This window comes from Lithobates pipiens, unplaced genomic scaffold (assembly GCF_037356315.1).
Source record: "Lithobates pipiens isolate NorthernLeopardFrog02 unplaced genomic scaffold, aLitPip1_a1.2 Scaffold_28, whole genome shotgun sequence".
Classification (NCBI taxonomy): domain Eukaryota; kingdom Metazoa; phylum Chordata; class Amphibia; order Anura; family Ranidae; genus Lithobates; species Lithobates pipiens.
Genome location: NW_027507789.1, coordinates 195,143,295 through 195,204,242, shown reverse-complemented (window position 1 = coordinate 195,204,242; position 60,948 = coordinate 195,143,295). Strand labels below are relative to the sequence as shown.

Genomic DNA, 60,948 nt, shown 5'->3' with positions numbered 1-60,948 from the left:
CGTACATCGGCGTGCGCTGGTCAGGAACCGGTTAAAGGGGGGCAATTCTTTTGAGAGAGAGAGAGAGAGAGAGAGAGAGAGAGAGAGAGAGAGAGAGAGAGAGAAAAAAGAGTCGTTGCCCAGAACTAATGTTTTGCTGCAGTTTTTCATAGATGAGCGCACTGGTTACATTGAAAACCTAGAAATAAGCATAGCTTTTGTAAATCTAAAAGGAAAAATTCCAATAACACGCTCTATATATCCTGTATGTAAAACAGTTTTATTGAAAGCAGTAAATGGTGTAGAAAGACATACGGTAGAGGGGCCTTTCACATAGTGGTAATCTAAGGAAGGAGGACGACACTGAACCAGTAGCTGCCTCTCCAATTCCATGTAACTGCCAGCTGTCACATATAGGCCTGAGGCAGAAAAAGTGAGAGGAGGAGAGCTGGTTGGCACAGGCTTCAATTATCAAGTACCGGCAACATGAGGGGGCTTCCATTATGGATGCAGGCAGAAGTTTCAGGCCTGGTCATATCGGACACACATAGCGCCATCAGTGGTCACAGGTAATACTCGACTTACACGAGACGCCTCCTTTTAGTATCCCGTTCAGGGTTTTCTTCTTCTTCTACTGTGTCCTCCCCAAGAGGGGAAACCATGTTGAGTAGAGGGTCTTCTGAGGCACGACCAAACAGGGATAGGAGTAATGCCACCCCAAAACCTGTGGCCCTCTCACCCTGCATGAAAAAGCAAAGAATGGAAACATTGTCACCAGAGTGAATCAAAACAGCCAAAGTAAGGAGTCTGCATAGGTGGGCTTTGCATTCCTATAAAAACCTATGGGAATGTAACTTGAAAGAAGCCAAACCATAGGTTAAGTTGTGAATGATTTTAGAAGCGTCTACAGTGAGGGTCCGTTTCTATGGCTTTGCATTGATGATGGGACATATTACAACAAAGGCTAAATGAAAATACAGTTGTATCGGTTAATGGTCAAACAGCAGATCTGAACAAATCTATGGAGGCATGCGTCCTATTGTGGCCCCCTGACAAAGCACGCTGGGCAGGTCCAATAAGTTACATTATCACACACAGGTGGTCTCTACCAGAAAGTAACAGCAGCCCAATGTCAAAGCCACGAGTGTGATAGACTGCGGATATATGCAGTGTTGGAGCCACTCCTTATACAGACGTGAGCTGTATGGTTTTAAACATTTAGTTTTATAAACACATTATGTATGTGATTGCTCTTTTGCATTATTTTATGATGCGCGCGCCCCCCCCCAACTGCATTTAAACTTTTATAAAAAAGGGGTCCTACGTTTTTGGAGACCTTGATAATTAAAAAGGTGGACACCTTGGATATTCAACTAAGGAGCAATTGTGTGTCGTCATTTCTACAGTTTTATGATACATGCATGTTTGGTGATGAACTATTGTAACAAAGCTGCATTTACACACACACAAAAAATATATATAAAAAAATGATATTATATATATATATATATATATATATATATATATATATATATACACACATACATACATACATACATACATACATACATACATACATACATACACCTCAAAAAAACGTAAGGAACACTTTTAAAACACATCAGATCTCAATGGGGAAAAATATGCTGATATGAACTGGGTAATTATTGGGAATGAAAGGATGCCATAGTTTGATGGAAATTAAATTTCTCATCCGACAGATTCAAAGTGAAAAAATGATGCAGCAGGCTAGTCCATTTTTCTGAAAATTTATTGCAGCAATTCAAAATAACTCAGTAGCTTGTATGGCCCCCCACATGCTTGTATGCATGCCTGACAACCTCGGGGCATGCTCGAATGAGACGATGGATGGTGTCCTGGGGTATTTCCCCCAAGATCTGGACCAGGGATTCACTTAGCTCCAGAACAGACTGAGGTGTGACCTGACAGCATTTGATGGAACGAAACATAATGTTCCAGCAGTGTTCTATTGGATTTGGGTCAGGTGAGCGTATGGCCCATTCAACGGTATCAAATCCTCCAGGAACTGCCTGCATACTCATCACATGAAGCTAGGCATTGCCATGCACCAGGAGAAAACCAAGACCCACTGCACCAGCCTAGGGTTTGACAATGGGTCCAAGGATTTCATCCCAATACCTAATGGCAGTCAGGGTGCCATTGTCTAGCTTGTAGAGGTCTGTGCATCCCTCCATGAATATGCCTCCTCAGACCATCATGGACCCACCACCAAACCAGTTATGCTGATCAATGTTACAGGCAGCATAACATTCTCCTCAGTTTCTCTAGATCCTCTCACGTCTGTCACATGTGCTCAGGGTGAACCTGCTCTCATTTGTGAAAAGCACAGGGCACCAGTGGCCGACCTGCAAATCCTGGTATTCAATGGCAAATGCAAATCGAGCTCTGGGGTGGTGGGCAGCAAGCACTAAAGGATGTCGGGCCCTCAGACCACCCTCATGAAGTCTGTTTTTGATCGTTTGGTCAGAGACATTCACACCAGTGGCCTGCTGGAGGTCATTTTGTAGGGCTCTGGCAGTGCTCATAGTGTTCCTCCTTGCACACAGGAGCAAATACCAGTCCTGCTGATGGGTTAAGGATCTTCTACGGCCCTGTCCAGCACTCCTAGAGTAACTGCCTGTCTCCTGGAATCTCCTCCATGCTCTTGAGACTGTGCTGGGAGACACAGCAAACCTGGCATGACACGTATTGATGTGCCATCCTGGAGAAATTGGCCTGCTTGTGCAACCTCTCTAGTAGGGTCCAGGTATCGCCTCATGCTACCAATAGTGACACCGACCCTAGCCAAATGCAAAACTAGTGAAAAACAGTCAGGAAAGAGTAGGGGAAAAAAAATGTGAGTGGCCTCCACCTGTAAAACCATTCCCGTTTTGGGGGTCGTCTTATTGTTACCCATCTAGTGCACCTGTTAAATTTTATGAACACCAAAAGCAGCTGAAACTGATCAACAACCCCCTCTGCCACTTATCCCAGGAGTTTGAGTTGATGCTATACTCCTGATTTAAAAAAAAATTTTAGCGGGGTTTTGAGAGATAATAAAAAATAAATAAAAAGAAATGTTTTATATATTTATATAATATTATATAACTTTTGGGTATAATTTATGCATGGAACACTTCAACAGAAATAATATGTTGCTTTCAGAATTCATATGAGGTAGTTTTTACACCATTTCTGATTTCTATTTTTCGTTTTTACATAGTCCCATACGACACGACACCTTTAAGAGCAACTTGAAGTTGTAGCAGTACTAACAGGCTTCTCTTTTCTGTCCATCTTTGCGGTTAGGCCCCGTTCACATTATGCAATTTGGAATTCCAAATTGCAGCAAAACACATGAAGAGTTATGCTTAATGGCACCCAAAACGCAATGCAGTTTTGCTGTGATTGTTGCACCACAGAATCGAGCGGCAACACACACTTTTAAAAGATGTGCCAAGCTTGTCACCCAACCGGAGCAGGAGCTTCTCTTGGGTGACAAAGCACATAGTGCAGCCCCTTGAAGGGAATGGCCTTCCCAAAGACAAAACATGCAAATCTGTGTGAAAAAAAATAAAAAAAAATAATCACACCAGAAATCGCAAGCAGTAATATGTGAACTGGCCTTAATGTGATGTATCGGTTACAAACTTTACGGTAAAAAAAACCCAAAAAAACAAACCCCGCTCACACACACCTCATTCTGCATGCTTTTTGATCTGATAGGTGGAAGAAGGGACCGTGAATTTGTGATTTTAGCAGCACACATTTTAAAACAATATCCCACTAGTCTATTACATGCAAGGGGTTTAATTTTGAACATCAGCCTGAATAAACCACAAGATGTCAGTATTATATTCTGCACAGGTCTATAAAGGAGTAGCGGTTTTGGAGGGGGGGGGGGGGATGTAGAAAATGGAAATATAACTGACCGCATGAACAGGAGATGCAATGTCCACGTGAACCCAGACTCCTGGCCAGTCAAAGCCAATATGAGAGGCAATGAAGAGTCCAGCACAAGAACTCTGGGCGTTCTCACGATCCTGAAGTAGACACAAGACAAGACAAGACATTAAAATATGTAAAATGTATATTAAATTAAAAAAAGGGGGGGGCTTTTTGCTATTCCATCACTTACTGCCACAGAGTTCTTCATGTCTGCCACAGCAGAGGAGAATTCGTTAAAGTGCAACTCAGGGCAGTACACCAACGGATGGACCAGGTCTCCACATTTCCTACCCGCCTTCACACAGGCCATCTCCCACTCCTCATTGTTGGTTAGTATAGCAGCATGGTATTTGCCGGTAGCGATTCCCTAGAAGTTGTGAACAGGACAGGAGTGTGGGGAGTTAACAACTGAGCTCAGTCAAGACACCTACAACTACAGGTGACTAAAGGTCAAAGTCAGCTAAACATGGCCAGATGAGCTTCTTGTGTCAAAAAAATAAATAAAAATTCAGGACCTAAATGTGTCATCACCATCTTCAAAACAAGTTTCAAGAACTTCTCCTATGCTGCTCCCTTGCTCTGGAACTCTCTTCCATGTGCCATCAGGCATTCACCAACCCATTAAGTTTTTAAATGTCTATCCCTTAAAACCCATGTTTTCAGAGGTGTATAACCCCAACATATAGTTTACCTAGAATTTACAAAAAGCTATTTGATTACACAACCCATCTACTAGTTATACCTCTCTAGATTGTAAGATCTTTTAGAAAGGGTATGGTTTTTAAAGTTGTGTTTTATCTCCTGTATATCCAAACTTTGTACAGCACTACAGCAGATGTTGATTCATTATAAATGATCAAATAAGCCTGACCCTCCTACAATCCAGCAAGTGGAAGGGGGCTATCAACCGCACCTTACCTTTCAAAAAAAATTATATATTCCAATAGAGGGTGCCCGTTGAAATTCCATAAAATATGGGATAGGTGGCTGGAAAGCACTTACAGCTGCGAGGACTAGGCCTCTGGGATTACTCTACGTGATGAGGCCGCTACCTTTTTACTGGGCATACCTGGGCGATTTATTGTATCTATGTGTGTACTGCTGATAGACATGGTACTGTGTATATTGCACTTTTATTATGATGTGTCAGATATGGAGTGTATCCTTATTTCCTGATGTTTGGTGCCTGTTGCACCGTTCTTGGTTTGAATACTTTTATGTAATTTTTTTATTGCATATGCTCAATAAACCTTATCTTGGTTTAAAAAAAATAAAAATAAAAATCAAATAAACCAGGGAAGGTTTTAGGTACATTTAAAGCTAGAATTAAGCTTTGTGTCCCTCTATGGACTCCAAGAAAAGACGAGTACAGGACGATTCACAAGACCCAGCGCGACTCGCAGTAGGAAGAAACCTGTGAAGCCGCAAGGCTTTACTTTGTTTACCTTACTTGAGATGCTGGCGCTTAAACCCAAAGCCAATTGACTAATCTGCTTGGGTGAGGACATTGTGGGGGCCCTGGACAGGTAAGTGTCCATATATTAAAAGTCAGCAGCTACAGTATTTGTAGCTGCTGAATTCAAATGTTTTCTGAAGGAGCATGGAGCTCCTCTTTAATCTCATCTATGTTGGCTGGGTGCAGTTGTACCTGAGCCCCAGTCAAGGTTGCCATATCCAGGATGATATCTGCGTTCAGATCCTTGCAGGCATAGGAGACCCCATCAGCTAGCACCAATCTTCCCTCAGCATCAGTGTTGTTAATTTCAACTGTTCTGCAGGACAGAGGATACACGATTGTCATGGATGATAAAACATAGAATACTGTTGCAGTACAACATCTCACCATGAACAGAACTTTCAGTTACGTTAAGAGCTTTCCAGTGTGGGTTTTAATCACATGGACCTCAGTTTTATCCCGGCACTGACCTCCTTCATTTGCACAGTAAGCCATCAAACCAGCTGCCGTTGAACTTACTTCCCAGAGTAGAGTAAATGAATGTCATCGGGTCGTGTTGCATTTGGTCCAATGGAGTTTTCTGCCAAGCAAAACAAGGCATGCAGATTGTCTTTAAAGCCCTGTAATAGTAGAGCAGACACAAGATGCAATCATTACAGCTCTTGCACAGAAAGGAAAACCATTCAGATTAGAGGCAGTCACAAGGGCAATTTCATATTGCCCTCACACTGTCAGATATCACAGCATTATCTGTCAGTTTTGCAGAAATACTCAAAATTAAATTTCCAAATGCTCAGACTGAAACCAATAGCAGGGAGAGGAAAGTATACCTGTAGTCCTGGAAATACAATACCCTGTATGCCGACAGCTAGGGGGGGTAGATTTTTATGAACATGTCAAAACGTTCTGCCACTCTGCATGGTAGTGGATAAGTTTGTTGTCTCAGTAGGTTGAGCCAGTCACATCCACCTCTTTCACACTAAACTAAACTGCTAGCAATGTCATGATAAATGGCAAACTGTATGCAGCCACACAGGCTGGGAGGAGGCTATAAACCCGACCACTTCCAAAATACACTAAGGCCCTTTTCATACTTATGCGACTTGGGACTGCAAAGTCAGATGACAAGTCACACCCCATGATTTCCAATGGGTGCTGTTCATATCGGTGTGACTTCAAGTCACAGCGACGTCCCATGGACCTCAAGATTACACAGGCATGGCTTCAAATCATGGCGATAATCACACGATTTTCAGGTCGCACAAGTGTGAAAGGGGCTTAAAACCTTTTTCACTGAGGTGAAACCAACATCTACCATGGTGATGGAGTGACCAATGAGAAGAATACCAGGAGACAGCTGATTAGCTGCCAAGGGTTACAACAGTTGACAGTATTTAATATTGTAACAAGCAATGATAAAAAGCAGTCAAGCGTAGATATAAAAAAATTGTTCAAAAAGAAAACCAGGAGAAAAAAATTGAGCAAATATGATCAGATTTTACACCAGGGCTAAAAACAAAAAGCATTAATTTTATTATTAAATGCCATGACCACTTGGTGCAATGATTCCTGAAAGATACAAGCTTAACTTTGAAACATTTTCTGCATGGGCAGCATAAGGCAGATTTTCTGAACACTCAGGACTATGACTAGCCAAACATGGTAGAAACATCCCCAAGAATACAGGACTTGCCCTCTCACAGATGTAACGGGTGTCAGGATTTGCCACCTTTCCAGATGAGACCATCAGCACAAGTCTGACATAAAATGTTCTCTTTAACCACTTGAGGACCGCCGTATTGCCATTGTACGTCAGCACAATGGCACAGGCAGGCATAATCACGTACATCTACGTGATTGCCTTCCAGCGGGTGGGGGGTCCGATCGGACCCCCTCCCGCTGGTTACGGCAGTCCGATTCGGTCCAGGAGCGCTCCGTGATGAGGGGATGGCCGTTGGTTTTCGGCCACCCCCTCTGGATCGCTCCTGGCCAATGAGAAGCTTCCTCCCCTGTGTATTGTTTACACAGGAAGGAGGAAGTGATGTCATTCTCCTCGGGGCGGTCTTTTTGACCGGACTACGAGGAGAACAGTAAAAGTAAGTGTGCACCAACACTACACTGACATGTAGGTACACACAGGCACACAAACCCCCCCCGATCCCCCCCCCCAGTCACAGTGTCACTGATTGCATTGATCATTTCTTTACTGATCAATGCATTCAGTGTCAGTTGTGACAGTAAAAACTGTCAGGACAGTTAGTGTTAGGTCCAGGGTAGCCCCCTATCACCCCCCAATAAAGATTTAACCCCCTGATTGCCCCTAGAGTTAACCCTTTCACCCCCTTTTGCCAGTGTCACTAAGCGATCATTTTTCTGATCGCTGCATGTGTCGCTAGGTAGCTAGTTATTTTTTTAGGTTCACCGCCAGGTTTTTATAGCGCTAGGTACCCCGATATACTACCCAATAATGTTTTTAACCCCCTGATTGCCGCTAGTTAACCCTTTCACCCCCTTTTGCCAGTGTCACTAAGCGATCGTTTTTCTGATCGCTGCATTAGTGTCGCTACAGTCGCTAGGTAGCTAGTTATTTTTTTAGGTTCACCGCCAGGTTTTTATAGCGCTAGGTACCCCGATATACTACCCAATAATGGTTTTAACCCCCTGATTGCCGCTAGTTAACCCTTTCACCCCCTTTTGCCAGTGTCACTAAGCGATCGTTTTTCTGATCGCTGCATTAGTGTCGCTACAGTCGCTAGGTAGCTAGTTATTTTTTTAGGTTCACCGCCAGGTTTTTATAGCGCTAGGTACCCCGATATACTACCCAATAATGGTTTTAACCCCCTGATTTCCGCTAGTTAACCCTTTCACCCCCGTTTGCCAGTGTCACTAAGCGATAATTTTTCTGAACGCTGCATCAGTGTCGCTAGGTAGCTAGTTATTTTTTTAGGTTCACCGCCAGGTTTTTATAGCGCTAGGTACCCCGATATACTACCCAATAATGGTTTTAACCCCCTGATTGCTGCTAGTTAACCCTTTCACCCCCTTTCACCAGCGATCACAGTATAAGTGTCACTGGTGACGCTGGTTAGCCAGTTAGTTATTTAGGTTCCCCGTCAGGTTTTTATATAGCGCCAGGGACCCCCATATACTACCTAATAAAAATTTGAACCCCCTGATTGCCCCTAGTTAACCCTTTCACCACTGATCACCGTATAAGTGTTACGGGTGACTCTGGTTAGTTTGTTTTTTATAGCATTTTATATTCAAATCCGGAAGGCAGTGCTTGGTTTTCGGGGTGCCGTGCGCGACTAGACTCCCAAAAAGTCCCACACATGTGGTATCCCCGTACTCGGGAGAAGCAGCAGAATGTATTTTGGGGTGTCATTTCATATATGCCCATAGCATGTGTGAGCAATATATCATTTAGTGACAACTTGGTGCAAAAAAAAAAAAAGTTTGTAATATTCCCGCAACTTGTGGCAAAATATAAAATATTCCATGGACTCAACATGCCTCTCAGTAAATAGCTTGGGGTGTCTACTTTCCAAAATGGGGTCATTTTGGGGGGTTTTGTGCTATTTTGGCATTTTATGGCCTTCGAAACTGTGATAGGTAGTGAGGAGTTAAATCAAAAATTTGCACCCTTAGAAATCCTGAAGGTGGTGATTCGGGGGTGCCCTGCGCGACTAGACTCCCAAAAAGTCCCACACACGTGGTATCGCCATACTCGGGAGAAGTAGCGGAATATATTTTGGGGTGCAATTCCACATATAACCATGGCATGTGTGAGCAATATATCATTTAGTGACAACTTTTTGTAAAAAAATTTTTTTTTTTTTTTTTTTTGTCATTATTCAATCCCTTAGGACAAAAAAAATAAATATTCAATGGGCTCAACATACACATCAGCAATTTCCTTGGGGTGTCTACTTTCCAAAATGGGGTCATTTGGGGGGGATTTGTACTGCCCTGCCATTTTAGCACCTCAAGAAATGAGATCGGCAGTCATAAATTAAAAGCTGTGTAAATTCCAGAAAATGTACTCTAGTTTGTAGACGCTATAACTTTTGCGCAAACCAAAAAATATACGCTTATTGACATTTTTTTTACTATAGACATGTGGCTAAATAAATTTTGCCCTCAATGTATGACTAAAATTTAGTTTATTCGATTTTTCTTATAACAAAAAGAAGAAAATATCTTTTTTTTTTCAAAATTTTCGCTCTTTTTCCATTTATATCGCAAAAAAAAAAAAAATCGCAGAGGCAATCAAATACCATCAAAAGAAAGCTCTATTTGTGGGAAGAAAAGGACGCAAATTTCGTTTGGGTGCAATATTGCATGACCGCGCAATTACCAGTTAAAGCAGCGCAGTGCGAAATTGCAAAAAGACCTCTGGTCCTTAAGGTGTTTATTGGTCCGGAGCTGAAGTGGTTAAACCACGCGAGAGAAGAGTTCACCAGTATGCTGGATAATCTAGGAGGTCATTCTAACCTACAATGACTGGAGGTGTCATCATAAGATGCAGCCAGATAACTGCAAGCAATTTTTAAAATCAGAAGCATTGCTACCTTTTATGGAGCCATCTATTGGAAAGTCTACATCAGGAGTGTTTACCTGCTTCACTGCAGCTTTAAATGCCCCCAGGACTGCTGCAGCTCCACCGCAATCTCTCTTCATACCGGGCATTGTGGTCTGTCATATATAAAAAAAAAAAAAAAAAAAAAGGAAAGACATTCACATTACATCTCATTATCACAACAATCTAAATGTATCTAGTACAGGGCCGACAAAAGGACACGTTCACCTTTTAAAAAATATATACATACTGTGGAAATTAAAGATTAATTCCTCAATTAATTTTTTTGATCGATCAAAATTCTTCTGATCGGTACTCACCCCCCCCGTAGGCTTACGGGTCTTCAGGAAGTTCTGTCGGAGATCCGGTGACATCAACGTCACTGGACACCTTCCCCAAGTGCCTCCGTCTGCTAATGAATGGAAGGGGGGGGGAGGAGTCTGGTGATGTCGATGTTCTGACTGAACGTAATGCGTACGGGGGAGGAGCTACGCATGACGTCACCCGCTGCTGCCCTACGGAACTCAATTGTGGGCTTTACATGCTGCGTTTTTATCATCTTTATGCGAGTAGTTTATGTTTGAACACAAAAATGAAATCTTATACTTAATAGGCGAGTACTTAGATCTTTTCTTTCTACCCATGACCTGGTGTCCTTGCTGAGATCTAAGGAGACGTGAGAGAAGTTTATGGTCCGTGTTAACCCTTTTGATACCCGCTCGGGATCAGCATATTTGGGTGCAATGCAGGACTCCTGCAGACTGTGAGTGTTACCTGCCTGCCCGTACATCTTATGACCCGCAATTACGCAATGAAAGGATGAATTAATGAACTACCACAGCGCTCATCAGCTCACGGAGAACTATAAGCCATCAGCCGCAAAGACTGGCAGTATTTGTAGTTCATTCACAGCACTCCCTGCCCCTCATGGCCATGCTCTTTTTAAATAGTGACAGTGGGTGCAGGGAGACATAATTTCCCGCTTGTGTAATTGGCTCACTGATTTTCCCAGAAGTCTGCACTGCGATGCAAATACGATACAAGTCAGATTTTAGGCATGCTCTGCAAGAAAATGTAAGTTTTGGTGAGATGCTCCCAAAAGGTTAACCACTTCTAAAAAGGATGCAGACCGCGTATTTCCCTCATTAGAATCCTGCAAATGCATCACCTGATTATTAATGAAAAAGTCATTCCCATTTGAATTCACTCCGCAGACAAAAATCCGATTTTTCTACAGAGTAGAAACAGGTAGGAATCTGAAACAAAGTTTATTAAAATCCCTGCAATGTACATAGATCACCTAGAGGGGACCCTACTTAGGTTACCAAATTTAGACAACATCATTAGAGTGAGCGATTCTACATATGAAAAGCACTCTTCTGAATCTATGTGTATGTAAAAATGACAAAGTTGCAGAAAACTTTGTCCCTTTAAAATGGTCCTTTCACACTTTGCCAATCTTAAGTGGTGTTATAATGTTAAGTTTGGTTTGGTTGCTAGTGCACCAGAACAGGGTAAGCAGCATTTTTTCAGTGCAGCTCAATACAATGCACAGTACAAAGTTGTGGTACACAGCAATGCATATGTGTGACTGAGCTCCGTTGGGTTGCCATTAAAAGAGTGGAATTGCAAAGCACCAAGGCATGTAGCGCACATCACCACAATGCAGCTCGACAGGTGGGCAGATATTTAGGTTGCGTCATCGGCTTGTGAGGTATGGGCAACTTTCAGCGCAGCCCACGGAATCAAATAAGTATTTGGCGGGGGAAGGGGTACAATTTTCCTTAAAAAAAAAAAAAAAAAAATCTCTACCGACATTATTAGAAGAGGACATTCTTCTATAAAGATTGCCTCTAGGTACATTTGTCACACCTTTCCCTTAATGCTGAGTCCTCCAGTGTCATATACAATGCCTTTCCCAACCCAGGCAATGGTCTGGGTGGCACCTTCTGGTGTATGGCTCAGTATGACCAGAGCAGGCGTGTGTTCAGCAGCTTTACCAACACCGTATATTCCTGAAAGACAAAGCCAGATTGCACAGATTTAATATTCATGCAGGGAGACTGTTGTATGGACAATACACCAGCTGCACAATTTACTTTTAAACCAAACCTCACACACGGACATTGTGAGCAATTTTACAGCCATTCACATCCATATATAATTCTTCAAAATGACAAGTATTTCAGTTCTGAACCTCTTGATCATTAGAGTGGACCTTTATTTAAATATTAACATAAAGCTATGTTAGCAATGTTGCTGGAAATTCTATTAAGGGCTGAAAGAGCTTTCCTAAAGAAAATGCTGCTTGTAGTTCACAAAACCAACACATCCATTTAATAAGGCCCTAGCAGGTGGGATCCTTCCACCTACTATGCAGAAGGCACTGATTATTCTGTTATTGAAACCTCAAAAAGATCCACTTAAATAGGACTCTTACTATCCGATTTCCCTCATCAATGTGGATGTAAAAGGTACTAGCCAATTATCCGATTACAGTAGTTGTGAAACTGGTGCAAAGTGACCAGGGGGGCTTTATACCTGGCTGCTCTACTAGGATGAATATTCATAGGCTGTTTCACAACCTACAATATGCCCATGACTGCACCCCTACTCATGTTATAGTATCTCTAGACATGTGTAAAAGCCTTTGATATTGTTGTGAATGCCCCTACCTATTTCGAGTTTTGCAGCTCTATGAATCTGGCCCTCGTATTGTGGCATGGATACGGCTCGTCTACATTGCCCCAGTGGTCCGTATCAGGGTTAACACCCTGATGTTGCTGATCCCTTTCCAATAAACGGGGGCAACTAGGCAGGGATGTCCTTTGTCACCCCTTCTTTGTGCCTTGGCTTTGGAACCCTTTGCCATACATATCCATACCCCCCTTTTAATTAGAGGTCTCCCTGTTGGTACCATAGGAGGAGCGTATTTCACTCTACACAGATGACACCTTAATTTACCTGGCTGATCCCTGTGTATCCCTAAAAACTCTTGAAATTAAATCAGAAGATCCAATGTTAATAAAATTATATATCTTCCTAAACTGCTCTATGTTATGGCCAACTCCCCTTGCAAGATTCAAATTTTAAAACATATTGATGCTATTTACATAATGTTCTTATGAAATGGCTGCCCCCTAGGACAGCGCTTAAAACCTTGAGATTCACAACCCATATGGCAGGACTGGCGTTCCCCAATTTTTAGCTGTACTATATTAGCATCTCAATTGGTTCATATCCACAATTGGTTACACCCAGTTTCTGTTACTACATGTACCACAACGGAGGCGGCTATCACCTCCTCCTCCGAGACTCTCCACAATATAAATTTATAGGGGTTGTTTTCCGGCTCATCCGGGTACATCAATTTTGCCTACCTCCCTTTTCCTGTTCAAATCCAGTGGCCAATATTTCCACCAACTCGCGTTTGTCATCCTCCAATAACCCTTTGTGGTTTAACCATAACCTTCCAGAACTATGTTCCGAGCCTGATCCACAAAGGTGGTCCACCAAAGGGGTTAAATACCTATTCCATCTCTACACCACACAAAGTTTTAAAATGATTGTAAAGGCTCTGTATACTTGTATCCATTCAGATACAGAGCCCTGCCTCCCCTCTCCCCTGATTGGCTGACTGACAACTGCGGGAGCCAATGTCACCACTGCTCTGTCTCAACCAATCAGGGGGAGCGTCCTGGATGGCTGGGGGGGGGATCGTGGACATCACTGGAGAGAGAAGGGGTAGGTAGGCTCAGGTAGGCAATTGGGGGGGGGGGGGTGCTGCTATACACAGAAGGTTTTTTATCTTAATGTATAGAATGCATCAAGATAAAAACCATTCTGCCTTTACAACTCCTTTAAGTCCTTTTACCAAATGTGCGTGGATTTCAACCTGCCATGTACCTATTTTACTATTAGCAACTCCGCCATGCTGTATGTGTGCAATTTGGCTCTCTAGATAATCCTATTCAGGTACCACCTATGGAGAAATGACTGAGACACCCCCAGACCATACTAAACCTATCTCAGCTGATTACTCTGAACTCATATGTCACAGACAAAGACTGGACTGAGTTAAGTGACACTTATAAAACCCTCTGTTATTTCATCTAAAGACAGTAATACTCAACTCAAGATATCCCATCATTTCCACCTCACCCCCTGCTAGATTACATTACATTAACATCTTCCTTAGCTGAATGTTTTAGAGGTCGTGGCCAGGTTGTTAATGTTCTACATGGCTTCTGGCCCTGCCCAATAGTTCAAGATTTCTGAATGGACATAGGCTCCTTTATTTCCTCCACATTGGGTCTGCTGAATATAGTAAAACCTAAGAACTGTCTATTGGGCAGTTTTGGCGACCTGACTATTCCCTCCCACGCCAAGAGACTGCTTTGCATCCTATGTTTTTAATGTAAAGAAGTCCCTCCTACTGTCCTGGAAGGGATCAATGTCATCTACATGACCCCACTGGTGAAAAATTGGTCAATGACTCCTTACACATGTATAAAATTAACCTCTGAAATTCGTAAGTCAAAACATATCAGAAAATATGGGGCAAGTGGATAGCTAGTCCCTCGACTTTGACCTGCTATATCCCTGTCTACTAAATACCGCACTTTGACAATAGCTACGTTTGCCTAAAATTTACTGGTTTGTGAGAATCTATTATTATGGTTAATCATCACAGGAGACATGCGGAATGGTTGAACAAGGAATGTCCATTGCTTGATCTTGTACACCTTTTTTGTGTACCATGTAAACTTTGAAAGATAGAGAGAGAGAAAATTATATTATTATAATAATAATAATAATAATAAATACACACATGCCTCTATCAAAAAAATCAATAAATATATCCAAAAAAAAAAAAAAAAAAAAAAAAAAAAAAAAAAAAAAAAAAACACACACACCTCAAAAGACATATACTATATAAAGATACCACAACCGCTAGTTTGTAATATACAAGAGTAGAATGCCTTTTTAAATACCCAAAATAATACATTTCACTGCAGGGCTGTGTTTAATATTGATTGGACCCTGGGCAAACATTTTCTTGGGTCCCCCATGAAATTTCACTCTCCACCTGCTCTGAGACACACAATCAATAGAAGCTAGATTCAAAATCAGATCAGGCAGCGATTGGTTGCCAGAGGTTACAGTGTATCATTAATAAAAGGAAAAATTAAAACGCGTTCAGTGTATGTGAATCAATTCAAATAAATGATGATGTGACAGCAACACTCACAACATTGTACACAGCAACATCCAAAGATATATATATAAAAAAAAAAAAAAAAAAAGAAGTGTAGCGCCGTCTAATGCAAAACCTGATATGTACGGTAATCAAATTTATTCACTCTGACACCAGAGTCCATATACTGATATGTGCAAAAGTCCATTAAGTTCAGTGCATCATCCAGTGTATGAATTGGTCAGGCAAAAATATCTTCTTACCAGATGGCATCTGTGAGCTGTGTAACCCCTCACATTAGGTGCAGCAGATCATCCATATTGAACCGCTGTTAAAAAAACGAGCCAATGATAAAACCTTAATTGTGACCACAGAAGCCGATCACAGACATTAGCAATATAATTAGTCCTAATACTCTCATTGGCGTGATGACATCACCGCTATTCCTGCCCTGCCGACATACGTTTCGTCTGAATAGACGTTTTCTGTGAGGCATTAGGCTAATTTTACAAGCAGAAATCTCAGTTTTTTAAATTTGGACACTGCACAATGAATTTTCCTTTTCTTGTATAACCAATGGCTGGCTTATGTGGACACCCTGAGGTTTCATCATTGGCTCGTTTTAACCAGCGGTTCCATATGGATTATCTGCACCTAATGTGAGGGGTAATAAAGCTCACAAATGCGATTATAGACCTAGATAGGTCTTTGGATCTGGTAAGAAGATATTTTCGCCTCATCTATTCATACACTGGGTGATGCATTGAACTTAATGGACTTTTGCTCATATCAATATATGGACTTTGGTGTCAATTTATTGATTTATTCGCTATAATTGATTAAGTCAATTTTTCAATTATACAGCGCAACACTTTTTTTTTTTTTATATATCCAGTGCATCATTACAGCTCACTGACTGGCTGCTAGAGGTTGCAGCACACATTGTTTACCGTTTTGCTAGAGGTTACAGCATATGACTTCTGCTTGTTGATTGGTTGCAAGGAGGTTAGTGCACATCATTACTGCTCACTCATTGATTGCTAAAGGTTACATAATATCATCTCTTCACTGACTGCACACCATGGGCTGGGGAGGTGAGGGAACCCATCAATAGACAGAAAACTCCTAGGGATCCTAGGACTCCTTTGAACAGTGGCAATGCTGGGGGAGGGGGGTGAGATCAGTGGCAATGTTGGGGGGTTGATGGGATTAGTTAGGAGGCAGTACGCTGTGGCAAATTCTGAATCAAGCAGAGCAAACTGGACATTTTTGGTGAGTATATAGTGGGGTATGCTACACTGACCACCAATGTGAGGGGGGATTTTACCCTACCCAACAATATAAAGAGGGATTTTTACACTGACACCAATGCAATAAGAGCAATTACACCAACCACCAGTGTAAGGGGGAATTTACACTGACAACTATTGTCGAGGAGATTTGTACTGACCACCAATGTAAGGTCACACTTCTACACCGACCACCAATGTAAGGGCAATTCTGCACTTACCATCAATGTAAAAGGTAAATTTACACTGATCACCAATGTAATGATGAAATTACACTGACAACAAATGTAATGGGGGGGGGGGGATTATACAACAGGAGGATTTCTACACTGGTCACCAATGTAAGGGGGGGGGGGGGGAAATTAACACTCACTGTCAATTTAAAAGGGGACTTCTACATGGACCACCGATATTAAGGAGGAAACTGACCACAAATGCAAGTTTGGATTTTTCTTTACCGATCACCAATATAAGAGGAGTTTCTACACTGGCCACCAATGTAATAGGAATATTCACAGTAACCACCAATGTAAGGAGAGATTTACACCGACCACCAATGTAAGGGGGACCTTCACACTGTCCACTAGTGTGAATGAAAGGTGATGGTGGATATGACCTCAGGGGGGCATGATATACATATCAATTACATAAAATATTGCCGCCGCTATTTACATATCACTGCACGTTATGTACTTGTAAACACAGGGTTTGCAGGTGAGTCATCTGTACACGGCAATAAAGCAGCATTAGTAACACAACTTCACACTGAGATATCGGGACAAAGCACAGGACTAAAACTTCAAGGGAAAAGGGAATTTAAACTGGAATCGTTGGCAAGTATGAGGCAGCTGCTTTGGCCCCACAACAATGATGGGGCCCAGGGCATCTGCCCCCTTTGCCCTACTTAAAGATGGCCCACTTCACTGTGATTAAAAAGACAATCACTGCAAATTATTGGTTACTGCGCTGAGTTAAAATAGAACCCGTTTTAGACACAGTAGTCCTTTACACAATGAGGCCTGCTGTATGCCAAGGCTCCAAATTTCAGGTCCTGAGCTACTAGCCAGGCCTGAAGAGTTACTCAACACTAGTTGCCCCACCCAACCCCCTGCTGGCGGCTTATTTCCACTTGCCTAATGCGAGCGGATATTTTGAGGGTATATATATATATATATATAAAAATAAATGGAGTGTATATAAGTGGAGCACAGACCGCACAATCACAGATTCTAAGTAGTAAGGACACATGATTGTTATACAGACGAAGGGATCGCGGGTGATGGAATGTAGATATTCAGTGTGCAGACATCGCTTTATCGTCTCCTCCCTACCCCACCATCCGTACACAGGAGACACAGAGCTCACCTCTCCTCTGCCTCCATCCCCGCACACACACATCGGGAAGGAGTCATCACAGGAAAGGTGCCACTAATTAAATGAGTGTGTCGGACTCCTCCCTCCAGAATCAAGTCCTAACATTCTACGGGTCCAGCGATTTGGGGGGGATGTGCTAGCAGGAAAATCGTCTCCCATTCAACCCCGCCTGCTGATGACACCTGTCCACCCCTCAAATAATCTGAGGGCTGCTGCGTGTAATCTGGTAAGATTTTCTACCAAGGGGAGGATGTTATCCAAAAAAGCAGCACAATTGCCATCCCGCTACTCTTCTGCAGTCAGAAAGATCCCATGGTTTCTATTGGTTACAGTAAATTGGTCTTTGCCTTATTTACCCCAACTCTTTGCAATTGAAGGTGAACTTACCACCAAAGCCTTTATCCTTCAGCTCCTCACCACGAATAATCTGTGGTATTATGCCAAGCTGCTTTCCTACAGCTGAGATTTCCTGGAAAAAGGAACAAAAAATAATTTTTCAGTTCAAGTACAGAGACAGAAATGGGAGGAATTTGGATGTACACACAAATCATTTTCTCTAAACGCTGTTAAAACTGAAACTAATAAAAAGAATAGGGGTGGCAAGGTGACACAAGAGGTCACAGATCTAGAATATCTTTTTTTTAGCTTTTCAACCTGTGCCTTTTCCCAAATTTTTGCCAAACAGAACATAAATTATAAAATCACCTGGCAAACAGTATATAGTGTTTGCCAAGTGATTTATACTTTGTGTTTTGTCTTGCTGCTGGCATACTTGATGTAAAAAGTCCTGCTGTTTAGACTGAAGTATATAGTCTGCTGGAGATCAAAGAAATTGAAGCGGAAGTGATCCATAAACCACCAGCACATACACAGGAGCCACTGACAGACATGCACTAACCTCAACAAAGTGGTCAGTATTCATCTCATTACAAGGAGTATCCACAATGCGCGCTGCCAGTCTCACCCCTTCGGTGGCGCTCTCCAGGCACTGGTACAAAAACAGACAGACAGTTAGGCAGGCCTTCCCCATGCATGGCAAGGGCAGACAGTGATTTCATACTACCTTCAGCGTGGTGAACTCCATAGGCCCATTGTTTTGTCCAATCAGCACAAATTCCACAGTAACGCATTTCTTATCTGCACGGCGGGAGGCGCTAGAACGCCTGGTGAATAACGGGAAGGCTCGAGCTATGGCACAGGCGCTGGCAAACACCTCTGAGCGCTCGCACACCATCTAGGATATAGAGGATAGAAGACCTGCATGGTCACTCAACAATACCACATTCTATCAGATTCTCATGGCAACCTGCAAAACTGCTTCTCTTCCGACATTACGGGGTTGATTTACTAAAACTGGAGTGTGCAAAATCTGGCACAGCTGTGCATGGTAGGCCATTAACTTTCATTTTTTTTTTTTTGTCAAAGCCTAATTAAACAAGCTGAAGTTCGAAGCGGATTGACTACCATGCAGAGTTGCACCAGATTTTGCACTCTCCAGTTTTAGTAAATCAACCCCTATGTAACCTGCACTTTGGTAGATTATGCAAGAATGAGAATTAGGCCAGCCACACATGGAGCAAATTTCTCTTTGGTTGCAGGAAAGAAAGTCAATTGATTCCCCCATCACAGTGTTGATGAGGGAATCTCTCCCACCGGCGCAAGAGAACCCAGCAGGCTGGTTGTTCCCAATTTGATCAACTTGGTATAATCAGCCTGCTTATTACCGGCTCACATCTCCAACTGTGTATGGCCAGCCTTACACTTGGGTTAGGGTGACCCCCAGCAGTCAAAGTGTCTATAGATAGGGGAGCTGGGTCTGTAAAGGTCACCCATTGCAGCTAGCTAAATCTGTTATATAAATTGTTGCCATTTATTTTTTAAATCTGAGTTTTAGGTGTATTTTCCCTTCAAATAGCAGTAAAAATTATTCAGGACACCACAATTCCCAGTACAAAGGTTCTAGCAATTAGCAATTTAACTTACGAGGATACATCTGTTTGCTCCAGGCGGGAGGCAGTTACGGATCAGGCGCGTGATGAAGTGAGCTGCGGAAGGGCTGTTGTGTCGGCTGACTCGGGTTGGCAGAGCCGCTAAGGTAGCCAGATTCAGGTAGAGGGGACAGCTGTCTGTGGGGTTGGGGCTTAAAGAACTCAGACCTCCCTTCCATACCTGGAGACAAATAAAAACACAAACATTATACACAGCCAACACATTCCTGCCTTACAAAAATTGTGCCAAGCAGCGTTTGTATCTAAAATGGCAATAATATATATACACGTTTACTGCTGATGTGGTCCCCAGGCTTCTAATGGTTAGGAACATGTGGAAAAATAAGGATCTTTATGTGGCCTCCCCTCCTCCAGTCATGGTGGGTTAGAATTAGGATAGACGCAGGAAACAGAAAGGAATCCTTGATTGAGGCCAGTGTTCTTCGTACTTAGGCTCGGGGCCGGATGTGGGCCTTTTCTTGCTTTTATCAGTAAAGGGCACAGTTCCTCCCAATGACACCAACAATGGGTTTTTTCAAAAGGCACCAATGAAGGGGCACAATTCCTCCCAATGACACCAACAATGGTTCCCAAAGACACCAATGAAGGGGCACAATTCCACCCAATGACTAGGGTTGCCACCTCATCCCTTTAAATATGAACACATATGAATTACAAAGGTTCAAAGATTAACTTAAAGCAGATAAGGTACCAAGTGAGTTTCATTACCACCTTAATCAGATACAGAACCTGTGTAATTAATACGTTTGGTTGAGGGATGAGGTTGCAACCCTACCAATGACACCTGTAGTGGGGGATTGTTTACCCCTACTAAACGCTGTACTCCTGATGGCCACAGTTCGGCCCCCCTAAAGACTGAAGGACAGTAAACTGGACCTTTGTTTAGAAACTTTAGAGACCCCTGATCTAGGCCATGTGTTATGGTGCTCTAGGTAAGCTTTGATGCCAGCATATATTAGTAGAGGGGTGAGCACAGATAGTATATTTACAACCACAAATTGGTTGTATTCTCAGTTCAAGGGAACGGAATAACAATGAGCAATTCCAAGAGAGCACCACATTTTTACACCGACGAGCTGTGATTTCCCTGCACTTTCCTGTGCTTTACCAGAGACTTCTATGTGTGATGCACTTTCTGAAAGTGCATCAAAATGCCTGCATTTAGTCGTTTATAGAAGCATACAATACAAGTCTATAACTCAGTGCAACTAACCCACAGGTGCACTGTGATAAACTTGTGGATAAGTGTGAAAGCAGCTCAAGAACTCTTTTTATGTTTGTTTTATTTTTTAAGTACCAACATGCTTCTTGCAAAAGTGCAGCGTATCTGATGTTTAATATATTGACCTTGTCATCTTCCAGCTTCTGCTGGCATTGCTCTCCAGACTGCTAGAAAGGTCCCAGCTATCACTCGACCTGCGACAGGAGTTGGCGCTACGGAGGACGCATCAGCTTATGCAGCTCCTGCTTCCTCCACTGTACTCTGATGCTCTGGGATGGTGCGTCAGCAACCCATTTATTGCAATCTGGGTTTGCCGACCCACCATCCCAGGGCATGAGGTCGTGGGCCATGGGTTGAGCACCCCTGCCCTAAATGCTGGGACATTCTGATAAGTTTACCTTTTATTTAAGAAATTTTGTTTAAAATTCTATCCATTTATGGCCAGCTTTACACTACCCTCACCCCAGGCCGTTCAAAGGTGTCCGTTTCTCCTCCATCCAAAATGGAAACACCCTAATACCGGGTACACACGGTCAGATATTCAGACGGAAAATGTTCGATGAGAGTTTTGGAGCCGTGTGTAAGCTCCATCGGACATTTTCCATCGGAATTTGCAACACACAAAATTTGAGATCTGGATCTCAAGTTTTCCATTGTCAGAAATCCGTTGTTGGAAATTCTGATCGGGTGTACACAATTCAGACGCACAAAGTTCTACGCATGCTTGGAATCAAGCAGAAGAGACGCACTGGTTATTGAACTTCAATTTTCTTGGCTCGTCGTAAGTCACCGGGTTCTTGACGTTCAGAATTTCTGACAAGATTTGTGTGACCGTGTGTATGCAAGACAAGTTTGAGCCAACATCCGTCAGAAAAAAATCTCATGAATTTTGTTGTCGGAATGTCCGATCGTGTGTACGCAGCATTAGACTGGAAATGTGTTACTGGTTACATCACCAGAGGGAAATAAAAGGGGGGGGGGGGGCTAATAAAATGTAAACTAATGCATTTAAAGATTTAAGGCTGCACTAGACATTGTTTTTGGGTTTAAAATTGCTTTAAAAGCCTAACCCCATGATTAATTAATTTTTGCCAAGCTGGCCCAAACAGACATGATTGCTAGTCACACTGTATAAACAGTATGTAGCCTCAGATACATTCAGTATACAGAGCTGTGCTCCACCAGAAAAAGAAAAAAATAGAGTCAGGCTGAGTGCTTCTCAGCCATTCATGGGAAGCTCTGTGCGAATGAATACAAAGTTTCCTCCGATTGGCTCAGGTAGAGATTGTGACATCATCCACTCCCACCTCTCTGTCTCAGCCATTCAATGGGAGCTGTGTATTCATTCACAGAATACAGCATCGCTCAGCTCAACTCAATCTTGTTCCTGGAGTGGGATGAGAAGTCCCTGTCTCAGTGCTGTATACTGAATGTAGCCGAGGCTCCATACGGTTACTACAGCATGCCTAGCAAAAGTGCACCCGTTATTGTGGGCAACCAGTAAATTTGGGCCAGTTTGGCCCAAACAAACTAACAGGCCATTAAGCATAGAGTTAGGCTTTAAGCTCGATTTCTGCATATCATTTATTCTGGCTAATTCCCAAACTGAAAACAGATGGCAGGTTTTGCAACTTTGAGCTGTACAAAGTCCACAAGATACAAAAGTCCTCTTATAATAATATACTTATAAGATTAGAAAAATCAGACTAAACAGCTCCTTGAAGAATCACCTTTGACTCTGTACAGATTCAGAGCCAGCTGTTATGCAGCCAGAAGACCCAGCATGCCCGTGGTTGGCAAGACAGATGGTAATATATGCACACAGACATTCCTGGAGAAGATATAGGATAACTGGAGCCTCTGCCCGTCTGTACAGTGCTAGATCTCTAGTAGACTGATCAACAATTTCCTTTTTTATCTTCCTTCTCTGGCGCTATGTAGAAAAAGAATCTAAAACATGATACAGCAAGTTCTATTTAAAGCTTCCCTATGACTTTGTACAGGTTTGTCTGAAATATGAATTTCGGGGGTAAATATGACATAGTTACATTGGCCCAGCTTGCCCGATACCCCTGGAGGCTGGAAATCACCGATCACTACTCCACTTGCTCTCAGGTCCCATGGAGAGCAACCAGCCTGATGCAGTGTAAACACAGGAGACAATGCATTGCATGAATACACAAAATGCAAAGCATTCCCTGAATGGCACCCATGCTGAGCAGCTGATCTCCTGTGTTCTAAATGCATCAGGCTGGCCGCTTGGCACACGACCCATAAGCAAGTGGAGATGACAAGTATAGCGGTGTCTACTACAGAGATGTACAGCTTCCAGGGGTATCGACTAGGTAGAGTATATACATAGTTACATTAGTCCAAGCTGGGACAATGCCATTATGATATAAAAAATCCTGGAACTCATCTTTAACCACTTCACCCCTATGGAATTTTTACATTTCTGCTATGGACCGGTTTATTTGGAAATACCTTTGTCATTACTAAAGATAACAAAGTAACGCACACATTGTTTTAAGGAAAAACAAGGCTTTCTTAACACGATATGGTCTTGAAACAATTACCTTTTTACATTCCTTAGGCCCCTTCGAGATGGGCAGAGTCCGCTTTCTCAGTGAGGAATCTGTCTACTCATGCCAGGTCTGTGTCAGCTCCGCTTATGTGGAACAGACACGGCCTGCTCTCCTACATGGGCGGTCAGATGGAAACAAAAAGGCCTGTCCATTTTCATCCGACCGTCATCTGATCCAATCCTCCAGACGGATGGGGAATTTTTTTTTTTACCTGACAGGACTATCAGTTGACATCCACCACTCCATAGAGGGCAATAGGGGGAGGGGGGGGGATGCAGTTGGGGGTGTCAAAAAACTGACAATCAGCCCACCCCCATGTGAAAGGAGCCTTAAGCTGGATAAACACTATACAATGTTCTGTAGATTTTTTCCTTCAGATTTACCAAAACCATATAATATGAGGTCAAACCTTAAAGAGTTTAAAATTTGTAATCAGGCAGGCCCTTGCACTACATGGTTTTAGTAAATCTAAAGGAAATCAGAAAACAAAAAGTTGAATAGTGTTGTATGGGGTCTTAGTAGAAACTAAACAAAATAATGCACTTTTTAACCACTTGAGATCCACGCTATAGTCAATTGACGGCTACATCGCGGATCTCCTTTTCCGGGACTACGTCTATTGACGTCGTCCAGTGTACGAGCGGCCTGCGCGCCCCCTGAGGGGCGCGCGCGCGGCACGCTCTGTGATCGGCGAGTCCATGAGACTCGCCTGATCACCGATCCGTGCAAGGGGTCGATCCCGACCCCTTATCACATGATCAGCTGTCAGCCAATGACAGCTGATCATGTGATATAACGGAGCCGGTAATCGGCTATTATTCCTCCTCGCGCTGACAGCCCACAATCTGCCTCAAAGGTGCCGCCCATCAGTGCCACCTATCAGTGCCACCTATCAGTGCCACCTATCAGTGCCACCTATCAGTGCCCATCTATCAGTGGTACCTATCCGTGCCACCCATCCGTGCAATCTTATCTGTGCCCATCTTTGCCGCCTTATCTGTGCCCATCGGTGCCGCCTTATCTGTGCCTATTAGTGCCGCCTTAACTATGCCTATCAGTGCCCACCAGTGCAGCCCACCAGTGCAGCCCATCAGTGCCCACCAGTGCAGCCTATCAGTGCAGCCTATCAGTGCAGCCTATCAGTGCAGCCTATCAGTGCACTTCAATGAAGGAGAAAAATGACCCGTTTGCAAAATTTTATAACAAACTATTAAAACATGATTTATTTATTAATTTTTTTTGCATCTTTTTTTGTTTGTTTAGCAAAAAAAAAAACTCCGAGCTGTAACTAAATACCACCAAAAGAAAGCTCTATTTGTGGGAAAAAAATGATAAAAATGTCATTTGGGTACAGTGTTGTATGCCCGCGCAATTGTCATTCAAAGTGCATCAGCGCTGAAAGCTGAAAATTGGTCTGGGACTGAGGGGGGTTTAAGTGCCCAGTAAGCAAGTGGTTAAAAACATTTTTGGGGGGGGAGCAGTGTTAGTTTAAAAACAGTTACTGCACATAAAATGTGTAGAATTTCTCCTGTTTAACCACTTTCAGACCTGACCATTTTGCTGGTCAAAGACCAGACCACTTTTTGCGATTCGGCACTGCGTCGCTTTAACTGACAATTGCGCGGTCGTGCGACGTGGCTCCCAAACAAAATTGACGTCCCTTTTTTCCCACAAATAGAGCTTTCTTTTGGTGGTATTTGATCACCTCTGCGGTTTTTATTTTTTGCGCTATAACCAAAAATAGAGCGACAATTTTGAAAAAAAAAAACGCATTATTTTTTACTTTTTGTTATAATAAATATCCCCCAAAAATATATAAAAAAACATTTTTTTCCCTCAGTTTAGGCCGATACGTATTCTTCTACATATTTTTGGTAAAAAAAAAATAAATAAAAAAAAATAAAAATCGCAATAAGGGATTATTGATTGGTTTGCGCAAAAGTTATAGCGTTTACAAAATAGGGATAGTTTTATAGCATTTTTATTAATAATTTTTTATTATTTTTTTTTACTAGTAATGGCGGCGATCAGCGATTTTTTATTGTGACTGCGACATTGTGGGGGACCCATCGGACATTTTTGACACATTTTTGGGACCATTGTCATTTATACAATAATCACTGCTATATAAATGCAGTGATTCCTGTGTAAATGACACTGGCAGTGAAAGGGTTAACCAGTGGGTGGCAGTGTATGGGTTAAGTGTTCCTAGGGGTGTGCTACTAACTGTGGGGGGGGTTGGGCTTTCATTTAGTGAACACTGATCTCTGCTCCAATCACATGGAGCAGAGATCAGCGTCACTAGTTGCTAGGCAGAATGGAGAAATGTTGTTTACACAGCATTTCCTCCATTCGGCCGCTCCGTGAGACGATCGCGGGGATGCCCGCGGCGATCGAGTCCGCGGGTCCTGCGACTGGACTCACGGGGTCCCGACCAGCGCGGAAGCGCGCCGCCGGCGGCACGCTCCCGAAAGCAGGGCGGCATTGAATATTGGACGTACCTGTACGCCAATATGCCTGCCCGTGCCATTCTGTCGACGTACATCGTCGTGCGCTGGTTGGGAAGTGGTTAAAAAAAAAAACACTAAGGCTTCATGCACACGAGACGCAGATGCAAACTCTGCTGGACACGTTTTTAAAAGCTGAAACCGGCGTTTAGAAACGCCCGTTTGGCTGCGATTTTTACCGCGATTTAGCGGCGTTTTACGTTTGCGTCTAGAAGCGTTTAGTTAAGCTAACATCATAGACCCTCCCCAGCTCAAAAAACAGTATTATTAACTATTTCAGCAATTTTGTGAGACCAGAGTGAGTAGCAGCAGCTGTGGGAGCAGCAGTGTACTTGTATTTAGCGTGTCACTTGCCACAAGTTGTGGATTGTCCACTTGCCACGTCACCTGCCACAAGTTGTGGATTGTCCACTTGCCACGTCACCTGCCATGTCACTTGCCACAAGTTGTGGATTGTCCACTTAAAATATTTTTTTTAATGGTTTTTCATCATTTGCAATCATTTTTGCGATTTTTAATGTAAAAAAAAAAAAAAAAAAATAGGTCACCTTTAAAAAGCTTATAAACGAAAACGCGGTAGCGTAGTTTTGCGTCTGAAATGTGGAAACTTTTGCGTCTGAACCCATTTTTTTGCTTCTGTGGAAAAACGAGGGTAAACGCAACTACATAAAAGCGGCAAAAAACGAGACTGTGTACATGGACACGTAGGATAACAAAGTGTCCAACTGCCTCTGAACACGCGTTTAACAGCGTTTCGTGTGCATGAAGCCTAAAGTTAGAATTCTGGTACAAATCGTTACAAAGTTGTCTTTACAAATGAAATAAAGTGTTTTTTTTTTTTATTTCAATTTGGTGATTTTTTTTTTAAAGGATAAGTTCACTTTTTTTTTTAAATAAAGCATTGTGCCAGCAATCAGCAATTTTCCCGCAGATCTGTCAAGCTGTGGTTTGCAGTCCGGGTCCAAAAATGCACAGGACCCTTTTTAAAGCTGCAACGTGGCCGTCCCGGACATGTGTGAACAGTCTCCATTGATAGCTATTGCTTTATTTTTTTTTAAACATTCTGTGACAGCAATAGGAACATGACAGGTAGTCTTTATGGAGAGATCTGGGGGGTCTATAAGATCCCAAATGCCTCCTTTGCCCTTAAAAGCATTCAAAACACCAAGATTGGCGTTTCTGAACACTTTTGAGTTTCAAAAAAAAAAAAAATTGACATCCAGGTAAACCAGAGGTGATGTCATCACTTCTGGGTCACCATAGCGGAGAGCCGATCAAAGCCAATTCCAGCTTTGTATTGGTGTCAGACTAGGTGGCAGACATGCCGGCTGGTAGCTCGGGTCTCCCGTTGAGACAGCAGAGCCCAAAAAAGCCGCGAAAGGTGGAGGGAGGGGGGACAACTTATCCCACTGCTTGTAATAGCAACCGAGCAGCTAGTTACCCGCTCCGATTGTTATTACAAGACAGACAACCGTTGGCTCTAAAAAAAAATGGCACTGGGGTGGTGTCTGCAGCTGCAAGCATCATCCCAGTACAATCACTTCAAGTCAAATGATGCAGCAAGTACGTGATTTGGTGGCAAGTGGTTAATTCATTTTTAATATTCAAAGCAAACATATATATCCAGCCATGTCTCCAGAGAAGTCACTTTAAAAAAAAAAAAAAACACCCCACTATCATTTCTGGCCAGGGCCATCATGAGAAAGGGTAGATGATTCATGTAGCAGTTACTTCCTGCATCCATGCAAAAAAGGCGCGTTTAGCTCAGAAAACCCCTCCTCCTCTCCTGGGATGTATGACATCATTTGCCTAGGCGAGGGAACCAGCAAGTAACAGAAGAAATGTTCAAAAAAATAAAAAATGGAATATATGAAAGATTTTTTTTATAATATATTAGGGGTGCAACGGATCAAAAAACTCACGTATCGGATCTCGGATCAGCAAATAATTGAATTTGCAAAAACCTTTGAAAATGCCACCACCATATAGTCCCCACTGCAATATACATCTCCCCCACTGTAATATCCACGTCATCTCCCCCAATGTAATATTGGCTGAGCATGGATGGGTATGGCTGGGTATTGGCAGGGTATGTATTGCAGAGTATTGGCAGGGTATGCATTGCAGAGTATTGGCAGGGTATTGCTGGAATGGCTGTGGCTGCCATCCGATTTCTCCCCTCCACTGTACAGATCAGTATAGAGAGGGGAGAGAGAAACGGCGTCATCATGACGCCGGTTTGTTTACAGGTGATCACTCCATCACGGAGCAATCACATTGTAAACGCCGATGGGTGTACCAAGATGGCCACCGCTCCGGGAACTGGGCCGAAGCTGCGGCCTTTCCTAAGGCCGAGACCACGCCGATCCGAGTGGGGTGACCCGTTTGGATTGTGCCGATCCGTTGCGCCCCTAATTTTATATCTATCCATATAGACACACACACACACACACACACATTATATATATATATATATATATATATATATATACACACACACACACATATATACATACACTTACATATGATATACTTTCCTATTTACTAATGCTAGCAGCATAAGGATTAAAAATGATCAATGTTGATTGAGAGAGTGATGTTCCACTTTAACCACAGAAAGGACAGAAAGGTGCGAACGTGCCCAGTATTGAAGAGGTTAAATGATCTGCTACTGGTGGTTTGGTGCCAAGCATACCTTCAGAGGTCTAGTGACATCCATACTTTGACGGGTGATCATAACGTTATGGCCAATCGCATGTATATAGACGAATAATTCTTGTTGAACCTCTTCCTGCCTGCGTTATATCCAAAAGACGGCTACAGCGCAGGCTCACATTGCTGCGTGCATCCGCAGGGATCTTTGACTGCCGTGTCTTTAGGACACAGCCGATTACAGATTGGGGTAAAGAGCCAATTACAGCGCCCCTTTACCATATGACCAGCTGTGTCCAATCACAGTGTAAACTGGATTTGCCAGTTATTGGCTATCCTTTCCGAACGTTGACAGTGTGTGAGGTGAGGAGAGCCGATAACCAACAAATCTACTCAGGGGAGATCAGCACCGATCCCAACAGTGCCCACAAACGCTGCCAATCTGTACCCATCAGTGATGCCCATCACCAGCGCACCCTGAAGAAGAAAAATTACTTATTTAGAACATTTAACGGAAACTAAGAAAAAAAAAACCTCTTTCTTCTCCTGCATTTTCTGTCTTTTTTCATTTGTTCTGCTAAAAATAAAAAATAAAATAAAATGAAAACCCCCGGTGGTGATTCAATACCAACAAAAGATAGCTCTGTCTCAAAAAAAATAAAATAATAAAAATGTCATATGGGTAGAGTGCTGCATGACCGCGCAATTGTTGTTCAAATTGTGAGAGTGCTGAAAATTGGCCTGGGCAGGAAGGGGGTGAAGTGCCGGTAGGCACGTGGTTAAGAAAGCACTCCGCCATTGCCAGCATTGAGAGCCTGAGCCTGTGTGGTTGGCAGGGGATGGCTGGATTCCAGTACAGAGGTAAGAGGACGGCACAGGCAGTCGCAGAACACACCAGGCTTCATGTCTGAGCATTCTCCATGCCAGCTGCTCTCCAACCATGTACAGATATCCCCCCCTCCCGCCCCCCATACACGGACAGATCTCCATCAGACATTAAATAACAACTAAACTCTTTTCCCCCCATTCAGGATAGGGGTAAGGGGGAGCTATAACCACCGTTATTTATTATCTGTGTCCCATCTGGGAGATTTCCCTTCACTTCCTGTTCTATAGCCAAACAGGAAGTAAAAGGAGATCCCTCCAAAAAGTGAAGGTGTCACGTCACATTCGGCTACCCATCACATTTTGCTACCCGCTGGAGCGCACATGCGCGACACCACTATATGCGTTCCAACGCGCGGCAGCTCACCACGCTTCGGGCACGGCTTCGCTCAGCATAAACATAATCGAACTCTATGTCCACTTGGATGATGGGGCTTGAACCTGGACTCAGGGGTGGGAGGCATATGGCGGCGGCGCCATTAAAGCGCAGTCCAGCGGGTAGCCAAATGTGATGGGTTACCATATGTGAGGAAACAAAGGAATCCATGGGTGTCCCCACTGGAAGATTTCCCCTCTATTCCTGTTTTGGTGACAACCAAACATTTGGGATTTTCTTTCACTTTCAAGGATATCGGTAAACAGGACAAATGGGGCGAATCTCCACCTGAACCGGACAGAAGTTCTAATCCCTCTCCACTCTGTCCAAAATAAAAAATACCTTCAGTTAGCTGGTCTTGAAAAGCTTCCCAAAAATCTTATACACAGCCATCCAATCAGAGCAGAGAGGGCGTGTCCTGGATGGTTGCCCTAGGTTACTTCTCTAGTAGGTAAGCAACCATGCAGTCAGAGCAGAAAGGGGGCGTGTCCTGGATGGTTGCCCTGGGTTACCTCTCTAGTAGGTAAGCAACCATGCAGAAAGGGGCGTATCCTACCGGTTGCCCCGGGTTACGGCGCTAGTGAGTAAACAGAGGCCTGCAGGAAGCGTGCTCACCTCCTCGGTGACCCGGGGCTGCAGCTTCCCTCTCACTTCGGCCCACGGCAGCCGCTGCAGGTTAGGCAGCTGTCCCAGGATAAGGATGGGCCTAGTCTGGGGGTCTCCATCCCCGGCGCTCGCCTTAAACTCCAGCCGCACATTGGCCATGTCACAGCGGACTGTATCCCCCACCACCGCCGCGCCAAACCTCACTGTCAGCCTCAGCTCCGCCCTCCCGTACAGCGGCCTATTAGGTTCCGGGCACTGTTCAGCATCCCCTCCCACATAAGCGAGAAACCTCTCGTTTCCGCCTTACAAACCCCGCCCTATTCCCCCAACCAATCAGCAAAAGAAGGCAGTATTTGCGTTCCACGTTCAGCCCACAAATGGCTCCGGGCGGAAACATCCCCCCTAACATAAAGTTCCACGTATAGAAGAGGAAGGAGCATGACCTCATTAACATCGGCGGTCATGTATTAAAGAGAACCAGTCATAGCTGGGCATGTGTAAGAATCTAAACTGGGAACCAGTCATGAGAACATGGAAGCTGCAATTTCTGAACAGTCCTGAGAGCACTGACCCCTCTTCTCTTACATCCGATACGGAGATTCCCCGATCCCTCTTCTCTTACATCCGATACAGAGATTCACCGATCCCTCTTCTCTTACATCCGATACAGAGATTCACCGATCCCTCTTCTCTTACATCCGATACAGAGATTCACCGATCCCTCTTCTCTTACATCCGATACAGAGATTCACCGATCCCTCTTCTCTTACATCTGATACAGAGATTCACCGATCCCTCCTCTTACATTCGATACAGAGATTCACTGATCCTCTCTTCTCTTACATACAATACATAAATTCGCCGACCCCTCTTCTCTTACATACGATAGATTCACCGATCCCTCTTCTTTTACATACACTATATACATTCACCGACCAATCTTCTCTTATATACAATACCTAGATTCACCTACCCCTTATTTTTTACATACTGTAGATTCATTGATCCCCTCTTCTCTTACATACGATTCATAGATTCACCGACCCCTCTTCTCTTACATACGATACAGAGATTCACTGACCCCCTCTTCTCTTACATACAATACATAGATTCACCGACCCCTCTTTTCTTACATGCAATACATAGATTCACCGACCCCTCTTCTCTTACATATGATTTATTGATTCACCGACCCCTTATTTCTTACATGCAATACATAGATTCACTGATCCTCTCTTCTCTTACATACAATACATAAATTCGCCGACCCCCTCTTCTCTTACATACCATAGATTCACCAATTCCCTCTTCTCTTACATACGATACATAGATTCACCGATCCCTCTTCTTTTACATACATTATATACAGTCACCGACCAATCTTCTCTTATATACAATACCTAGAATCACCTACCCCTTAATTTTTACATACTGTAGATTCACTGATCCCCTCTTCTCTTACATATGATTCATAGATTCACCGACCCCTCTTCTCTTACATACGATACAGAGATTCACTGATCCCTCTTCTCTTACATCCGATACAGAGATTCACCAATCCCTCTTCTCTTACATCCGATACAGAGATTCACTCATTCCCTCTTCCCTTAATCCGATACAGGGATTCACCGATCCCCTCTTCTCTTACATCCTATACATAGATTCACAATCCCTCTTCTCTTAAATACTATACAGAGATTCACCAATCCCGCTTCTCTTAATCCTATACAGAGATTCACTGATCCCTCTTCTCTTAAATACTATACAGAGATTCACGCATTCCCTCTTCTCTTACATCCGATAGAGATACACTGATCCCCTCTTTTCTTATATCCTATACATAGATTCACCGACCCCTCTTCTCTTACATCCTATACAGAGATTCACCGACCCCCTCTTCTCTTACATCCTATACATAGATTCACCGATCCCTCTTCTCCTACATCCGATACAGAGATTCACCAATCCCTCTTCTCTTACATCCTATACAGAGATTCACGATCCCTCTTCTCTTACATCCTATACAGAGATTCACCGATCCCTCTTCTCTTACATCCGATACAGAGATTCACTCATTCCCTCTTTCCTTAATCCGATACAGGGATTCACCGATCCCCTCTTCTCTTACATCCGATACAGAGATTCACCGATCCCTCTTCTCTTACATCCGATACAGAGATTCACCGATCCCTCTTCTCCTACATCCGATACAGAGATTCACCGATCCCTCCTCTTACATCCGATACAGAGATTCACTGATCCTCTCTTCTCTTACATACAATACATAAATTTGCCGACCCCTCTTCTCTTACATACGATACATAGATTCACCAATTCGCTCTTCTCTTACATACAATACATAGATTCACCGATCCCTCTTCTTTTACATACACTATATACATTCACCACCCAATCTTCTCTTATATACAATACCTAGATTTACCTACCCCTTATTTTTTACATACTGTAGATTCACTGATCCCCTCTTCTCTTACATACGATTCATATATTCACCGATCCCTCTTCTCTTACATCCGATACAGAGATTCACTCATTCCCTCTTCCCTTAATCCGATACAGGGATTCACCGATCCCCTCTTCTCTTACATCCTATACATAGATTCACAATCCCTCTCCTCTTAAATACTATACAGAGATTCATCAATCTCGCTTCTCTTAATCCTATAGAGATTCACTGATCCCTCTTCTCTTAAATACTATACAGAGATTCACTCATTCCCTCTTCTCTTACAATCGATAGAGATTCACCGATCCCTCTTCTCTTACATCCTATACAGAGATTCACCTATCCCTCTTCTCCTACATCCGATACAGAGATTCACCGATCCCTCTTCTCTTACATCCTATACAGAGATTCACGATCCCTCTTCTTACATCCTATACAGAGATTCACCGATCCCTCTTCTCTTACATCCCATAGAGATTCACCGATCCCTCTTCTCTTACACCCGATACAGAGATTCACCGATCCCTCTTCTCTTACATCTGATAGAGATTCACCGACCCCTATTCTCTTATATACGATACCTAGATTCACCTACCACTTATTTCTTACATATAATACATACTGTAGATTCACCGATCCCCTCTTCTCTTACATATGATACATAGATTCACGACCCCTCTTCTCTTATATACGATACATAGATTCACCGATCCCTCTTTTACATATGATGCATAGGTTTACCGACCCTTCTGTTACATGCATTCGCATTCTTTTCGTTACATTAGTTTAGAGGCGGTATGCGTAAATTTAAATAATTTGTAACTTTGGATGCATTCGTATTTTTTCCATTCCATTTGTTTGCTTTGTAGGAATGCCATTCAGCTGCAGCAGTAATATGTTTATTCCGAGAACACAGTGTTTCTTTCAGAATATATACATTAGCACTTGCAGCAGTGTTGGAGAAGATTTCTCATCCGCAGTTAAAAAAAAAAGAAGAATGTATATGCCTAAGCAGGAGGGGCCTGGGGTGGTCAGTGGGTAGACCGCCCCTCTGCTTCGGCAAAAGATGTGAGCAATGAGTCAGAAAGTAAAAGCTGCATAAATTCCAGTATATACAGTTGTGCTCAAATGTTTGCATACCCTTGCTTGAGCAATGCTTCCACCAGTTGTGCTTACATGATTAAAAAGTACTGACTGGCATATTCAAGGCTTTGGATATCTTTTTCTATCCTTTACCATCATTACCTTGTTACACAGGTCTTTTGACTGTTCTTTTCTACCTCCTCTTGGCTCAGTGTCCAGCCTGCTTCGTGCATCCATGTGAGAGCTAACAAACTCATTGACTATTTATACACAGACACGAATTGGGATTTAAAAAGCAACAAACGTGGGAAATTAACCTTTAATTGCCATTTTAACCTGTGTGTGCCACCTTCTGTGTCTGTATCAAGGCCAAACATTCCAGGGTATGTAAACTTTTTATCAGGGCCATTTGAGTGATTTCTGTTATTATGATTTAAAAAAAAAAGGGTTAAAAAAAAAACACTGTGATTTTCATCATGATCAGTTGAATTTTCAACATTAATGCCAAAATTTTTACACTGATTAAAAAATAAAAAATAAAGTGCCACTTTTATTCCTATCACAAGGAATGTAAACATCCCTTGTAATAGAAAAAAAGCATGACAGGACCTCTTAAATATGAGATGTGGGGTCAAAAAGGACCTCAGATCTCATATTTACACTAAAATGCAATAAAAAAAAAAAATTTGTCATTTAAAAAAAAAAAAAAAAATGGTATTTAAGAGCTATGGGCGGAAGTGACATTTTGACGTTGCTTCCACCCTGCAGTGTCATGAAGACGGGTGGGGGCCATCTTCCCCACTCGTCTCCATGTAAGCCCAGTGGACAGACGTGATCGCCTCTACTGACAACTCTGGTAAGCGGCAGAGGGCACCGGATCGCGGCAGAAGGGGGACCTCTCCCGCCACCGATAGAGGTGATCTCATGGCGAATCCGCCACAGAGACGCTTTGATCTTGTACCGGACCGCCAGCCGAACACGGGGATACCGGGGTTATGGCAGCTAGCTTCTGCCATAACAACGATATCCGTCCCCAAAGTAGGGACGTACATCGGCATGCGGCAGTCTGGAAGTGGTTATTTTTACCAAGCAGTCTGTTGTTCAATACAATCTAATTGTTTTTATGATTTAGGCTCAAGGCAGCTTACCTGTGACAGCTGGTAGTGTTCTACGGAGTAAATGTTTATCAGCGATTTCTATGACATACTTGTGATTTAGGCTTAGCGGTCCTTTACATTGACTTTTGCAGCCTCAAGACCAATCTTAGAAACCTAAAACTCAAACAGGAATGATGATCAGACCATTAACAGAATCCCAGTGTGATCAAACACCATATTTAGGCCTTGCTCACGCATCATGGTGAAGAGACATCAGATTTCTGCAAGGGCACAAAAACAAAAAAAAACAATTGTACTCTTTGTGCCCTTTTCACACAACACTGATATCACATTTGGATTTTTTCTGGATGGGGAAAAAAAATGGACATGAAATTAACATTGGTGAGAATAGGGCACATAACTGACACATGAAAACTGATGTTAATTTTCCCATTGGTTTTCATGCACTTATGGTGAGAACAAGCCCTTAAAGTGACCCCGTTTCTAACTCACCAAAATAAAATTAAAGGCACCTTGTTGTAGAATTCCTTTCTTTATCATACATCATGGGACACAGGGTTAGACTAATATTCATTACCTACTGGGTTATACTTCATCTTCAGGTGAATGGGCACTGGTAGACACTACATAGCCCCTCCCGTACAGGAAGTACTTTAGTTTTTTTTTACCAGCGTCTGTAAGGTGGATGTGCAACATTGTTTGAGCTCGCTCGAGCTCCAGGTCTTGAAGTCCCAGCATGGTTCTAAAATTAATCAAGGGACTGACCGATCGGATCCATTTGAAACACGTTCCAAGATAAATGGTACCCGAGCCTCGCAAAGAAGACGCACGGATGCTGCAAGGTTTTGCCTGTAATGCAACCTCCGGACGCTGGACCCTGCAAAGTGGAATCCTGGACACCACAGAGCCAAGGCATTCCTGCAGGGTGCTGTACAGGTCCAAGGGAGTGGACGTAAAAAGGGTGCCCAGTCCTTGAAGTTCCTCAAGTGACAGGAACCCGCCATGATGGCCGAAGATTGGGCTCTTATTCTCCAAGGTTGCCCTCTGCCTGGATGGTAAGTGAAATCCCCTTATTTACTTATTGTGGGGTGCCCTATGTATGCAACAATCTGTCAATATAGCTAAGGCTGGACACCTGTGTAGCGGTGACCCCACGGGGCTGTTGGAAAGAGTAGCTTTTTTGTTGTCTTTTGTGCACAAAATTTTGTGGCGGACATTGGACTGTGACCGCGCACGCAGATTGTCCCGGCCCACAGCCAGCTTATTTAAACTGATAGTGGCTGACATGCGGCGCTTCCAGCCAAAGCTTCCATTGCCAATTGGGTCCACCAGTTGGTAATTTAGGTCCATGGTCTGAAACGTAGGGCTCCTCCCTTTAGGGTGAGAGCTCATTCTACCAGCTATGACTAAGGCTATTGCTGAAACGTGTCAGTTTGTTTTACTATCACTCTGATGTACCAATAAACTACACTTCAAAGATTACAGTGTTGCTGGCTCTTCTTACTACTATCAGATATCTGTGGCTCCGATTTGTAAGGCTGCTATCTGGGCTTCAGTGCATACGTTCACAAAATGTTATCAAGTGGATGTTCGAGCAACCAAGGATTCGGCCGCAGTGTACTGCAGACTGCCGTATAAGTTCTGATGGCTATTGCTGGGCAGGGTGTCTCCCTCCCCTCAAGGCTATTGCTCTGGGACGTCACACTAGGTAAAGAATATCAGCCTAACTCCTGTGATGTATGATAAAGAAAACTGAATTTTTTCGTCATACTTGTAAAATCCTTTTCTTTGAGTACATCATGGGACACAGAGATCCCTCCTCTCTTTTTGAGGATTAAGTGCTTGCTACAAAACTGAAGTACTTCCTGTATGGGAGGGGTCATATAGGGGATCACTTCCTGTCTAAATACCTTTGGTCTACCAGTGTCCATTCACCTGGAGATGAAGTATAACCCAGTAGGTAATGAACATTAGCCCAACTCTGTGTCCCTGTGATGTATTCAAAGAAAAGGATTTTACAGGCAAGTATGACGAAAAAAAATCCTATTTTTCTGGTGGGCAGCAACTCCAATCTTTGCTCCCCTGCCGAGAGGGAACTGCCGCTGGTAACTGGCACGTCTAGGTGTGTTGGATTCCCCAGCACTACTCCGTGGTTCCTCCTATTCACCCCTACCTTACCACAGGACAAAGTAGCGATGTAGTTACATAAATGTCAAATTGTCTCAATGTCTTTTAGGTGGTGGTGTCCTTTGGCCTCCATACATGTCAATATTACTACAAATGGTTTTAAAACAGTCGGGTGTAGAAAATCTGCAGTTTCAGGCACAGAAGACACTCAGTAAATAGACAATCACTCCAACAGTTTAATGACAAAACATGAGTGGAAAGAGAACGATAACAGAGACATGTTCCCAAAAACCAACCAACAAAGTGAATATGAGACATGCTCTCCACAGGGCAATGCAGCGTGGGAAATATTACCCGGCCTGCACTGAGAATTTCCCTATAATGTACATATGTTACAGAAGAGCAACACAGAACACAGGCTTGCAGCTCTTCCTGTTAAAATATTTTTTTTCTCATACTTACAATCTTATAAATTACAAATATACACAAATCTCCTCAACACCTTGGTGAAAGTAACCCATCGCTCTGAAAAATGCCTGATAGTAGGAGTACAGCAGTGATTCAGCTGTAGGGGATAGAGGCTTATCGGAAAGTACTTTCTCTTCCCCTGTACCCATGAAAGGAGTTGCTCACTGATTTACAAACAACAAATCAATAACTTTCATGAGAGAACCCTGATGGCTGTTTGCCGTCTGAGCATAGATCTGAAACCAGCTCTGCTGACATGGAGAGTTCATTCACTTTATTTGCAGTCATAGAGGTTCACCATGTTCTGCGAGCAACTGCTCTAAAAACACATTGTCTCAATCTGATTTCAGATAAGGTGTTAGACCTCATATAGCCCCCTGCTCTCCAATCAAAGTAAGCGAGTTGAAGAATGTAAATAGTAAAATGCCACCTTCATAACGGAAATTGGTTCATTTGTTAATTGCAGAATCTCTAGAAAGATATGACAATTTCTAGCCATTGTTTCCTCGCCTATAAGTCTTCTACAGGAAGTGTCATTTTTGCCACCAATCAGCATCTAAACATCCTTCCAGTACACGTTTTAAAAGGAGGAGGAAGAATCTTACTGGTAGTAAACGGCAATCAGAAAATATTTCCTTCAACAATGTTACATTACATCTATTTAGAGAGTATAAAAATGAAGTAAACCTTTTACACCTGTTACAAGATCAGATTGTTGACACAGCAAACATCTTTGCACAACCTAGCTTCAGGAAAAAAAAAAAATTAGAAATCTTTTAAATTATTATTTACAAAACAAGATTCAGCAGGAATTCATTTTCTTAAAGAATGGCATTTTCTGGCGAAGAAATAAAGGTTGCTGGAAAAATTCAACACGGAAGGGGATTTCACATGGTTAATTTTTTATATTGTGGAGCCCTCACAATAGTTACCCTCTAGTAAAAAAAAAAAAAAAAAAAAAAAAATTGAACAGACTCCTGAATGTACCATTTCCGTCAGCAGACCAAAGCCCATCCTGGTAGGATATCATAGTATTGTTGTCAGTCAGCTGACTAAAGATGCAATACCATTTTTCACCAGTAGGGAAAACCTTGCATCAAAGCCCCAGTCAATATGGCTTGCTGTAAGAATGATTCTCTTTAAAATCAGTTGTATACCCTGGGCAAGCCTATATTAGGTAAAAAGAATATCTCCTAAACGTGCACCGTTTAGGAGATATTCACCCTGCATGCAGCCACTGATGACAGCTGCGCATATGCTCTGAAGGTCCGGCGTATGGTGCCAGAACAGAGTGCTCCCGCGCGTATGTGCAGGACTGACGTCATCAGGGCTCCAGCCACTCACAGCGCAGGAGACCGCGAACCCGGAAGTAATTCCCGGGGGAACATGTCATCCTCCTCAGCAGTGACTGGGCGCCGCTGCGGGGGGCTTCCTTCTAGGGTAAGTATTTCATAATAAGTATAAATATTTCATAAGTATTTCATAACGAGCTAGTATAGCTCATGAGTACTGAGTACTAGCTCATTATACTTGCAGGTTTTTTTTTCCCACAGGGTTTACAACCGCTTTAAAGGCAGAGCCTAACAAAACCGTTATTACTAATTATTAACCCGTTCGTTAGTTAGCTGACCCATTAAAGAGCACCCAACACCTGATTTACTAAAACTGGAACACTCATAATCTGGCGCAGCTTTGCATGGAAGCCAATCTGCTTCTAACCTCAGCTTGTTCAATTAACCTTTGCCAATAAAACCTGGAAGTTGATTGGTTTCTTTGCAGAGGTGCACCAGATTTTGCACCCTCCATTTATTAAATAACCCCCTATGTTACATTGACAGCACCTATTTTAGGAGCCAAACCAGTACTTTATAAAAAGGCAGTGCTTTTCTACATAGCATTTCCAGTTTGACAGCAGAGACAGGACAGCCAGAATGTGGGCTGAGGCAACTAACACTGTCCTATGTATACGATAATCAGGTTTTACCAGCTGGTGGCATTTCACGTGAAATATCCAATTACAGCTCTTGGTCATAAATGGTAATAAAATAGGGGATTTATGGCTTTCTTGGAAATTGCTTTTAGAAGAAATCTAAATGGAGGGCGTGTGACCGCTGCTGAGCGCTCCTTCTGAAAATGCTAGTTGCCCGGCTGTCATGCTGAATCAATGGCTTCAATACTTACCGTGTCACTGACCCTGAAAGTATGCACATCACTAGTGCTGACTTCGTTGGGTGCAGGCTTGTTGCTGGTCAGAGATTTACAAGTCCGGAGGCCAAGAACAGCCAGGCAATTACCACCTTCAGAAGGAGATCAACAAAGGCAACCTTTGTGCTTCTCTCGGAATGGGTTTTGTTTAAACCTGAAAAATCGAAACCCATTGTTCCAAGTGCAAGGAATAGAAAAGATAATTTATAATGAATTTGCAGACAGCCCGAGAAATCATCACTTCAAATGAAATTGAAAGTGTATCTAAACCCAAACTGTAATTCATCTTGCCAATCCTTAGATGTGGTGGCTGCATTAGTTTACTTTTCTAGGCTTCTTTCCCTTTATTTAATTCTGGGGATCCTGCAACACTAAGGCTGCTTTCACACTGGGGCGGTATTCAGGCGTTACAGCGCTAAAAATAGCGCCTGTGTAACGCCTGAAAAAACCGGCCCCTTTAACTCCAGTGTGAAAGCCGGAGGGCTTTCACACTGGAGCGATGCGCTGGCAGGACAGTGAAAAAAGTCCTGCTAGCCGCATCTTTGCAGCGGTGAAGGAGCGGTGTATTCACCGCTCCTACCCATTGAAATCAATGGGACACCGCGGCAATACCGCCGGCAAAGCGCCGCTGCAGCGGCGCTTTGCGGGCGGGTTTAACCCCTTTTCGGCCGCTAGCGGGGGGTTAAAACCACCCCGCTAGCGCCCGCACACCGCCGCTAAAACGAAGGTAAAGCGCCGCTAAAAATAGCGGCGCTTTACCGCCGATGCTGCTCCCGCCCCAGTGTGAAAGCAGCCTTACTGTCCTAGGGTGAAAACATTCAATCCCTGCACTGTCTATGGGGGAGCAGCATTGTCACCCCATGCTCTCCTGGTTTAGACTACAAACAACTGCCCCTATCCATAACAGAAGGGCGTTGATTTGCAATTCCCAGAAAACTGATATAGCATTGTTTGAGTTTTCAGTTCAGTCCACAGGAAGTTACACAAACAGAAGAATTATGTAAGGATCAACAGGTATTTTTCTAATGCTGCATCCAGTGACTAGTAAGCTTCAATATATTACTCTTTTTGTCTAAGACCGGGTTCACATATGAGTGGCTGTGGGTTCACGCCTGGGGTCCTGTGTGAGTCTTCACCGGTTCAGGTCTGGATTTTTGCCTGAATTCGCACCTGAGCTGGACCCAAATATGCACTTGGCCCTTTTGCAATCCGCTCTGTGACCACCCCCGACCTGTGTGATCTGGCTCCATTGAGAACCGGTCACACTTGCATGTCATGCAAAGTGGATGCGGGGAAATCCCACATCCAATTCGCACATATGTGAACACAACTTAAGGATTTAGATACACTTTCGGCAACCTTCTTTCTTCAATCTGTTGTCAAGTGCTAGTGTTCTTTTCAAACAAGTAGTGTAAACTGTTAGGCATTTTTGCTTTGGTCATTTGTAAACACCAGAAAGAATTAGTGAACAGGAAGAATGCCAACATTAACAAATAACCCCAGACTTTGCGTTCACTTCAGGAACCATCAACTGTGCTGTAGTCGTTTTGTAGCTTCCTGGCTGGTCACAAAGTAACTTGAAGTGTTTTCAGAAACATAAGAAAGTCCAACTAATAAAAATAAAATTTAAAATGACCTATTAGGACTTTACACCAATTAGCACGACAATCAAAACAATCACGAGGACAAACAGGATTAAAATGACAAGCATCTTGCGGTTCTTTTTCTGGTACTGCTCGGCCTGAAAAACAGATTGAAAAGAAAAAAATTCACAAAATATGTAAAGTCAGAGTATGTGTACACGCATCATACAAAGGATAAAGAAACCCAAGGTAAAGTGGACCTGTTTCTCAGCCAAGCATTATTCTTCTTTCATTTACTCAGCGAACAATGAATCTGGTTGCTACAAGCAATGGGGTTGATTTACCAAAACTGGAGGTGGCAAAATCTGGTGCAGCTCTTCACAGAAAGCAATCAGCTTCCAGGTTTTTTTTTTGTTGAAGCTTAAAGTGGTAAACTGTTGAAGGTTTTTTTTTTTTTTTTTTTTACACCCCCATTCCTTGACGTGAGCCCCCGCTGATCCAGTGACGTTCACAATTGCCTCAGCTGTATGAGGACTCCCCACTCCTCATTGGCTACTGCTGCTGTCAATCATAGACCCAGGGGCTGAGCCACGGGTCTATTGGTCTTATGGCAGGGTACCCTAAAGGAAGAGGATCGGGGCTGTCCTGTGCTAAACCCCTGCACAGAGCAGGAAAGTATAACATAACATGATTTTTTTTTAAATAACAAACATTAAGCATTAATACCACTTTAATTGAACAAGCTGAAGTTAGAAGCCGATTGGTTACCATATACAGCTGCACCAGATTTTACACTTTCTGGTAGTAAATCAACTTCAACGTCTCCATTCACTCAGTTGTTTATGTTCTGCACATTGCAGGCATACTGACCAGGGGGTTGGTCAATATATTTGCATATCAGCAATATATCAATCATTGGGTAAAAAAAAAAAACATATTGATCAAGGAGTATGAAGCAGAGACAGAAATGGTTCAAAATAAATGTCCACAATACATCCTGTAGCATTTGATTCTCCCACAATTCTAAAAGTACAGCACTTTGAAAATAAGTTGAGTCCTTCATCAGTCCCAGATGTGCCCAACTACTGACCTCAGATGAGCTGGGCACCTCAACTAGGCACAGGCTACACTGCAGTTCTTTATCCTATGCCAGCTGTGTAAGTGCAGCTGGATCTCCACAGTCCCTAATGCAGAAATTTAAAGTCGATTGTTTCTGCATTAGGTCCTATAGAGAGCTGTATATTGTGGGTCACTGGCATAGAAAAGGGGACTGGAGCCACACAAGTCAGCACAGATTTGGAATACTGGAGGTCAGCAACTCACCTGAGATTAGTAGTGGGGCATATCTAAAGGATCGGAAGGGGTACTTGGCCCTAAATAGTTCTGAAACTGAGGAACCATTGCCTTGTAAACAGCTCAAATGGCAATGATGGCTCAGGGGCTGATATCACACTTAATATGCCATTTATTAGCAGGTAACATTGTAGGTAAAAAGGTGAGTGTCATGGTTATGCAGTGATCTTCCTCTGGTTGCTTACCTCCCCTCATGCCTTCTGACTAAGAGGCCAGCCACTTCCACCTGGTGGTATTTATAACCTCTCCTCTAAGCATGGCTCCACCCCAGGCCCTATCAGGGAACCCCATATTAACCTGTGCACTGCAAGCCAACAGGGCTGATCAACCTTTGTGTGTTTAGCTTCCTGTTACCTGCTGTGTGCTCTTCTGTTGTTCCGTTACCGACTTTGGCGTGTCTTTGACTATCCCTGTTTGCCTGTGATCCTGACCTATTGGCGTGTCCCTGACGTTTCCTGTCTGCTTGTGGCCCCCGACCTTGGCTTTGTCCCTCACTATCCCTCTCCTCCTGTTGCCTACTGTGGGTGTGAGCTGGGGGACCCTGGGGGTCGCGACCTGGAGCCAGTTGCAGCCAAGTCCATCCTCACCACTAGAGGCGCTGGTGAACACCTGCTGGCTCTTAGACTCCGCGCCCCAGGGAATCTTACGCTCTAACCCCAGTGGGATCTGTCTCCCGTTAGCTGTAGGGTCCACAACCTTGCGGTGCACTCCTGATCCCTACGGTGTGCATCTGTCACCTCGCCTCAAGAGATTGTGACACATCCAAGGGGGTAGGGAAGTACAGACAGAGGACCACCAGCAACTAGTAAAAAGGTGGCAAGTTTTATTTTTGTGAAAAAACCTTTAAAAAAAAAAAAAAAAGGGTGGTATATCATACATGACTATTTTTTAAAGTCATGCACATCGTCAGATCATCATATTATTACCCCAAGCCCTTGCTGCATATCCACAAAAACAATACGTACCTTTTGCAATTGTTTTAAGCCTTCCTCTGTCTTAACACAAGACTGTTCCACGTTATAGTCTATTCTGTCCAAAACTGTACCCTAGAGAAACACACAGGTGGCCATCTTAGTGGGAGGTCTTCAGCATAACATACAGACAATATAAAAACAGAATTGTTGGACTGTACCTGCTCCACCACCATGGTTGCCAGTTCTCGGAAGATCTCGTTTAGGTCAGAGATGGACTGTACTACCTGACGAATCTCCCTCTCCCGTTCTTCCACCATTAATGTATTCTCCTGGACCAGAACTAGCTGATCATCTGTGAACCCCTGGAGATATAGAAAAGAAAACGTTTCAGAAAGAGCGAATCACGAATCACAGCTAAAAGGAAATCTTCAATGTATTTACTATAACAATATCCAATACAGTGTTCTTGCACTGTTTACATGTAACAATCAGGGTTTTTTGTTTTCCTTTGCTAGAAAATTACTTTGAACCCCCAAACCTTATATATTTTTTTAAAGCAGTGGCCCTAGAAAATAAATTGGTGGTAATGTTTTGCAATGTTTTATGTCACACGATACTTGCACAGCGTTTTTTCAAACGCAACTTTTTGGGAAAAATACACGGATTTTGAATTTCAGTGCATAAAACCACAATACAAAACCGAATTTGTTTGCAAAATATAAAAATGGACGTTACGAGGAAAAATAAAATAAAATACCAAACATGTCACGCTTTAAAATTGCACACACCTGTGCAGCGGCGACAAACAATGTACATTTTACTATCCATAGGCAACGCTTTAAAAGCCTTTGCAGATTACCACTTTAGATTTACAGAGGACTTCTGGCACTAGCATTACTGTCCATGATCTGACATTCGCAGTTATACCTCACATGCATGGGATGATCACTGTTTGTGTGCGGGAATGACACATACGCTCAGCTTTGTGCGCAAGCACCTGGGGGTTGGGGCAATGGGGGCAGAGCACTTTAGATTTATATATTTTTACACAGTTGCTTTATTTTTTTTTATCACTTTTGCATGTAACTAAAAGGTACTCTTTATGGAGAGTTCTGGGATCAATAAGACCCCAAATCCCTCCGCTGCACTTAAAAGCATTCAAAACACAAGATCTGTGCTTTTGATTTTTTGAAAATGGCACTGATGACATCCGAGTAAACCAGAAGTGATATCAGATCATAGCTTCCGGGTTACCATAGTGGAGCCCCGATCAAAGCCAATCCTGGATTTCTTCGGGTATCCAACCAGACGGGACCCGAGAGCCCAAGCAAGCTGCAGAAGGCATGGGGGGGGGGGGGGGCATGACATCCCCTCCCGCTGCTTGTAATAGCAATCGAGTGGCTGGTTAACCACTCCAATTGTTATTACAAGAAAGCCAACCGTCAGGTCTCAAAAAAATAAATAAATACACATCAGAAGCTGCAGGCATCATCTCAGTACAACCACCTGAAGAGCAGGTACACAAGTGATCGGCAAGTGGTTAAATACCACTTGACATCAGAATATGGTCTAACAGACAGCTGATCTGGTCTTACCCGATCATACAGTGTAGTGTCCTCTCCATCATCCATGAGGGGGACAGATGTGTCAAAGAAATGTTTAGATCTTTCCTCTCGATTCTTCATTCCTATAGATGAAACACTTACATAGTTAAGCCATTAATGTACAGAGAGATCACTCACATTACAACCAACTGTTGTCAGGAAGAAATCACAGACAAAAAAACAAACAAACAATCTGTAAAGAGTGTTAATCCAAAACAAACAGTCAGCAAACCATCTTTCCTTCTGGTAAATGCGCGGAAGGAAATAAAATAAAATAAACACACACACACACACACACCACAATTTGGCTATCACCACAGGCTTGGATTTCAAGTTCCCAAAAACAAAGTGTGACAAACTTGCTGACCTGGTGCTCCAACATAGGTAGGTCATATTAGCAGAAATGCCATTAAAGCCCAGCCCATCTCCAACCCCATTTTTTAAAAAGGTCTCTAGAGATACATACCTTAATACCAGGTGATCCGATGATATCACCGGATGTCCTTCATCCACTGGTGACAGTGGCCAGTCTTCAGCGTAGGACAAAACGTCACTCTCCTAATGGCATGGGACCAACGTTTGCGTGCCAACACTGAGCTCAGGCCTACCGTCCTTTTGAGAAGCTTTCCCCTCATTTCTAACCCTTTCCAACTCTATCCAAACTAAAGTCAGCAGCTACAAATACTGCAGCTGCTGACTTTAAATAAATCGGACACTTACCTGTCCCAGGGTCCAGCGATGCTGGGGAATGAAGCCCCCCTCGTTCCCCACTCCGCTAGCGACGCCTGCATTTTTACTGTGGGCACCCCTGGCTTCACAGCCGGACACCCACTGCGCATGCGCAAGTGGCGCCGAGCGCCGTGATAGGCCGCACAGTCATCTGGGACACGTGACAGGTCCCAGATGACTGTTCGGCGCTGAGGAGAAGTGATGTCACCAGCCCAGGCAATGAAGGAGGCAGACTACGAGGGACCCCCCTAGCAACAGGCATTTAGAGGTGAGTAAAAATTATTTTTTTCCAATTATTTTAAATTTTTTTATGAATTTTAAGCATTTTTCTTTTCTTTTGGTGGCAATACCACTTAAAATAAATCAAATAAATAAATGTTTCAACTTGGATACACTTCAAGGCTGCCCAGGGGAGGCACAGAATGGGAAATTTTGGAAGCGAGTGGTCCTTCCGGGTCTCCAAATGGTATAAATTGGAGCAGTATTGGCATGTGGGTGTGCCCCTGATGCCACGTATGACAAAGCGCGTCGGGTTGAGCTACGCACACTTGCTACCATGCATGCACGATCGATGTCGCCCATTTTGCTTCCTGGAATAGTGTACAGCTGTGTCCATGTGACTGTTTCTAAGCGATTCAAGTGAGTGGAACTTTTGCCTTTTAAACATTAAAAGTTATACGGCATCACACTATATTGGCACGTTTTTATCTTTTATGCTGGATGTTTTGAACCTCTCCTGATATCTATCCACACACGTAGACTTGCGTTTGTTCCACTCTACCTGGCGGGGAGGAGGAGGATTAAGCTGGGTTTTGAGTAAAGCTTACTGTAATTGAAGCACATGTGACCACTCTTTTACAGGAGGTCACAAGTCTTATGGTAAGCGGGGCGTGAAATTATTGTTGGCGACACCTCTGCTATCCTTTCCTCCATTTCACGGCATGCGGTATGTCTTCTTGCATCACTATACACCTCTTTCAGTGCTGCACTATTAGTGTTTATATTTGTGTTCTGTCTGGACATGCTTAGCTGCTGTTACTATTATCAACATCTCTAGCCCTTTTCACTAGTGCATGGATTTACATGTACTTCAGGTTTTTATTGTTGGTTGTGCCCCATGGACACTCTCCATCTATGGTGGTGACATATGCCACCAAGACAAAGTGCTGCAAAATAACATTTTACAATTGCCAATGAAACAAAAAGAGAGAGTAAATCTTCCAATGGGGACAACCGCTAAGCTGACAACTGTCCAAAAAGAGGGCTTCCTCAATTTCACTGTAAAATCTCTGAAACAGGAAATAAAGGAAAATCTCTCCAACAAGACAAAGACAGCAATAAAAATGGTCAAAGATTTACCACTCTCTACTCAGCTGGTGCCCAACCTGTGGCCCCAGAGCCAAATGCGGTCCTTTGGCACTTGATGTGCTGCCCTTTACAGCAGTCAGCAGTAGGAACATTCACTCAAATAAGAAGCTGTAATGTCAGTGATGCCTAGCAATCTTATCTGGCATATCCCCGATCTTTGACTGATTTCTACAGTGTGTATTCAGTCTCCATTTACACCTGTTGCAGGTCTAGTCTCTGACCATCTCCTCTACTGTTTATAAAGCTGTCGGGGTTCACAGCCGAGGCCCCCTAAGCATCTTAGGTTGACAATTTAAGTTTTGGCTAGCGATAGATTTAAAAAAAAAAAAAAAAAAAAAAAAAACAACAAGCAACACACAAACCTGAGACAAACCCATTGCAGAGATGGCCCAATTGACTGCTCTAAGACTACCCATAGGCATAAGACAGTAGTCAGATCTTCTATAGGTGTGTTGTGTAGAACTGTTTCAGGCAGTTGATGTTTATGCACAGAGGCAGAAAACACTAAAATGTGTTTAATCACGGGAGGAAAACAAATGTCTACTAAATTCTGGAAAACTGTTTTTCTCGGTCAGCCAGCAGCAGTTGTAAAGTGCCCACAGGCATATCATCTTTTTTCCCCAAACCTACTAATCTGCCCAGCTAGGCAACAATTAAATCAGGTATATGACATGGCTGGTCTTAATCTAATGGCAAATTCAGTGTTATGACCTTTAAACCCAGGGCTTATCTTGTAAGAATAATACATACTCTTGAGATATCCAGACTGAGTATGTCTAAAGTTTGTTGAAAGATCCTGCAGGGACTGGGCCATTGAGGACACCACATTACGTAACACCCGTTCTTCTTGCTCTGTGCAGCTACGTGCTCGGCTCTGTAGGCTCTGCACTGCCCGCTGACAGCGGTGGAACATCTGAAAGAGAACATAAGCCTTCAGCAAGAGGGCGGGCATGGATTGCCCTGAAACAATAGCAGGATAGTCACTTCACGTTACCTGTGTAATCTCCTGAGTCGAGATTTCTATAGCGTGCTCTGCTTCTGTGCTGTCATCTAATGTCGGCCTGTTTAAGTGCTTGTCATGTAAACTGGCCAGCTCCTTCATCTTCTGTTTAATACGTGTGATATCATAATTGATCTACCGAGGAAAACAAAAAGTTAGCATCAAACGTAAACCATCTTTTAAAAATAAAAAAAAAGGAGACAGTTTACTGTAAGACAAAAATCCTTTAAAATTATTAAAGCTGAACACCAAGCACACACACTGACATGCACAAATAAATACACCTTCTCCGATATGCCAGAGATCAACGCTTGTAGCAATTCAAAATTGGGAATCTTACCTCCTCCACTCCATCCACCCATTTTGGAGACAATCGCTTTGTGACGCCGATGGCAGCTTCTGGATCCAGGCTAATGCCTGACACCAGGGCCATGCGATCATCTGCCAGCTGCAAAGGACAAGGAAAAATGAATAAGATCACATGTATGCAACTTACAGCCTGTTCTGGGACTGGGATCATTGAGGGGTGCGATTTTGGTGTGAACAGAAGAACATGAATTAAGTATGTGGGGAAAAGCCAAGTGATAAAGTATCCCTTAAACTGACCCTAAAGTGTGGGAGGGGGTAGGAAAAATTCACTTTAGGAAAGCTGCAATATTTATTTGTTAATGCTATAAACTGAACTATCCTCGTCACAAACCACTGTGCTTCGCTGTTTATGATTTTTTCTTTTTTTTTTTTTTTTATGCAAAGTTTAATGTTTCTGATCGATTCTGTGTATTTAGACTCTCTGGGGTAGATTTACTAAAACTGGTGTATTTAGAATATGGTGGCGCTGTGCATGGTTACCAAATCAGCTTCTAACCTTAGCTTGTTTAATTAAGGTTTGGCCTTAAGCCCCCGTTCACATCGGCCAATTTGACATGTCAAATAGCACGCCAAATCTGAACCTATTGCTGGTAATGGCACTGTCCGAATCGGTGAAACGCCGACTTTGCAATGCCGCACGGATTCCCAAAAGTAGTTCTTTCATTATTTCAATAGACATCTGTGCATGATCCCACACAGATGTCTCTCAAATTGCCCCCCCCAAAGTCAGACTGAAATCATGCAAGTTCAGCTGAACTCGCACAATTTCAAACCCACATTCAGTGTGAACGTGGGATAAAACCTGGAAGCCGATTGATTTCTATGCAGAAGTGAACCCGATTTTGAACTCTCCAGCTTTAGTAAATAAACCCCACTCTAAAGAATAAGGTTAATTTCTTGACTCTAAAGCCTTTTACTGTACTCATAGTTGGGCAAATTCATGTGGAGACAGAAGGAAATTTTAAGTGGAGGGCCGGTGTTCTGTTAAATTAGCCAACTGGTCAGAAACTCCAACCACGTCACTTCCGGTTTCCTTAAATCATCAGTAATTGGAGATTTTGACAAATTGCTGTTTGGAGTCAACACCGGCAACCGAATACAGTCTGGTGCAGGAAGATTTAGCTGTTTTGACAGCAAAGCACCTAACAAGGACAAAGTTGTCCCCTCCTCGTGTCGGACATTTTATTGGCTAGCATCAGAGCGGAGTAACAACCTAAGTTCATAATATCGTTCACTGGACTCTATTCGGTTGCCGGTGTTGTGTCCAAACAGCAATTAGTCAAAATCTCCAATCACTGATGGTTTAAATAAATGGTTAAGTAGTTGTAGTTTCTGATGAGTTGACTATTTTTTTTTTGGGCCAAGCTCACCCAAAATTACCATCTCCTACACAGGGAGTCGGCAAACCCAATCAATCGTGTGCAGGTGATGGGTAGATCACAGCCCTTGGTTGCTGGCCCAGGAACCTGGGTGGCATGCAGCGGAACCAATCTGCTGCATTTTCCTTCCAGCAACCGCCTCCTCTCCAGGCATCTCTTCTGTAGCCTAAATTTATCCACCCCCCTCCTTTTTCTGAATGAACACGGTCAGTGATCTGTACCAATCACTGTCTCTGTTCATTCACAACTGAAGCATAGTAAACTGTATTTACTATGTTTCAATTTGCAAATAAAAAGGAAGCTCCTCAGTGCAAAGCACTTCCTATTCATTCACTGTCCAATGCAGCTGAGGCTGCAGATAAAGGGACTGGGGAAATCGCTGCCTCTAGTCCCTTTCTGTCTTAAACAGTGACATTAGGTGTCTTATTATACACCCGATATTACATCAAAGCCTCCCCAAACAAGGCTCCAAAAATTGTAAAAAAATTTTTTTTTAAAAAGAACACTGAATCCTGATGATCTCTGATGTTGTTCAGGCAGATATCCAGCTTTCACATGTTGACTGTTTGGGCCAGTTTGGCCAAAAATAAGTAGCCAAAGTGAAAACGCTGTAAAATCAGTTTTAAGGCCTTTAATTTAATTTTTTTTATTACATGGCTCCCTGGATTTTACCAACACTGATATTATGATAGGGTAGGTTCCATGGCCTACAATGAACTCCCAGCCACAACATCCTAAAACTATGCAGACAACAGCAGACATCAGGGATGCAGTTTCCTCAATTCATGATAGACCTTAATAGAAACAGCATAGAATTCCTGCAGCCGATCTTTAGTGTAATCACATTTGTTGCTCCATGCGATTCCTAAAATAACTCCAAAATTCTGCAGTGTCAATGAAGAAATTAGCGCTGTGTACTCACTTACCCTGTTGTGGTGAAAGTACCAAGATGGCTGCTTTTCTTAGTACTTGATGCCCTTTCCCCAACACAGGAGTTAGTGAGTGCAAACACTATTTCTAAGGAGGAATGTATTTTCAGCTGAACATGTCTTCCTCTAATAGAGATCGGCAAAATGATTTGAGGGCTGGGCAAACTGGCTGATATCTTTTTCTTAAAAATTTTCCTGAATATGTTCATGAATGTCATGATTAGGGATGAGCTCAGGCGTGTTCACATGGACCACGTGCAGAGCCCGCCAGGAAGTCGGTGCAGCGCTGCGCTAATCACAGGCAGTGAGACATTGTCCGATCTCTGTAGCCGCACATCGGGGCAATGTCTCACTACTGACTTCCTGGCGGGATCTGCACGTGGTCCATGTGAACACGCCTGAGCTCATACCTAGTCACGATTTTTGCAGATCAGACAAACCAACAAGCTCATATTTAGGCAAACCAAAAATACGACGTGTCAAAACACCAAGGGGCCAGGAAATATCACTTTAAAATCCAGAAGAACGTTTAGAGATCTGTATTGGCTGGATATGGCATCGGAGACAAAGTGAGCATGCTCTGTGCCAATATGTGGGGTGTACAGACCATCAGTCATTTACAACTTCTTAGATGATTTCAAATTCCTACATGTGTGAATGGAAAAGAGTTGTAAATATGTCACTTATAGCTGGTATTAAGTCAGACTGAACTGAATTAGGTGCCTGGTTTCCTGTACTGTATTTTTAGCAGAGGAAATGCTGAGAGAAGATGCAAAAAAGAAATGCTCAATTTGGCAAAAACTGATAGAAAAAAAATCATAACAAATCATCACAAAGATTAATGAATGTGGAAAAATCAGATAAAACATCAGGTTTAGCAGGAGACACTATACCTCATCGAGCTCCTGGGTTGCAGTTCATCAGATGAAAGGCAGGGGGAGGCAAGGAGCAGACAACAGCAAAGGCAGGGAAAGAACAAAGATAATCAATGGCAATTATTAGAAGGTCACCAACACCGATTAACATATTGATTATTGGGATTCTTGATTTACAAACACACAAAAGGCCCTAGCAAAAGAACAAGCCTAAAACTATGACACACTATATTACTGCTTCTAAGACTTAATAAATTGGTTCTGTTAAAGAAAATTTCCAGGTCAGTCTATATAATACATAGTTACTGTGGCTGGACCAATGTACCTATGTATATACTATACCAGACACCACTACTCAAAATGGTTGAAAAAGCACTATTCTATGCATAAAGGAAGAAAATCTGTGTGCACCCCCCCCAGCAATCCCTAATACTTACCTGAGCCCCCTCTCGATCCAGCGATGTGCACAATAGCCTCACCTCTCCGGGGACTTGCAGTCCTAATTGGCTTTTGGCAGCAGCGGGGGCCATTGGCAGCACCCGCTGCTGTCAATCACAGCCAGTGAGCCGAACAGGAGACAGAGGGGGTGGGGCCAAGCCACGGCTCCATGTGTAAATGGACACACAGAGCCGCAGGTCGGGAGCACGCCTGCTTGGGTGGCCCCACAGCAAGCTGCTTGCTTTGAGGGGACCCGGCTGGAGGGAGGCGCGAAGAGCGCCAGCATGGGACCAGAGAAAAGGAGGATCCGGGCTGCTCTGTGCAAAACCATTACACAGAGCAGGTACTTATAACATATTTTTTTTTTTAATAACAAAGTAAGGCTTTAATATCGTTTTAAGTGATCTTCACTTGCTTCCAGGCCCTGTGTGGAGTTGCCAGCCTTATGCATTGTGAACACAGGAGGTCCGCTACTCAGCATTGTCTTTTTGAATGAATGCAAAGCGTTCTTTGATTGGATGAGGTGCAGAGGCTGGGAAGTGACTGCATCTTATTAAATGCAGTCACTGTTTGTGTTACAATTTTCCACCCGACTTCTTTGACAAGGTTCTAGTCCTTTGGTTTGGCAGGATATGCACTTTAAGATCACCGTGACTCAAGTTGGAGCCAGGCTTACACAAGCAAAGCTGCCCCAGGAAAGTAATCAGCCATCCATCTACTAGCCACTTGAGGTGAAGGTGCTAGCACAGCTCATCTGCAAGCTACAGAAAATGAAAAGGATCCGGAATCCGCTGCACTTCTTCCACCTTTATTGCATGTTCCATAAAACTATGATTAAGCACTGTTTGATAGTGTGAAATGCGTCAGCTCTTCTGTCCTGTGTTCTGCTGTGGCATGCATTTTTGATATCCACCCCCTTTTTTTTTTATGAATAAAGGCTAATTTTTGGATTGCGGCTGTCCAGAATCTTCTCTCATCCTAATTTCCATTAAATCCTCACAGACCGTTTGGGGTACAGCTTAAAGTTAAAAGGTGTTTTATGTTACTGCTAGCACTTACTCGTAACCTCATCCTAGGAGTTTATGGAGTAAGCGCTAGCTGTAGCATGAAACGCGTTAAATTTCAGCTGTACTCCACACTGACTGTGATGATTTTATGAGGAGAAGAGAAACAGGCGCCTGTCTAAGTTAGAACTGTAACATTTTAATATAATACAGGTGCATCATCCACTTACATAGAAGTCAGGGAACCAAGGCACATGTCCATCCACACTGGTTTGGCGTCCATCCCTATCTTAGCCTGGAGGAGGGGTATCCTGACCGGCAGGATCTCTGGACGACCCACCGGTGACGTCATCATGCCCGACGCTGCGTTCCAGCCTTCAATATCAACAATCAGCCGAATCCAAGTCTTGTTTCCACCTCTCTGGCTGCAGAGATCCTGCCGCTCAGGATACCCCTCCTCCAGGCTAAGATAGCTGTGTGAACGCTGTTGCGCAGGGACAGACGCCACAAGTGGTAATGCACCTGCATTATATTAAAATGTTACAGTTCTAACTTAGAGGCGCCTGTTTCTCTTCTCGTTGCATATTTGGAGTCTGCTGTCAACTTCCCCTGGTTTCTGGACTGTTACGCTATATACAGGTCTCCCTTCTCCATCTCAGCCCCTCTATGCATTTATATACTCCACTTAAAAAGGACTTGGACTGATGTATTATTATACATGCTATCTGACAGCGCCACTATCACAATTTTTCTTGAGATGATTTTATGGAACATGCAATAAAATGATTGAACTGGAGCAGGTTCCGGATCCTTTTCATTTTTTGGAGGCTAACTAATTTTAATTGGTAATTATAACGTGAGATTTGCTTTTACGAAAAAAGAATGCTGCTTTTCTGAAATTTGCCCTGAAGGTATCATATACATGTAAACAGCACCTGCCACTGGATGTCTGGCTGCATTACACATGCATGATTAGCAAAATAAGCTGATGTTACAGATGGCAACTACACAGCTACGTAGGCAAAGCTATAGCACTAAGTTCTACATGGCTCTGCTGTAACAAACAATGTACCTCCGAGTAGTAACGGCAAAGGGAGCAAAAAAAAAAAAAAGAGGTAAGAACACAGAAACGTCAGTATTTCCTATTTACAGTTTGACAGGTATGGTGAATTGTATACATTCCCCGGTCACGCCTCGGACAGGTGTGCACACAAAAGCCATTCATGCAACCATGTCAGGTCCTGATGGAGCCGCCATTCTGTACCTTTTTAAGAGGATTTGTGTGGCAAAACAAGTGACAGCCACCCACAGGGGCTTATTTAACAAAAAGCGTAGTTAGCGTATGATGTAACCCATAGCAAAAAGATGGCTCCTGTCGCTGATCTCATTCTAGAAAGCCAACAACAGAAGGGTGAGAAATCTAAAAAAATACCTGCAGCCATTTCACACTGCATTGCACACTTCATCCCAATGACACAAACAACGGGGCACACTTCCGTCCACTGACACCAAAGATGGGGCACACTTCCTTCCACTGACACCAAAGATGGGGCACACTTCCTTCCACTGACACCAAAGATGGGGCACACTTCCTTCCACTGACACCAAAGATGGGGCACACTTCCTTCCACTGACACCAAAGATGGGGTATTGTTTATTCCTATTGATGTTGGGACCCTTTCTACTCCTAATGGCCACAGTCCGGCCCCCATTAAGTCTGAAGGATGGTAAATTGGCCCTTTGTTTAGAAAGTTTGGAGACCCCCTGATCTATACAATCAGATTGGTATGGGTTACATCACTTTGCTTTTCTTTACTAACATTTACTTATAATGGTGCAGAATGGGGTCAAGAAACTTTTGATTCTGCAGCTGTCACACCACAAAAGAACATACTGGGACTTCAAAGTCTGCAGATAATCCTGTGCTAGCTATCTAGCTGCAAGATGTGATCCATGCATGATCAGCATCAAACAATATTTCACAATAAAGCTGTGGCTCCATCACTAGTATATGAACAGGTTTCTTTACAAGCTCCAAGTACAGAAAACCATTATAGCTTATCAAAAATCATACTTCAATGATCTAATAAAAAAAAACAAAAAACAAACAACCAACCTAAAATTGTATTAGCTACTTCAGGAAACATATCCTCTTTGCACTACCCTATACCAATGCACTTTTTTTTATTGCATTATCCCTCAAGAGCAGCCTTTCTCAACCTTTTTACTCCAGAGGAGCCCATCAAATAATTTTCCAATAATAATAAAACCAATTCATCCAAGGCCAGGGGGAAAAAAAAGCTCCTAAGGCCAGTGACATGTGGGCTTCGGCTTGTATACGAGCAGCGTGAACAGCAAGCTTTGACAAAGTATTTGCAGAGCGTTCAGCAAGCTCCAATTTGTAAATGTTGAATACATATCCTAATGGCAGTGCTGAATGTCACTTTAAACAAGCTGCTAGCAGGCTTCAGCACTTCTTGAAGCTTGCTGAAAACATGAAAGCAGCTTTAAGCTGCAATCAACAATCCTATTAGGATCTGTGTTTAACATTTAAAAATTGTGGCTTAATGGTACCTTCAACAAAGCTTCCCGACAGCTCTGCAAATGCTTTGTCAAAGCATACCGTTTACACGGCTCTTATACAAGTTGAAGCCTGTGTGAATCTGGATTTTCATCTGTGGTTAGTAGGAAGAATGTCCTCCTTGCAGAAGCCAAAAAAATGAATGGCGTCAAGCAGCTGGTTCTGGAACTATGTATCACCATCAAACTGGAGGTCAGTCAGACAAAACACAAGGAAACCCCAGCAACCAGTGACGAGCTTGGGTCTGGTCCAAACCCAAAGTGAGCTAATCATTCCCATCCTGAGCCAGGGATGCTCTTCGCATAATTTATCTATTATCGCCTGGTGGCAATATTAAGTCAATGGTGTCGGGAGGATCACCATCCTTCTGTGTACGTGAAGCTGCAGGGTGAGGAATCCCCCGCTGGCAGCAGATTGGCCCGCCACTGACAGCTGCCTTCCGGTTTTGGACCACATCCAAGCTCATCCCTACTAGCAACCTCTGCAGGAACCTTGTTTAAGAATGACTGGTCTGGACTGTCAGCTTGTATAGAGGGGGGCCTCTACCCACTCTGCCCCTGATGACCAATGTAAGGGGGGCAATCATCTTATTAACCACCAATAAAAGGAGCATTCTACTCACTGATGACCAATGTAGGGAGGACATCCTTCCCACTGACAACCAATGTAAGGGACATTCTTTCCACTGGTCACCATTTTTCAGAAAGATTTTCAATTTTATGGAGTATTCTTCCCTCTGGCCAGCATTCTTCTTACTGGAGATGAAAACAAATGGGAAACGCTTCCCATTGACCACAAATGTAAAGGATATTCTTCCCACTGGACACCAATATAATGGAGGTATTCTTCCCACTGGTGACCAATGTAGAGAGAACGTTGCTCCAACCTATCACCAATGTAAAGAGCATTCTTCTCATTGATGACCAATATAACAGGACCATTCCTTCCACTGATCCCCAATGTAAGGGGGCCTTCTTTCCAACAATGTAAGGAGCCACCCCCCCCCCCCCCCCGGAAAGAATCGGTGATGGTGGGGTCCCCCCCGGGAAGAAACGGTGATGGTGGGGTCCCCCCCCGGGAAGAATCGGTGATGGTGGGGTCCCCCCCCGGGAAGAATCGGTGATGGTGGGGTCCCCCCCCGGGAAGAATCGGTGATGGTGGGGTCCCCCCCCGGGAAGAATCGGTGATGGTGGGGTCCCCCCCCGGGAAGAATCGGTGATGGTGGGGTCCCCCCCCGGGAAGAATCGGTGATGGTGGGGTCCCCCCCCGGGAAGAATCGGTGATGGTGCGGTCCCCCCCCCGGGAAGAATCGGTGATGGTGCGGTGTCCCCCACCCCCCCCCCGGGAAGAATCTGTGATGGTGCCCCCCCCGGAAGAGTCGGTGATGGTGGGGTCCCCCGGGAAGAGTCGGTGATGGTGGGGCCCCCCGTCCCCCGGGAAGAATCGGTGATGGTGGGGTCCCCCCCCGGGAAGAATCGGTGATGGTGGGGTCCATTGATGTGGGGGTTCCTGTGGGGTAGGCCGGTTGATGTTGGCTCCTCCACCCTCCATGCAGATATCACACCACACTCTAGTCTAGTCACCCGGAGACTCACCGCTCCGTGGCCGGGCGCCCTCCCGCCGTCATTACTCACTTGCTCGGCCAGAATGTGCCGGTTGTGGACGGCATTGTTCCGCAATAAAAGGAAGGCGTCGGTCAGGCGGCGAGTGGCCATGTTCTTGGCCTGAGTTCCCCTCACCACCTCCCCCCTTCTACCCGCCGCTCACAACCCCAGGCCCCGCGGCCTACACGCCCCGGAGCCGTCGGCACCGACACCACTCCGCATTCCAGAACTTCCGCCAGAAACATGCACCGGGGAAAGTCGTCACCAACTTCCGCCAGCAGCGGGGCGTGAATCGGTACAGCATACGCAATATCCGCCGCAGCGGAAGCGTCATTGTCATCGGCGAAAAGAAGATCTAAATACAAAGAGGTCTTTGATTCGGCAGACATTTTTTCAGAGACATACATATTGTCTTCTGTAAAGACGACGGAAAAATGGCCGCCGAGCTAAGGGAGAGGTTTGGAGACAATCTAGGAATCGGCCTCTTTTTTCTGACAGCAAGAGGAACACATGCTGATCGCTGATTGGGTCCAGCCTTGACTGCCAGAATCAGCCAGGTAGCCAATAGACAATCACTGTCATTGCTGAAATATCATTGGTTGCAATGTTGGCTGTTATGGGCTACAGCACTACATTACTCCAATTAAATAAAACCGGGGGTAATCTTATACAGAGGTATAGAGCTTCCAGGGCTTGTACAGTACACAGTCTGGCCACTAATCTTCCTGCAAAACACAGCAAACCGAAGGGAGCCAGACAGTGGAGCATACCTCCCAACTGTCCCGGATTTGTCGGGACCATCCAGGAATTTAAAATAAGTCCTGGTGTCCCACAAATCTGGACTGAATCCTGCTTGGAAGAGGAGGGAGGCTAGATCTGCTCCACCTCCTCCCCTTGCCCCCCTGTGTTCACCCACAAACCCCGACATGCAGCTAATCCTAGGGCTCTGAAGGGATTTGTGTGGGTGGGAGATTCAAAGCAGTGCACACAATGTCACTGCCTGAGCCTCTGGAGACCAGCCAGCCCTGGGTGAGTGAAAGTCTGTGACTCATCTCACCCCTCTCTCTCTTCCTTCCTTCCATGACTGTCCCATAGTGACCCTTCCTTCCTGCCTTCCATGTGCCTTAGTGATCCTTTCTTCTATGTGCCATAGTGATCCTTCCTGCCTTCTATGTGATTTAGTGATCCTCCCTTCCATGTGCCTTAGTGAATCTTCGTTACTTTCATGTGCTTTTGTGATCCTTGCTGACTTCCATGTGCCTTAGTGATATTTTCTGCCTTTTATGTGCCATAGTGAACCTTCCTTCCTTCCATGTTACTTAGCGATCCTTCCTTCCTGCTTTCCATGTGCCTTAGTGATCCTTCCTGCCTTCAATGTGCCATAGAGAACCTTACTTTTTGCCTTCCATGTGTTTTAGTGATCCTTCCTTCCTGCCTTCCATGTGCCTTAGTGATCCTTCCTTCCATGTGTCTTAGTGATCCCTCCTTCCTGCCTTCCATGTGCCTTACTGATCCTTCCTGCCTTTCTTGTGCCATAGTGAACCTTCCTTCCTTCCTTCCATGTGCCTTAGTGATCCTTCCTGCCTTCCATGTGCCTTAGTGAACCTTCGTTACTTTCATGTGCCTTTGTGATCCTTCCTGCCTTCCATGTGTTATAGTGAACATTCCTTCCTTCCATGTGCCCTAGTGATCCTTCCTGCCTTCCATGTGCCTCAGTGACCCTTCCTTCCTTCCATGTGCCTTAGTGATCCTTCCTTCCATGTGCCATAGTGAACCTTCGTTACTTTCATGTGCCTTTGTGATCCTTCCTGCCTACCATGTGCCATAGTGAACCTTCCTTCCTCCCATGTGCTCTAGTGATCTTTCCATAGTAATCCTTCCTTTCATTTAACAGTGATCCTTCTCTTGCTCAAATCTCTCTCCTTAAGGGTTGGTTCACTCTGGAGACTCCAGCTTGTGACACAGCACAAGTCCATCAAGCCCATAGGTTGGACTTGATGGACTTGTGTCTTTTTTCAACCTCACCTACTATCTAGCTATCAAACCATATTTTATAGTTACAATGAGACCCACTGCCCTTAAGCCCCTCCCATTATAATGTGTGGCCACACCCACTTTTTTGCATGCAGCAGGTCACTATCTCCCTGAAATGTCCCTCATTCTCAAGTTTAAAAGTTTGGAGGTATGGATGGAGAATATGATACATGGCTGTTCTATAGGTCCAAGTTATCAAGGATGCCTTTATACTAGTCCCTGCTTCTCAGTCCTGATCAACCACACAATCAAATCTCTTCCTTTCCCATGTGAGACTGAATGAAAAATCAAAATCAAACTGATCCCCCCATTAATGCTACGCAGTGCAGATGGATGACTCTCCTGCTGTGCCTATTGTTTTGCAGCAGCCGTCGCAGACAATTCTCAGAATACCTGAGCAATGGCTGCATCTGATTGGATGCAGCTACTACCTAGGCATAGCAAGACTGACAGCCACAAGGATGACACCCAGAGGCAGAGGCATGATGGTGAAAAGACAAATAGCAACTCACATTGTGACAGTTAAAATCAGACTCATCGCATAGTAATGGCTTCTGATAGACAGTCTCACAACAACAGGGAACCTCAGACCAATAGGAGTATTGGGTGGATGGATAAACCTGCAGGACCAAGAGAACACACCAGGGGGCAACAAACCAAGTGCAGCATTAATAGCACTGAGAAATACTTGTAAATGAGTTGCTCACGTGGGAAAAAGAGACCCCCAGATAGCAAGGATAACGTCCCACAAATTTGTGGCAGTGTTGAATTGTAAGTCTTGTTAACCACTTAAGCCCCGGACCATTTGGCTGCCCAAAGACCAGAGCAATTTTTGCGATTCAGCACTGCGTCGCTTTAACTGACAATTGCGCGGTCGTGCGACGTGGCTCCCAAACAAAATTGGCGTCCTTTTTCCCCCCACAAATAGAGCTTTCTTTTGGTGGTATTTGATCACCTCTGCAGGTTTCTTTTTTTTGCGCTATAAACAACAAAAAAGGCATACATTTTTGAAAAAAAATCATATTTTTTAC

At 43.6% G+C, this 60,948-nt stretch overlaps 2 protein-coding genes across 4 annotated transcripts; both read right to left on the bottom strand.

Annotated features, from left to right (window-relative positions):
• Window positions 1-238: 238 nt before the first annotated feature.
• NPEPL1 (aminopeptidase like 1) lies at window positions 239-30,915 on the bottom strand. Its single transcript, XM_077460239.1, has 12 exons — window positions 30,695-30,915; window positions 19,827-20,012; window positions 18,907-19,077; window positions 18,742-18,831; window positions 18,231-18,312; window positions 11,856-11,998; window positions 10,022-10,099; window positions 5,924-6,024; window positions 5,597-5,720; window positions 4,139-4,315; window positions 3,933-4,043; window positions 239-719 (listed from the first exon to the last, which is right to left on the bottom strand). Exons 1-12 carry the CDS (start codon window positions 30,842-30,844, stop codon window positions 561-563), a joined length of 1,572 nt encoding a protein of 523 aa, XP_077316365.1. The 5' UTR covers window positions 30,845-30,915; the 3' UTR covers window positions 239-560.
• Window positions 30,916-37,692: 6,777 nt separating this feature from the next.
• Window positions 37,693-58,176, bottom strand: STX16 (syntaxin 16). 3 transcript variants are annotated; one of them, XM_077460236.1, is made up of 9 exons: window positions 57,875-58,176; window positions 49,045-49,152; window positions 48,699-48,839; window positions 48,455-48,617; window positions 45,599-45,690; window positions 44,222-44,365; window positions 44,055-44,135; window positions 40,948-41,894; window positions 37,693-40,524 (listed from the first exon to the last, which is right to left on the bottom strand). In XM_077460236.1, the coding sequence occupies exons 1-8, from the start codon at window positions 57,992-57,994 to the stop codon at window positions 41,793-41,795; spliced, it is 951 nt and encodes a 316-aa protein (XP_077316362.1). In that variant the 5' UTR covers window positions 57,995-58,176; the 3' UTR covers window positions 37,693-40,524; window positions 40,948-41,792. The 3 variants fall into 3 exon arrangements, with proteins under 3 accessions (XP_077316362.1, XP_077316363.1, XP_077316364.1); XM_077460237.1 differs by having other exon boundaries at window positions 57,914-58,174; XM_077460238.1 differs by lacking the exon at window positions 57,875-58,176 and adding an exon at window positions 52,275-52,650.
• Between the last annotated feature and the right edge of the window lie 2,772 nt (window positions 58,177-60,948).

What these genes read in the sequence shown, in the direction of transcription:
- NPEPL1 (XM_077460239.1), bottom strand. Translation starts at nt 30,844, where the DNA reads ATGGCCAATGTGCGGCTGGAGTTTAAGGCGAGCGCCGGGGATGGAGAC. An exon ending in CATTTACTCTACTCTGGGAA is followed by an intron (nt 5,721 to 5,923) that starts GTAAGTTCAACG and finishes TCTGTCCTGCAG; the next exon opens with AACAGTTGAAATTAACAACA. An exon ending in CAACCTTGACTGGGGCTCAG is followed by an intron (nt 4,316 to 5,596) that starts GTACAACTGCAC and finishes CACAACTTCTAG; the next exon opens with GGAATCGCTACCGGCAAATA.
- STX16 (XM_077460236.1), bottom strand. Translation starts at nt 57,994, where the DNA reads ATGGCCACTCGCCGCCTGACCGACGCCTTCCTTTTATTGCGGAACAAT. An exon ending in CGACTCAGGAGATTACACAG is followed by an intron (nt 48,618 to 48,698) that starts GTAACGTGAAGT and finishes GTTCTCTTTCAG; the next exon opens with ATGTTCCACCGCTGTCAGCG. An exon ending in GCTTAAAACAATTGCAAAAG is followed by an intron (nt 41,895 to 44,054) that starts GTACGTATTGTT and finishes TCTGTTTTTCAG; the next exon opens with GCCGAGCAGTACCAGAAAAA.